This window comes from Protobothrops mucrosquamatus, unplaced genomic scaffold (assembly GCF_001527695.2).
Source record: "Protobothrops mucrosquamatus isolate PMUCROS unplaced genomic scaffold, P.Mucros_1.0 scaffold2170, whole genome shotgun sequence".
In the NCBI taxonomy this organism is placed as follows: Eukaryota; Metazoa; Chordata; class Lepidosauria; order Squamata; family Viperidae; genus Protobothrops; species Protobothrops mucrosquamatus.
Genome location: NW_015388264.1, coordinates 62,924 through 124,745, shown reverse-complemented (window position 1 = coordinate 124,745; position 61,822 = coordinate 62,924). Strand labels below are relative to the sequence as shown.

Here is a 61,822-nt window from a genome sequence, read left to right as displayed (position 1 = left end):
GAAAATGATATATAATCTGAAGGATTTACGTGAAAGTGACAGTACAATAAATAAATAAAGTAATTATTTTTCAAATATTACATTTAGTATTCTTATCTATCCTTTTGGGTTTTCATTTTTTGAATTGTTCTCTATTGCCATTATTGCATTCTGAAGAAAAAATGGATTGTCATTAGGTGCTTGGGTTGATTTTCAAGCACATGGTCAATTTGTCTGAAATTTCTGAATCATCTTTTTAAAACAAACTGTATTTGAAACACTTGCATACATCATGGCTTGTGCCTGTGCACTTTTAATTCTTAGAATGAATGTAGTTATGGATAAAAGCCAGAGTCTGAATTTATCTATAATGCTCTCAGCATGAAATCACATTTTTACTCAGAAGGAACTGACATTTTTGAAAAACTTGAAGTCACAAAGTACTGCCAATCAAAAAGTACTGCCAATGATAATTTCAGGATGTGGAGACGATCATTTTACAAGGCAAAAGGAGCTTCCAGAGATTCTTACAGTATGGAAATTCATAAGTCAAAATACATGAATCTTAAAACAGTCTAGACCAGGGGTAGTCAACCTTGGCTCTTTTATGACTCATGGACTTCAACTCCCAGAATTCCTGAGCCAGCTTAGCTGGCTCAGGAATTCTGGGAGTTGAAGTCCACGAGTCATAAAAGAGCCAAGGTTGCCTACCCCTGGTCTAGAAGATGTAATCGATGGAGTCTATATCAAGTATTTAATCTGAAGTGGTTAAGTGCTTTGGTTCTCTCCCATAGATTGGAGGAGTTAAATGCTCTCAGGCAGCTCATTCATTGGCCAGAAACTTTTACACTTAATAGTAGTTCTTATTTCCTCCTGCTTTTGTAGCAGTTCTTGGTCCGTTTGTTTCAAATACAGTTATGGTTTTCCTGTGTTGCTCAGGATAGGCGGCCCTGATAATATTCTCCCTTTTTAAAGTTCTGTTTTCCACATTAGTAGAATTCCATGTAGCTTCGCTTGAGTAAGTTCTCGTATTTGCGCTCAAGAGTTCTTCACGTCTCGCTATCAAACCGAATGACGCAGTTGGAAGGACCCAGACGCCAACTTAGGTTTAGGGTTATTACATTTGTAGCGACTGCCCCATAATATAAGGCAGAATTCCCTTTGGGATAAAGGGAAGAACTTCGCAAAATTTTTGAGAGCTGGCTTGAGAGAAGTCAAGCGCTAGAAAAAGAAATCCTCCGACCACTAGAGGACAGCAGTTGAGGTCTCCGACACCATTTCGAGAAGGGCTTTTCCTTCTTCACGTCACGCTCTTCCTTACGCTAGATATTAAAATTGAAAGCGCGCAAGAGAATTGGGGCGCGGTAAAGCCGCGCCTGCGCAGTAGGACGAGCAGGTGGCGAGTGTTGTTCGGCGATCGAGGCGGCAAGATGGCGGCGCCCGGGGGCTCTGCTGCCGCCTCAGTGTTGAAAGGGTTAATTCAGCAATTTACCGCCATCACGGGTGAGGCGTGCGAAAACATGGAATAGATTTCAGCGGCTTCAGTCCGGTGCAGCTAAATGGGGGAAGGGGCAGGTGGCGCGGGCTCGGAAACAGTCTCTTCAAGGGAGTTTTGCGGGAGATAAAGGGGAAAGGGGCCCCGGTAGGCCGACGCAGGGATGGGGGAGAAGAAGCTAAGGTGGCCCCGAAAAAGAAATAATGACGGAGCGAACCGAAAAAGAAGTTCGCGGAGGTAATGCTTAGACGGAATTATAGGGAAATTCTTTTGTGGAGGTGAGAAGAGAAATAAGATGTGCTCTCCTTCGTTTCAGGGACCGCAGTGGGACATTTTCCAGGAAGAACTAGATTTGTGGTTTGGTTACTGTGTTTACGAGAGACGAGTAAATAAGCTTGTAGTTCCGTCCCTCGAAATACCAACCTATTTCGGTCCCAAACTGCGTGAGACGAAAAAGGATCGTCATCCGACTTACCTTGTCTGTATAATATAAATTTGAAGTCGGGAAAAATAGTTATCAGCAGAGGTAATAAGTCGAGCCAAATTCCCTTTTAAAGGGCTGGTTGGTGTGAACGCTCTAACCATGGGCGTTAGTATTGTAAAAGTAAAATATTCCCGAGGTATTTTTGCGTTTTTATATATGAAGGTCCCAAAGCATGAGTATGCTTAGAAGACAGCGGTTGGAGTGGGGAGAAACAGCTGGGATGAAGGAAGATCCATAATATCTAGTATTCTGTTTGGAACAGTAACCAATCCATGCCAAATGTCTAATCTATTCTAGAATTAAAAGCAGAATATGACTGATTATCCTTTCTTCTTTGCTTTTTAATCCAAAGGTGGTGCCTCTGAAAAAAGAGGCTTCATCCAGTAAGGATTACAAGCCCTTCATGGGCAAAATGCCTAAGATACCTAATATTTTTAAAGCCTATTCGGTTTATTAAAAATGCAGCATGATGCTTGCCAGAAACATATTTTCTTGATTGAATTCTTGATTGTAAGTGATGTTGAAATGCTTCAGTCAGGAGATTTCAGAAAGGAGCTTGGTTTAGGATTGGAGAGCATTCAGAATTTCTAGATACAGTCCCATAATAGAAAATATTATTTGGTGAAATGCTGGTGAACTAGTAGTCGGTGTTGACCTGGGGAAAATAGGAGGAAGAAAGAGTATTGTGTGTGTCTGCTGCCTTGAGTTATTTATAAAATGAATTTTGCCCCATTTTACAACCTATCTTGCCACAATTGGTAAGTGAGTGACTGCAGTTAAGTTAGTAACACAGTTAAGTGAATCTGGATTCTCCATGAAGTTTGTTTATCAGAAGGTTGTAAAAGTTGATCACATGACCTCAGGACACTGCAACCGTCATAAATATTAGTCAGCTGCCAAGCCTCTGACTTTTGATCACATGACATGCAACTGTTGTAAGTGTGAAAAACTGTCATAACTCACTTTTTTCAGTGCTGTGTAACTTTGAACAGTCACTAAATGAACTGTTGTAAGTCGACTACCTGTATATGGACAGTTTTATTGGTACTGTAAAATATATTCCCAGAAAAAATGTTTTGTTTTCGAAGCTTTTATTTATTTTACTTCTGTTGCATTCAACTCAGTTCTTTCTCAGATCTTATTTCCCCTCATATAAGAGGCAGAAGCTAAATGTAGAGCAACTAAATGAGAGATGGCATTGTTTTGTTTTACAGTCTATTGCACAATATTAAATCAAACATACAAATCTTTTTAATTGGACTGTGCTCTTGAATCCTTAAAATGAAGCAGCTATACCTCAGAGAACTGATATTCCCTTGAAAAAAGGGATATGAAACTTTTTAGACAGCCATGATAATATTGAACAGTCCATTCAAAATGTATTATCTTAGCTTCTTTCACTGGCTGAATTTATCTTTTTGAGAGTTTTTGATATAACAATTTGAACTTCAACTCCTATGGATTTCATTATTACCAAGATTTTTAAAAAGTTCATAGTGTATTCTGCCAAATCATTTCAAATATCTTGTAAATGCATATTTCTTCAATACACTATAGGTAGACCTTGACTTACAACCATTCGTTTAGAGACCATTTGAAGTTCAGGGCACTGAAAAAAGTGATTTATGACCAGTTTTCAAACTTAAGACTGTTGCAGTAGCTTCATGGTCATGTGATCAAAATTTGAGCCCTTGGCAACTGGCATGTATTTATGACAGTTGCATTGTCCAGGGGTCATGTGATCACAATTTGTAAACTTCCCATCTGGCTTCCAACAAGTGGGAAAAGCCAGATTCAATTAGAAGTAGCAAGTGATTGGGTAGTTCTCATTTGCTAAAAATAAAGGAATAGTATGTTTTGTAGTATGTACTCAATCCAGAAATTCAATTCAATTATCTGGTTAATTACTGTTTACCTGTCGCCCCTGTTTGAAGCCCTCTGGGAAAGAAGAGTTCAACACTTCATTATGCAGTCTAATCTTAGATTAATGTAGTTAAATGTAATAGACGTTTATCATGCATGAATTTTCAAAATCAACACGAAAGACTCTGTTACATCTATTTCAGGTGGTGTCTGTAATCCCAAGGATTATAGTTAAGTTTGAGGTAGTCTGTTTCTATGTATCACTATTATCCTGTTATTTCTGAAAAGTTTAACTGCAGTAGTTTGTGGAAAAGGAAATATTAAGTTAAATACTTAATATCTCAGATATAATTTAATATAGATGTAGAGGTCCTTCTCTTCTAGAAATATAAATAAATTTTTATTGTGGATACCAATTTGTTCAGGCTACTATTTGACGATTTAGAACTACAGTATATATAGGTAGTCCTCGACATGACCACAATTGAGCCCAAGTTTCTGTTGTTAAGTGAGACGTTTAAGTGAGTTTGCCTCATTTCAGTGCCGTTGTAACTTTGAATGGTCACTAAATGAACTATTGTAAGTCAAGGACTACTTGTACAGAATCTTCTCTTCCAATAATTTCTAATTGTTCTGTTGATATTTTATTGAGAAAGAAAGAAAGCCGAATGTTTGTCCATATCATGTTACTGACTGTCTGGAAGAACAACATGAAGTTTTCCCGATGTTTTAGACTACAGTTCCCATCAGTAAAGTCAGCATGGTTCATGGCAAGTGATTATGAGAGGTGTAGTTCACCAGCTGAAGACTACCATATAGTTTAGCCTTCTTTTTGGTAGTTTTAACTGTTTTAATACATTTCCCCCCCAAACTATTGTCTATAGTTATTACTGTGCTTAATTATACTGAGTCCTCTTTTTTCCATTCTTTAAGAATATGGCATGGTGCTTCAAAGCTGTCAAACTTTGAAGCAGATGGAAACTACTCAAACTTCTTGTGTGTTTCTGGTTGCTTCAGAGTTCAAATAATATGACACATGCATACACTTCATAGTCCTCCATGGGTCTACAGATTTCAGTAAAAGGTCTGTAACTACTCCTGCAGTCATGTTGGGAGTGCGGAATTGCTTCCAGGATTAGATTGTTCTCCTTGCATTAAATTTCATAGGAATACTCCATTGAGTTGTCTGTAATTAACAAAGGATGTGTGAGAGGAGATAGTAACAGAATATACTAGAATCTGACAAAGGAAATTATATTGAAATGGTTTATATTATTGGTAAAATCTATACACACACAGACACCTCGTCATGCAGAAAAGGAAAGATAATATGATTGAGAAGGCCCATGTTCTAGAGTGGCCTCAGACACAGAAACTAATAAGACATCTTAGGTGAGTCACTGTCTCAGCCCTAGTTGAAAAACTTCCCAGAAAAAGATAGACAAACCACCTCAGTATTATTGCCAAGAAAATTGTAGGACCTCTCTATAAATCATTAGGAATCATGATTGATACAAAGACAACAAAACATAATAAAGTATTTACAGGACTGGATTGTGTTGATTTTTTTAAAATATAAAAAAATAGTCTATTGTATAAAAATACAGTATATTTACTTTATTGAATTAATACATTTTTCTCTTTTAAAGCTTTTGTTGAAACTTAATTTGGTTTTCATTGTGTCATAGGTGCCAGTGAAAGTGCAGGCAAACATATGCTTGAAGCATGCAACAATAATCTGGAAATGGCTGTCACTATGTTCCTTGATGGTGGAGGCATTGTTGAAGAACCCAGCACTAGTTCTGCAAGTGTATCAAACCTGCGACCACATACAGAGTACGTAGTGTTGTAAAGAGGATAATTAAATTATCGTTGAAATTTGTACGTATATTTCAGATATTTTTGCTTTTAAGTTCTTAGTTTTTCTTATGCAGATGCTTCTATTGTTGCTCTGGGTATCTATTTAATCATCAAAACATTTAAAGCACAGCTCCTTTGTGAGACTTGTATTATTACTACCAATTATCAAAATTAACAGAGAACAATATAATTATTCTAGCATAATGATCCAGGCAACACCTTTCTAATTTATCTGGATTCTTTTGAATTTCCCAAAACTAAGGAAGAAAATAAAACTCTAGCATAAATTCTGCCATTCTCCACCTGACTGATTTATGTGACTGGGTGGGATATGTGTGCATGAATCTGAGGTAGTTGATACTTTACTGCAGACAGGAGTGATGCCTTGAAGGAAGCAGCATTATGTCCCCTTCTAAAATGACCATTTCTTAATCCAGTCATATGATAGAGCAGGCATGTCAAACTGCCGGGCCACGGGCCGGATGCGTCACAACGAAACTGCGCCCACCGCATTGCCGGCAATGGGGTAAAAGTCGCGATATGTCGTGCGACATCACCTGACGTCGCGCGTTTGACATGCCTGTGATAAGAGTTACTGGCTGAACTCCAGTGTTTCCCTCTCTTGAGAAAGTTTTTGGGAAAGTGCTAAAGCTTCAGTTTTACAGAGTCTTATAGGAAAGGTTGATTCTTCCTTAGGGGTTTTTCAGATTTATTAAAATGAAAGTGTGCAAACGTGTCAGGAATTTTGATTTGTTCCTGACATAAAATGGTAAAGACTAGGTCCAGACATTTGAGCACTTTTTCCTTTTGTGTAATCACAAGGGCAATTTCCATGCATATTTTTTTTTGTTCCTCGTAATAGTTTGAACACCAATGCATAGTTTCAATGTAGGTATGAAGAACAGATTTTCCTCTTGCCCAAGTAATACTGACATTTTCAAGCTATTATTTGCTTTTTGTCTTTGTAGAGATGAAGTGAGGGCACCTATTCCTCAAAAGCAAGAAATTCTGGTAGAACCCGAACCCTTATTTGGTGGTAAGTTTCTGTTTGCTCTTCAAAGAATGAACAAAAATTCTTCATTGTCCTTACAATGGAGATGATGAGATCTTATAGTACTGAAAAATATGCATAACAGGCAACTTTCCTTAATACTTACTAAAATAGTTTGACTTTTTTTATTAGTTCATTACTGTTACTACTTTTATTTTGTAAATAAGAAACTGAAGTAGAGGAGTGTTAATATCACTACAGTAGTAATTCCGAATAACATTCTGTTTAAGAAGAGATATATTTCTGTTTAGTTATGTACAGTAGATTTTTCTCTGGATTTGTAAATGATAATGTATACGTCCTCAAAATATGGTAACTCAGCCTGGAAAACTTGGGAGTCTTCATGTTTATTATCATAAGTGAGTCTTGGACTTATTTTTAAAAATTATTTCTGATCGTGCTACAGGATTCAATTCATAAGGGGAGATTATGACCCGACAAAGCTGTAGGTTATACGTTCATGCAGTCAGGCACAAAAAAGCATGTCATAATAGAATGGATTTTATAATTGTATCTGTTTTAAACATGTATTTCCTGATATGTATAATCTATGACATATGCTGTACTCTGTTAGTAGAGAAAACATGGGGATAAAAAGTTTTTTCTGTGCTAGCATGTTTCCATCAGAGTGAGTACGAAAGAGCTACATATCTTTGGGTTATTCTTTTCAGGAGTGCATGATAATAGCAAGTTGGATAGAATGATTATACATTCTTCTTTTTCAAAAGTATCACAAATACATTATGCCTCATTCACTCATGCTCACCATTGGTTGTCACTTATACATATTTCCTCCATCATCACCTCGGTTAACTACATATACAGGTTTTGTTTATTTGTTTTAGGACCCTGTCTTTTGTAGCAAACAATTAGGCCATAACAGAATCTTCATGCAGTCACTTACTTGCCACATGATGAGCCTCATGCCTGTTTGTTAGTTGGCCATAGAGACCAAATAGGGATTTTGCCAATGTACAGTCTCCATGGTGCCTGGATTCGCAGTTACTCTATCAGAAGATATGATTGCTAATGATAACTTCCTATGTCCTATAACAGCCCAACTGATTTCCCCATTTTTGAAGCCATTACAGTTGAGCTACAAATAAAGTCACCCAGTGTCTAATAATTAACTTTCAGTAACATCTGCAACAACCAACATACTAACGAAGCCCACAGGCCAGCAGTATAGTGTTGCTATTGCAAGCAATCTTTCTTCAGTCCCCAGTTAAAACTACCTCTCATCTTTCCAACATTGATTCCAGCCTATAGGGCTTCCCACAATGAGCACATCTCACAGCAGCAGAGCTGTCCTAGACCTGTTCTTGCATAACAGCTAGGAGCCTTTCTACTGCCAATCTTGTCTCCCAGCTATAGATAGCTTTCTTCAGAATCCATAGCTCTCTCCATAGGTGTTTTAGTTGGCACAGTGATGACTCTTGTAACAGCCTCTCCATTACCAGGCCCCATAATACTCCAGGCTGGTCAGCAGTGAACCCAAGGCCTTTTATAAAGCCTCTCTAGCCTCCTCCAGTTCTGGAATTCTTGATATGGCATAATGTTCTTACTTTGTCACAATCCATGTGCAGCCATACAGCAGTCCATATTTTATCTTCTGGACCCCCAAAGTTGAAGAATTGTCAGAATTTCCACCTCTGGCTCCCCAGTCATAGTTTATAAGCTATAAGAACATTATTGTGGCTGCTATTCTATCCTGGGGATGATTTTGAAATTCCAAGCATAGCCACATCCTTTATTTTCTCTAGGAACAGTAATTTCACAACAAAATGCGTAGTGCTTCACTGTGCAGGACAGACTTAACTTTTGGATGCAGTCATCCATGCATCATGTTGCTTCAAATCTAGAAGATCTGTCAAATGGTTATGGGAATGACAAAACACTGAACATACAGCTTAGTGCAGCAGCTCCAATGTAGAATCGGCTTCAGGCATTCTTTTGGCTAAATTCAGAAGCCAACTCCAGCTAACCAAATCTTCTATTCAAACATCAGGCCATCAGCATCTAAATGTATCATTCTCTATTATGACTTGTTTCTTCATACTGTTGAATACTGTATACTCCATATACTGTGCCTATCCCAAGGGGGACTGAATACTTTCTGAATGCACTGTACCTATCTATTCTAATCATCTTCACAAGTTGCCTTTCTGCAACTTACATTAATACTGGTGAGAATGATGGGAATCATATTGCTACACATATTGTTTATCCATCAGACTTGAATCTAAAAAATGACTGCAAAAACTAGTCTGTAAGAGACTAGTTAAGAATACAGTTCTTTTATCTTGCTGATTGGCCAAAATGTCTGTTTTATATCCACTTTTGTCTGTGAAGTGTGATGTGGTCTCACTATGGATTTCTGTAAAAGCAGTAGTATATTAATTGATTATTTTCTTCCTTATTATTCCAGAGGTTTCCATTTTTATAGTAGCTACTATTTAGATATTTCCTTCGTACTACCCTTTTCTAATCAGTTACTGCCCTAGGTCAGTGGTGGTGAACCTATGGCATGCGTGCCAGAGGCAGCACTCAGAGCCCTCTCTGTGGGCACGCACGCCATGCCCCGGAGATGGCAACCATCCCTCTTCAACCAGCCACCCGCTAACTCGCCGAGGTCCCACGTGGCCAGATGCATCCCAGCACCCATGCGCTCGCTGGCCTCTGTGTGCAGGGGCCAATGGTGTCAGGCAGCTGCCGCCCTGGCCCCTGCCTCGCCTTGCCCTGTGACAATGGCACCCCCGCCCTGCCTCACCTCACCCCGCAGGACGAGCCTCCTGCCCACTGTCCCACCTGCCAGAGACCCCCTGGATCTCCCCCAACCCTGCCCGGCCCCCATAGGCGTCCCTCCCCATGAGCAACATCAAGGTGATCACGCCCCCCTTGGCCACACCCACCCAATCTGCCATGACCACCACAGCCACGCCCACCCAGTGGCCCATGCCTTCCTGGCACCCGGCGATAAATAAATGGGTTTTGGGTTGCAGTTTGGGCACTCGGTCTCTAAAAGGTTCGCCATCACTGCCCTAGGTTATTCCATAAGTGAAGTTTTTGGTTTTTTGTGCTAGAATACACCTTTTGCACTTTCTCATTTTGAACCACATTAAACAAATATTAAACAAGTGTAAAGATTCACTTTAGGCTCTTCATTAACCCATTGTTTTCACCAGTCTGATTAGTTGATATTATAAAGAAACTTGGCTACCTTCCTGTTCATTGCTAACTCCTGATTGCCCACAAATAAATGGCTCACCATTGTATTGTATTATGCTGATGGGTATTGTATGGTATTATGCTGATGGCTGCTCCAGCCTTTCTGATTTTAAATCTGGGGAGAGCAAATTTAATTTATTTTGTGTACATAAACTGCTGTAAATATTTTATGTTCAAATATACATCAAGATAGATATACAGGCACTAGAAACATAAGAACTAATGAATTCATGTATGAAACTAATTAGTGTGATGCATTATTGCTGTCCTGGAATTTGTATACATCCTTCACTATAGATATGTACCACAAATCCACAATGTGGTTGATTTTATTATTAATCTTTATTAAATTCTATTCCTATTAAGCACCAAAAAGACGCAGACCAGCTCGTTCAATATTTGATGGCTTTCGGGATTTCCAGACAGAAACTAGTAGGTATCTGTGGATAATTATATTCATATAACTTTTTGTTTCTTTTATGGTTTAGGCCCCTTGAAACTGCAAACAATTTCAGTAAGGAAAATAAAATGTTAAAAAGCCATTGCTATATTCACACAGTAAATGCTGTATATTTCCATACGTGCAAGACATTGTTTTCCAAGGAAGTTATAAATTTTGAAGTAACAATAATCTCTTTGTCAGTATAAGAAAATGTAGATGCAGTCAGAAAAAAAACAGTTATATGTACCATTTGATTTCAGGAATTAAAAGCTAGACAGGCAAGTAAAAAAGGCCGCAGTGGCAAGCTAATTTGATATTACAGTCAGAAAACGATGAAATCACCGGATATTGAGCTCTTTCTCGTTATCTTAGTTTTTATTATGACTAGGATTTAATCCACCAAGTAAGTCAAAATTTATAATCCAATAAGCTCCTAACAAATAGGAGAGGTAAACAATAAAAATAGTAAGTAGTAAAAAAGAGCAGAAGGGCAAAAAGAAAAAAAAGAGAAAAAAAGAAAAAAGAGAAAAAAAATATACCAAAATTTGTAATCCAAAGTATTCTGTTCGGAGGAGTTTCTTGTTATTCACTCTTTCAAAACAGCTTGTAAAGTTTCCAGGTCAAGCTGTATTTGTAATCCAGGGAAGTCCGATGACTTCAAACACAATTTTTATTTATAATTGTAATCCATCCTGTAGGACAGGGCAATCCAAAAAGAGTCTTTCTTTCCCAGCCACAATATTCAGGACTTCAGATTCCAAGGACACCAAGATGTTTAAAATATAAGCAATGTCTGGGCATACAGCCAAGTTTTATTCCAATCAGAGCAAACTGCATGTAGTTCTCAGTTTTGCCACTAGATGTCATTAATGTCCATTCCCACCATACTTTGAAAAAGTTTAAATTAAAAACCCGATTGTTTCCAAATAAAAAACAAACAAAAAGGATCTAACAAGCACTAAACCTCTGGAGAAAATAGAAAAATTTGGAGAAGTAGCAGAGTTGATAATAAACAGAGAAAAGACCAAAGTGCTAACAAAGAATTTAACAGAAAAACAAAAAAATCAACTAACAAAAAAAAAACAAATCTTCAAATAATTAAAAAAGTCAAGTACTTGGGAATTTATCTAACAGCAAGATGTATAACAGTAAAAGAAGATAACTATGTAAGACTGCTAAAACAAATAAAATTGGATTTCGAAAAGTGGAAAAACTTCCAACTTTCAATGTTGGGGACAATAGCAACAGTGAAAATGAATATCTTACCAAAAATACTCTTTTTATTTCAAACAATCCCTGTAAGGCTGGGAAAAGCCTTTTTTTGATGAACTGAATACAATAATATTGAAATTTATCTGGCAAGGAAAAAAAGCTAGAATCAAAGTGAAAATGCTACAAGAAGCAAAAGACAGTAGAGAATTTGGACTGCCGGACTGGAGGTTATATCACCAAGCAACCATTCTAACATGGCTTAAAGAATGGATAATGCTTAGAGATAAAAGACTATTGTACCTAGACGGGCATGACCTGCAAATCGGTTGGCATGCCTTTCTGTGGTATGGAAAAAATAAAATACATAGATACTTTCAAAACCATTTTATAAGGCAGTGATGGCGAACCTTTTAGAGACTGAGTGCCCAAACTGCAACCCAAAACCCACTTATGCATCGTCAGGTGCCGGGTGGGTGTGGCCCATTGGGTGGGCGTGGCTGCAGTGGTAATAGCAGACTGGGTGGGACTAAAAAGTTTAATCAATCAATTCCAACTTTGCAAAATCTTTTTTTCCCCACAGAAGTTGAAATTGACTGATTGATTGAACCTTTTTTTTTTTGTACACGGCAGCAGAGGCCTAAAGTGAAAACCCAGCTGAAGGCCTAGGACTGGGGCGACGGCACGTGTGCCCACAGAGAGGGCTCTGAGTGCCGCCTCTGGCACCCGTGCCATAGGTTCGCCACCACTGTTATAAGGAATGCACTTTTTTCAGAATGGGAAAGAATAAAAGAAAAAATTTATATTAAGATACCTGAATGGCTTTCAACAATGGAAGCTTTTGCTTACCCAAATTTAATTAACTATGATAAAGTTGTGATTTATAAAAATATTTTGGACAATGAAGAAAAATTGAAAGACAAGAGTTACAAGAACAAGGTATTGATTTAGCATGGTGGCCATATCTGCAAATTCAAACGAGATATGAAAAAGATGTTAAACCAATGGGATTTTATAAAGAACAGACAGACTTTGATCAGATATTGCTAAAAACAGATGAAAAGTTGATTAAGAAACTCTACAGATTTCTGTTAAAGATGGAGGAAGAACAAGTAAAAGAAACAATGATAATATGGGCAAAGAATTTTGGATATAATATAGAATTAAAAGATTGGCAAAAGTTATGGGAAAGAAATATTAAATTAACTAAAGCAGCATCATATAAAGAAAACTTATATAAAATGTTTTACAGATGGCATATGACACCAGTGAGATTAGCAAAAATGTTTAAAAATACTTCAAACAACTGTTGGAAATGCAACAGAGACCAGGTACTTATTATCATATCTGATGGACATGCCCCAAAGCAAAAAGATTTTGGGTTAAAATACATTTATGGTTGGAGAAAATGACTAAAAAACAAATAGACTTTAAACCAGAATTATTTTTGTTAGGAATAATAGGAGCTAATTATAAGAAGGATTGCAGATATCTAATACTACACATATTAACGGCAGCAAGAATTGTATTTGCCCAACATTGGAAAAATGAAAATTTACCAATTGAAGAAGTACTAATTAAAAAAATCCTAGAGTGTGCAGAAATGGATAGATTGACTTTAAAGATTAAAGAGAACAATGGCTAGAAAAACGAGTCAGAGAGAAAGGAATGTGATATGTAATTTTGAATATATATTAGCAAGAGGAAGGCTATTGAGTGATGAATTAACATATTGTTTATGATAATTAACTATATATATTATTGTTAGTTAAATACATGTACCCAGACATTATCCTGTTTGCTAAATATTGAAAATGTTATCTGGAAAAAACCCAACCCTAACCCTAACCTAAATTCCAACCCTAATTCTGACCCAACCTTATCCCTGACCCTATAAAAACTAATAAAATCTATATATATATAAAAAAAGAACAGGCACTAAGTACCCAAAGCCATAGAATCAGTAATATACCAAACCAGACAGGACCCAAGGTGCAGATGATGGAGAAAGCTATACAGGAACATCTGCACAGTGAATGGACAACCGTCCCAAGTGCATTCCGGATCTTATATATAGATAAAGGAGCATGTAAAGAAGGGCAAGAATTAGATGAAAGGAGTAAAAACTAGATTCTAATAGAGATTTTCTGTTCACACCTCACTTTTTAGAAACCAAGATTTTAATTACTATATAGCTATTTTTAAAAAGAGCTGGTTGATTATTAACCCATTGCTTTGTTGTTAAAGGAAGGGAACAAAAAAAAAATCTGCCAGGAGGCCAAAAACAATAATTTTGTAATATTTAAATATTTGGTGAATATTTAAATTACAAGTTTAGGAGTGTAATATCTATTACTGAACATAATGATGATGATGATTTTTTCCCAGATAGTTATAGATAGATAGATAGATAGATAGATAGATAGATAGATAGATAGATAGATAGATAGAGATAGATAGATAGATAGATAGATAGATAGATAGATAGATAGATAGATAGATAGATAGATAGATAGATAGCCCAAACAAGTGAACATACCTAATATTCCCGTCTTCTATTTTCCCTACAACAATTCTCTGAGGTAGGTTGGGCCGAGGAAGAGTGACTGGACTAGAGCCAGATTGTCGCCCAGTCAGCTTTCATGCCAAAAATGTATAAACATGTAATGGCTATTACCAAAAGATACTTAGTATAAAACTGATTTAGGCTAATCACAATAGTACAGTCACATTGCACTTGGTGAAGTAACTGAATCTGCTCTTGTGAATATTTTGTCTTCTTTGTTTTTGTTTTGGGGCTCTATAGTTCGGCAGGAGCAAGAATTAAGAAATGGAGGAGCCATAGATAAGAAGCTCACTACCCTTGCAGATCTCTTCAGGCCGCCAATTGATTTGATGCATAAAGGAAGCTTTGAAACAGTAGGTCATTTTGATGCATTGAATTTTGGATTGGCTTTGGTATAGCTGTGCATGTGCATGTGTAAATTATGTCATGGTAATGTGTATAAACAAATCCAGCAATCTGTATTTTTATTACTGCAATAGAGGAAGTTGCTTGTAATTAATAACTTCATTTGAGGAGGTAGCTTTTGACTATATCCATTAGTCTCATACTGTGTTCTCTCATTAAGAAGTATTCAAGTAGAAGTTAGTAATTAAGAAATAGATTTGAATAATATCAATTAAATGATCATTTTCTAATGGCAACATATATACATAAAATAAGGATTGGTCTTTTTCTATCTTTAGGTTTAGAAATCTGTCATCAATCATTTCCTTTAATACATTTGTAGGAAGAATTATAATTCAATACTATATTATTGTATTCTACTATATTGTTGTATATTATACTAATATAATTTGAATTATAATTATAATTCAAAAACATACCACGTGTTCTTTACATTGAAAATTAAGCTCTCTGGTATGACATGGTTGAGAAAGATTTTTATTGGAGAAAAAAATGACCAAACTAAACAGTAGTGGATTAGAATAGCTGTTGATCTGTATAATAGTATAAAACAGAATCTTGAATTTTTGATTGTTCATTGTTTACTGTTTGGTTAATAAACTTGGAACTGCAGTTTTGGACTTTGTAAATGGAAGAAAATCAATAGTTTCCTAAATTACTAATCTTTAAATCATTCCTTACGCTTCCTGGTGTTAATATATACTAAATGAACCTATTGAAAAAATTAAAACTCTTGGAATTGAATTTACCAAAAAAGTCAGGACAGAAATAAATGATCTCCTACTGCCACCCCCTTGCAACAGTTTTCTTGTTGCTTCAAGGGGGGAATGGAAATAAGTTTATTCAAAAGTAATACATTTTGTGCAGCATTTATATGTGAAAATAATATCAGGCCTTTTTATCTTTTATTTGCATTTGAAGTCACTTTCAGAGTTATTTTTCCTATCAAGACTTGACTGATTGCCCTACACGCAGTGTACTATTTGCCTGTAAGCATACAGTGAGGGAAAAAATTATTTGTGTATTTGCCTACTGACAAAGAAATAATCAGTCTATAATTGTAATGGTAGGTTAATTTTAACAGTGAGAGACAGAATAATAAAAAAATCCAGAAAAACGCATTTCAAAAAAGTTATACATTGATTTGTATTTTAATGAGTGCAATAAGTATTTGATCCCCTATCCATGAGCAAAATTTCTGGCTCCCCACTGTTTTTTATACAGGTAACAAGCTGAGATTAGGAGCACTCTCTTAAAGGGATGGTCCTAATCTCAGCTTGTTACCTGTACAAAAGACACCTGTCCATAGAAGCAATGAATCAATCAGATTCCAAACTCTCCACCATGACCAAGACCAAAGAGCTACACAAGGCTGGATTGGGCTACAAGACCATCATCAAGCAGCTTGGTGTGAAGATGACAACAGTTGGTGTGATTATTCGCAAATGGATGAAACACAAAATAACTGCCAATCTCCCTCGGTCTGGGGCTCCATGCAAGATCTCACCTCGTAGAGTTTCAATAATCATGACAACGGTGAGGAATCAGCCCAGAACTACACTGGAGGGTCTTGTCAATGATCTCAAGGCAGCTGGGACGATAGTCACCAAGAAAACAATTGATAATAGACTATGCCATGAAGTACTGAAATCCTGCAGCGCTCGCAAGGTCCCCCTGCTCAAGAAAGCACATGTACAGGCCCATCTGAAGTTTGCCAATTAATATCTGAATGATTCAAATGAAAGTGTTGTGGTCAGCCGAGACCAAAATTGAGCTCTTTGGCATCAACTCAACTCACCGTGTTTGGAGGAGGAGGAATGCTGCCTATGATCCCAAGAACACCATCCCCACCATCAAACATGGAGGTGGAAACATTATGCTTTGGGGATGTTTTTCTGCAAAGGGGACAGGATAACTTCACCGCATCAAAGAGATGATGGACAAGGCCATGTACTGTCAAATCTTGGGTGAGAACCTCCTTCCCTCAGCCAGGGCATTGAAAATGGGTCGTGGATGGGTATTCCAGCATGACAATGACCCAAAACACATGGCCAAGGCAACAAAGGAGTGGCTTAAGAAGAAGCACATTAAGGTCCTGGAGTGGCCTAGCCAGTCTCCAGACCTTAATTCCATAGAAACTCTGTGGAGGGAGCTGAAGATTCGAGCTGCCAAACGTGAACCATTGTTCATACTTACGACCTTTGCAGCATCCCCATGGTCATGTAATCAAAATTCAGATGCTTGGCAACTGACACATACTTATGACCGTTGCTGTGTCTGAAGGTCACGTGATCATCTTTTGTAACTTTCTGACAAGCAGAGTCAATGGGGAAGCCAAATTCATTTAACAACCATGTTAGTAATTTAAGAACTGCAGTGATTCACTTAACAAATGTCTCACTTAACAACATAAATTTTGGGCTCAATTGTGGTCATAAATCAATGACTACCTGTAATTTACCATTAACCAAGTTAGATATAGGAACTTATCAAAATATACCTTTTTCTCCCCATACACCCATACATGCATACTCATCGCTCTGTTCCCTTCTATATTAAGGAACATTGTGGAAAATGCAGAAAAAAAGTAGAAAGTAGTAAACAAAATAACAGGAGTTAAGTGAAAAGGGAAGGAATCACTATATCTGCTCCTAATATTTATTCTTGCCAGCTGTCCTAGCTTCCACATCTGTACGTGCATTCCTTTTTTAGTCTTTCCTTTCAAATCATTTGCTCTTCCTTCATTATTGAAAAATAATGTTACTGCATACACGAAGTTGTATTTTTACAGACATTCACTTCTGTAACAAAACTTATCACAAAGGTAAACCATTATGATGGGTTTTTATATATGTTAGCGTGCTTGAACAGTTTTGAGAAGCCATAAATTGTGGCTTAAGACTAAAGGTTTTATGCTTTATAGTCTGGTTTAAATATATATCAGCAGTCACTACACTAGTGTTCAACTTACAGTTAAGCTTTCAAGAATTTTTTTCTGGGACGGGGTCAGATTTTAAGCTTGGTCAATATATATATGTTCATTATTGTTATCCTATATGCAATTAAAAGTTTAACTCATATGAAAATGAAACTGTATAAGTGTTTCATTAAAAATACATTCATGGTACATAATTTAGCTTCTTTTAACCAGTGTGAAAAAGTAGAACCCTCATTTACCTTCTGAGTTAAACTAAAATATTTTAATTAAACTATAAACACCAGGTTGTAGATTTAACACATCTATCAGGTTTATGTTAAATTCTGCAATTGCTTTAGCATATTGATATTTATTTATTATTGCTACTTATTTATTAAGCCTTCTGTTTCTTCTGAAAATATTTAACTTACTTGATAAATTTATACATAGTTTTATGAGTGTAATAAAGCCAGATAGGTGAAACTATATAAACAATATTGCGATGTAGAAAAAAGCTAGATAAAAAAGGCATTTGCTTTATTTAGTTTCCTTTTCTAGAGCAGTAAATAGGACTATATAGCTGTTGCACAATCCCAGTAAAAGTATGGTTGCTTTAAGGAGCCAGTACTGTGTTTGTTCCACTGAACATTCTGAAGTGTCTTTGAATTATTTCCATAGCATGGGAGAACCCAATAAAATGTACATTGAATTCTTTGAATGGTACAGCTATTTTGGATAAACATAAAACATATTTTAGTTCCATTTTTATGTCATGCTGCATAACCTAGTCCACTATAAGTTTTATAAGCAAGTCTCAAAGGGGTTTTTTCCTTGAAGACATTTTGCTTCTTATCCAAGAAGCTTCTTCAGTTTATAAGCAAGATTTGTTATCTTGAATTCATATGTCAAATTCAAATGCATTAAAAAAAGAATCAGCCATATTAAGCATGTTGAGAAAATGTCAGTATCAATAGGGAGGCAATGTATTTAATAAATCAACTGTTTTATAATTTTAAGACAAATCATAAAAATATAGATAATTTTAGTTGATATGTGCATTTTTGAGATTTTCTAAATATTATTATGGTTATATTATAATAATGCATTTATCATACATTTCATTGATTTAACTAATGGAGAAGATCAGACCTTTTACTATTATGGTGTTGATTTACTCCAATACCTGGTCAGTTGGTTAACATCCTGGATCAATATGTTATATTGTAATCCTAATGCAAGTATCTATTCTGAGGCAATTCTCTTAAAATATTTCTTCAGATGTTCAAGTGGCTTCCTGCATATTGGCATTTTAATTGTCATAGCAGGTATTAGTGGCTGAAAAATATACATCTCTTAATCTCCAATACAGAATAAAATTACTGAGAAGAAATATTTCCATTTTAATTCAAGAAAAGAGTTTATTAACATAACTTTAACTGTAGAATGGTCATTTTTCCATCACCAAAAAATAAGAAAAATTAGAATACCAATTTACATATTAACAGAAATTTAAATAATACTAAAATTATAATAAAAACACAGTAACTTTAATGCTGGTTTTTATTTAATTTATAGTATGTCTTGCCATTTATAAATTCTATTTAAATAATTAGTTGTCAAAATAAAACAAATCTATATCACTGATCCATTAACTAATTAAAATACTATAAACAAAAAATTGTTAAACTAATAAATACTTGGTTTTTAACATTTTAACCTAAACAATCAAGTATAAAACTGAAAACCCTGAAAAAGTCCAGGCTTATTTTTATGCACATTTTTCCATGAGTGAAAGAAAGGATCTCATTGGTGCTTGGGTCTTGCAAAGATATTATGGAATATAATTATAAAATGAAGTTTGAACTGGAAGTGTACACACAATTTATACATATTTATTTGTAAATTTTCAAAAGCAATATATAAGCTTATTATAAGATTATATAAATTTTGTCTTTCAATCAAAGTGGCTATTCAAATTATCTTTTCCTCCAATAATAAATCAACCTATTTATATTTATTTGGCACTGAAATGTCTCCACTACAATATTGTTTTAGTGGTTGACCTGAGAAAGATGTTTTGTTGTAAAATCCTAGTGAAAACTGTGTTCTATATTGCTTTATTTCAATATAGGTGAGTGCTTCTGTGTCCATTGTGGTGCTTATTCAATGGCCAATGGATCAGATATTTCACTTTTTAAAAGTGAAATCTTATTTTCCAAGATGCATAGTCAAAAAGGGGTACTCGTGAATCTGTGTTTCTTTTCATAACTAATTAAACTCATGAGTAAATTTCCTTTAAGGAAACCCCACATATTTTTGTCCTAGTTATTTAGGAAATATGACCATTCCAATTTTTGATATAGCACTCTTTTTTTCAACAGGTATGACAATTCAGCGATCAGAATTACATTCTTGATCAAACTCCTACATTAACTTGCAACCAACCAATCAGGCAATGCCAGCTTTGAGACTCAAACCAGTAAGATCTCTTCCTGCAACTTCAAACCCTGCCACCTCCCCCACTTGCAATCTGGTCAACAAAAAGTTCACCAATAATACTACAATATAACATATATGAATGAATGGTAAATTAGAGGAAATGAATAGTTGAACAACAATCTATCAAGAATCTTAATCCTAATCTGCCAAATTTATTTTGTCTGTTGAATCAGATAATCTGCTTTGTAATCAAATCAGTGCAACTGATTCCATATATTCTTCTAAATGTTTTATTCATTTATTTCCCTTTTTTTCAGTCAGTTTTGGAATTAAAGTTTATTTTCCTAACTCTCTCTCTTTGGCATGTTAACACTCATCGGTCTGAGATTACCAATGTGTAATCTTGATATGACAAGTTGACCTGCAGAGACTTCTAACCCTGCACGCTGCTTGTCATGCTTGTTCGTGTATTAAATTGTTGAGTCCTGATAGAACTTAACAAATAAAAAAGGGTTTATAAAAGCCTAGAACAATAAATAGAAGCCATCATTGCTGGCATTGTTTCTTGAAAACTTTTCTTTTTTGGCTAATGTTCTTAATGTTCTGTTTGTCTTCAGGCCAAGGAATGTGGTCAAATGCAGAACAAGTGGCTCATGATTAATATACAGAATGTGCAGGATTTTGCCTGTCAGTGTCTCAATCGTGATGTTTGGAGCAATGATGCTGTAAAAAATATTATCCGGGAACACTTCATTTTTTGGCAGGTATAAAGGCATTATTTTCAGTTTAACTAAAAAATTAGAAACAGCCAATATTTATCTGATATTTACTCTGGCCTTATCCATATCATATTTTGTATCAGATTTTATTAACAAATGCTAAATTGCTTTAATATTCAAATGTTTTCAAAAATTTTAAATGAACCTTCTTGACTATTGTACAGGTATACCACGACAGTGAGGAAGGACAAAGATACATACAATTCTATAAATTGGGAGATTTCCCTTATGTGTCTATCCTGGACCCCAGGACAGGTAAGAAGAGGAAAAAAGGCTGAAAGCATATTAACTCTGAATTGTGTTCTTATATAACACGATAAATAATGTCATTGGTTTAACAAGAGAAGGACTATAGTTTCCGTGTTTGCCGGCAAGATTTCCAGAACTGACTAATTAGCCATATTTCCAGTCTATATCAGATGAACTTGATCAGGTATAATAGGTTTAATGTTTACATTTAATGTTAAATTTAATATTCACGTTTGCTTTGCCTATGTTTTTTAAATCCCTTTTAATATAATTGGCTATTGTGATACTTAGGATTAAGAGCTTCTAATTAGCCATTGATTTTTTTTACTTATTCACAATGTTTCTTGCCTCTACAATCAATAAAAAATTAAAATAGCATCCATGATGATTTTGGTGATCTAAGATTTCGGTTACTGAAGTACAATTTATTGTTATTTTTAACAGGGCAGAAACTAGTGGAATGGCATCAATTAGATGTAACTTCTTTTTTGGACCAAGTGACTGGGTTCCTAGGTGAACATGGACAACTGGACGGACATTCCACTAGCCCTCCCCAGAAACGTACTCGCTCAGTAAGTATAATGACAAAAACAGTATATTTTTTATTCCTGTTGTTGTTAGTTGTGAAGTCATGTCCGACCCATCGCGACTCCATGGACAACGTTCCTCCAGACCTTCCTGTCCTCTACCATCTTCTGGAGTCCATTTAAGCTCACGCCTACTGCTTCAGTGACTCCATCCAGCCATCTCATTCTCTGTCGTCCCCTTCTTCTATTGCCCTCAATCTTTCCCAGCATTAGGCTCTTCTCCAGTGAGTCCTTCCTTCTTCTTAGGTGGCCAAAGTACTTGAGTTTCAACTTCAGGATCTGGCCTTCTAAAAAGCAGTCAGGGTTGATCTCCTCTAGGACTAACCGGATTGATCGCCTTACAGTCCAGGGAACTCGCAGGAGTCTTCTCCAGCACCATAGTTCAAAGGCCTCAATTCTTTTGTGCTCAGCCTTTCTCATAGTCCAACTTTCACAGCCATACGTTGCAACTGGGAAAACCATGGCCTTGACTATACGTACTTTTGTTGGCAGGGTGATGTCTCTGTTTTTTAGTATGCTGTCTAGATTTGCCATAGCTTTCCTCCCCAGCTATTCTTAATAAGAAATAAAAGTATATGGAGCCTTTCTCTTCCCCTCTCACTGTCTCAAAATATGTGTTTTAAAGTAACTCACCTTTTTCTTTTGTGTTATGATTGATTGATTAGGAGAGCTTGATTGATGCGAGTGAAGATAGCCAGTTGGAAGCTGCAATCAGGGCATCATTACAAGAAACACATTTTGACTCTGAACAAATCAAGCAGGAAAGCAGATCAGATGAAGAGTCCGAATCAGAGCTTTTCTCTGGAAGTGAGGAGTTTATTTCTGTTTGTGGTTCTGATGATGATGAGCCAGAAAGTTCTGCCAAATCTAGAAAATCTCCACACAAGGATTTGGGATGTAGAAAAGAAGAAGGCAGAAAACCTCAACCTGAACCAAGAACTGAACCCGAGATGACAATAAACCACAGGGGACTATCTTCTCTAGATTCAGGAGTGCTAGAAGAAACTGAAACTAAGCCAGAAGATTTACAGAAGGAACCAAGCGTGAATGGTAAGTATGGTTCCTATCACTTAGTCAATTTCAGAACTTTACAAAAGTCTCATCAAGAAATCTTTACCAAAGAGTATTTCTTTCTTTCTGCTGCACTTAATAAATTGAATGAACCTAAGTAGTAAAAAAGTATAAACCTGGCTAAGCAGTTCACAATCTACATGAGGGATTAAAAATTTGTTCTTTTGTGGAAGTTGGTAAACAATAACTTCCAGCATCTTCTCCATTGGCAGCTAGCTGGATCTGCTGGGAATTGTACTTTCAGTGATGAAAAGTAATATGTATTGTTCAATCAAAACATATATAACTTGATTGGTATAACAAATCGATAAAAGTGTTGTGCATGCTAAAATGTATAATTTTATGTGACTACAACACTGCCATGAATCACTATTCAGCTGAAGGTTTTCTTTATAGGGGCTAGTATTTTTTTAATTTCAGTAACTTCACATAATTGGTTCTTTGTCAGGACAGTATTATAATACAAAATAGGTTTTCAACCCTAATACATTTATCAACCATAGTATATTGTTAAATTATTGGAAGGACAGATTACGAAGCTAATGGAGAAGGTTTGGAAAAAGTGATGGTTGAGTCCCTCTTAAATGGCATATTTGTTTATTTATTACTTTGGACAGTTCCATGAATTGTTTTCTGATATTTTTTCAGTTTCTAAATTGTAACCCCCCTTACTCCCTAGTTGTTAGGAATCAGGTGGCCTCTAAATTTGACTAAATAAATAAAAGGCTTTCAATTGGTAGTAGCCTAGGTCAGGGGTAGGCAACCTTGGCTCTTTTATGACTCATGGACTTCAACTCCCAGAATTCCTGAGCCAGCATAGCTCTGGGAGTTGAAGTCCATGAGTCATAAAAGAGCCAAGGTTGCCTACCCCTGACCTAGGAGATACTGAGAGAAGTTGGGAGTTCGATGTTTGTGCCATATTTGACTTTCTACCTAAAAATAATGTGATATATATTAACAGCAAATGCAAGCTTATAGCAATCCTTGAAGAAAAAAATACACTATTAGCACATTCGCACAACTATTGTGAAAGAACCACATTTCGTCGAATGAGAAAGAGTTTTAGGTTTCCTTTTAAAAAATGGAGGTGGTATTACTTAAACTAACACTGGAAACAACTCTAAGGAAGACAGTCAAATGGAGGAAGAAGCCCAGTGTATGATAATAACTATCAGAATCAAGTGATATAGAAGGTGCTAAAACTCACTTTTCACATTTTTGAAGATAAAACAAACTCTGAACATTGAGGGGAAGAATAAGAGGCACTTCATATTGGGAGATAGGATGGTAGTTCCTTAAAGGAGAGAAAGAATGTGGTTTTGTCCCATTAGAAAACAAAACGAAGAATGAGAATAATTGAGGATCAAAACAAATATATGCTGGCTGTAGCCATTGACTTGTCAAGTGTGCTGTCTGTGAATAAATATAAAGGATATCACAGCAAATCCCAAGGATTATCAAGTCCACCGACAGTAATCTCTTCCTGCTAATATATGTGATGATAAATCATAATAATAATCTTTATTGATTAGCCCATGGACCATATCAAGGTGCAGAGTTCCAAACGCACGTTATACTAAAAATGCAGTAAAAACAATTTAGAATGGAATTAGTTAAAATATAATTAGGATAAAATAGAAATAAAATATAATGTAAAATGAAATTGGGATAAAATACATTTTTAAAATGAAATTAGAATAAAATATGGCAATTTAAGATGTAGATAGATAAAATATGATAAAAAGATAAAATATGATAAAATTATATTTCACTATCTATCACCCCTACAATCTACCCCAATCAGTCTCACATATGACGATCTCAATCGAACCATTTTCCTCAGGTACTGTGCTGTGTTAAATGTAATTTTCAAATTCTGGCCACACATAAGGTAAGTTATTTTGATATGGGGGTCCCAATGGGTCATTTGTTTAGTGTATAGGCCAAGGTACCTGTCTCTCACCCTCTTATACAGGCAGCAGTGAAATAGGATTTGAGCCAGGTCCTCAACCTCTGCCGCTCCGCAGATGCAGAGATGTTCATTATAGGGTATAGAGTGTGTACTACTAACCTGGAATACAGTAATTGAAGGGTAAAAAAAATCCATTCCCACTTAAAATAACCAGAAAAAGGAATAAAAATTATAAATACTCTTCTTGGTCTTTGCTACTGCCTGTGCAACCAAGGGGAAAACATGCATGACGCCTTTCAAAAGCAAAACAGGCATGAATCTGTAGTGACGGGAGAGTTTAATTGCATCAACATCTGTTGAGAGACATTGTTTTAGTGACAAATGGAACTTCACTCATGTGTGCGAGTGCCCGCCACTCATGCAAATGGAGCTGCGTGCCCAAGCGTATGCGCCTGCCGCTTGCACAGCCTAGTTCCAAATGGGCCGCAGCCCAGGGGTTGGGGACCCCTGTTTTAATAAGCCAAAAAGTATTTTTCCAGTTGATTATTTAGGATTTTTTTCATTATACAATAATCTTTCTAGGTTTGAGGAGTGATCACTAATCACCCCCCTAAATCTGACATTTTGAAAAGAATTTTTTTAATTCATTTGTTGTTTTCTACTAAACCTTATTATGTGGTGGGTATTCCATTATCAAAGTAATAAAGGCAAAAACTAAATGCAGTTGTACTTAGCATTTAACTTTTTTTTATCAGGACCAAAAGCACAACTAATGTTAAGATATCCAGATGGGAAGAGGGAACAGATTTCATTGCCTGAACAAGCTAAGCTTCTGGTATGTAGAAATAATTAAAACATCAAGATAGATACAGTTCTTGTTTTAGTACTTACCATTTCTCAGCTTTGTATATATGTATTAAATATGTATGCTTCAGTTTGTTAAGCTCTAATTTTGATGAATCTAACAATATATGGGAACTATGATTGCATTTCAAGATTTGCTATTTGGAAGTTAGTTTGTATTCTTGTTTATCTTATAGAATATTAAAAGTGAGAATAAAATTCAGATTTTAAAAAATGCAAAAAAATAAGACCATAAACAGTGTCCTACTATATCAGATCCTGGCCCATCTAATCTAGCAGTCTGTTCTCACAGTGGACAACCAACTTGCACAATGAAGCGCAGCAATTGGAGGCAGTTACACTGTCATTAAGGCTAGTAGCCATTGATCCTCAAGACTTCCATGAATTGATCCAACCCTTTATGAAGTCAACCAAGCCGATAGCCAGTACCACATCTTGCAAAAATATAATAACCTTCATGCATGGACTATTTTGCATTTCTATTCAGCAGCGAAATACCAAGGTGATTTTTACTTTTTTAAAACAACAATAAAAACAGGTGTACAAAGCTTCCCATTTTGGGTTGTAAATGTCCCACAAAATCCCTATGTTAACCCAAAACTTCAATCATGTCCTTTCACTTCTGCCACCCGTCTTTTCACTTCTGCCACCACCATCACCACTACCCCACTTCAAAATTAGAAAGTAAAACAGCAGACTTGCTGCAGAAAGATTGCTCAACCCCATTCCTGGATAGGAAGTATTAAAGGAATCTGTGAAGGAAAGATGAGGAATATACATGTATGTGAAAACATGCTCGTCTTGTATGAATCTCTACGGGCAGTTGAAGAAACTTCTTTCTATTTGTAATCAGCCAAAGGACAGAAAGTATAAAAAAAGTGTGTAATTTATTTTGTATCTCTCAAACTGTGCTTTCCCCAGTGCCTTTCACGTGGTATACATAGATCCCAAACTATTGCCTAACTATAGTGGTCATAAAGGGGAAGAATAAATTCTGTCAATTTACTAAATTATTTACAGAATAGAACTGTAGAGATTCATTTACTTATGTGCTGATTCACTAAAGTCTTTTGAAAATGATCCCAAATATATCATTTCATATTTCAAACAAAGAATCAACAAACAATTGAATGCAAACATTATTATTATTATTATTATTATTATTATTATTATTATTATTATTATTATTATTATTTATTGAATTTATATACCGCCCTATCTCCCTTACGGGACTCAGGGCAGTGAACAGGCATAATAAAAACCATGATAAATATACGCAAGTTTCTGTTCTAAAATCAAATTAAATAACAGGCCTGCTCTAAAATACCCCATACAAAACCCCCACTAAAACATAATCAAACTACGCCAGGCCGGCCGCACGGAATAGATGGGCCTTCAGGGCTCGGCGAAAAAGGCGCAGGTCCGCAACTGTACGTAGGTCGGGGGGTAGGTCATTCCAGAGGGCAGGAGCTGCCANTGATTTCTCTTCTTTTCTTTTTTCTTTTCAAAATGTTACCAGCAGTGAAACATTCATAGAGATTAAATATAAAACATATAAAACCTCTTCTTAAGGTTTTCGTTCACTATTCTGCCATTTGGATGACATATAGTGAACGCGCACAGATTCTGGGCTCCAAGCAAGCATTTTTTTCAGTAATTTAAAAATATTTTTGATGAACAATTGAATTTAATTAATTAAGTTAATAAAATTTAATTAAAGTACAAACCAGTAAACATGGTTTCCCAATAATAAATACGGTTTGAAAAAAACAAATAGCTGCTTGCCATCATTTGTTCTAAATGGCCAAAAAATTATGGATGTGCTCCAGATTTTATACAATGGCAGCTGAGTGTTGGATCATTTTGGATCTGGTAATATTTGTTGTTAAACTGTAGTAGGAAGGGTTGTATTGCCATTACATTTGATTGATCCATGTATGTGAATTTAAGGATTAAAGATACTTGTACTGCATTGTAGAATGAAAACATTTCCTTGCTTAGGTTTTTTTTCCCTGTACAGATACTAGTAACAGATGTAAGACAAATGTAGCATGGATTAATAAGTGTTTTATACATAGGCCACAATTGCTTTTATGTTCAAAACCATGCAGCTATTGTGTTCCTAAATTAATGGAGACCCAGCAATATACTCAGTAACAAATCTAGCTTTAAATATAAAATGTTTTTTAAAATTGATGCCTACAAACATTTGAGACATAGATAAAAAGAACAGTGAAGGTTGATGCTCTAGTTAGTATTATCTGTTAAAATTTATCTAGACTATTCGTAACAAATATTGTCTACTGTTGCTCTAACTTTTTTTTTACCATCTTTCACACTTTATTTTTCCTTCAATTTTCTTGTGACCTTTCCTTCTGCCTTACCTTTCAGAAATCTTTTAAAGTTCTTGATCTGCTCTAAAAAGCTATTCCTATCTATATATGAGCTGTGTGATGTTTCATCCAAACTAATAACTTGTTTACTCATAAATTTATCATATACAGAAATCTGGAAATGTTTGTAAAAGTTCCATATGCTTGGATAGGCTCAGGTGTCAGTAGTTATCCTACAAAAGTTCAGAATAAGATCTGCATTTTCTGCCATATTTAAAGAAAATCTTTAAAAGCCTGCAGTATGATCCTTACTTTAATCAGTTTGCTAAACTCATTGGCAGTTTATAAATTACTGGAAGAATGGCAGTGGTAATAGCCACAAGTCATTAAATTGTATTTTTTAAATCTTCGAACACAAATATAATTTTTTCCTTGTTCAGTAGTTTATACCAATTTAACCCAGCTCCCATCCCACCCCAAATCCATGTAGGTATCAATTAGTAAATTATATCAGGGCCTTTTATTCCCCACTGCTGAGCATAAGGATGTAACAATATTTATGCCAGATGAGCTTTTCTGGAGAAGGATTTCTACAGTTACTATAAAAAGAAACGCCTTTGGATTGACCTTGTCCTGCACCTAATCATAAACATATGAATCACTTTGTTTTACTCTTGTTTTATCACAGCAGCAAAAGTAGATCTGATCTTTTCTCAGAATTCTTGCCCTTAATGTTGGCATTGCCTTTAATGGAAAGTGCTTTCATTCATATTCGGAGCAGTTCTCAACATTCCCCGAAATTGTACCAGTTATTTTGGAAGCACATTATTGATCATTAGAGGTCAGATTTCATACCTGCTGTTGTCCATGAGGCAAACAGAATGTTGCGTATGCTCAGTACCAGGGGAAAATGTACCCTGGAAATTGGAGCCTGCCCTCTTGTGTGATTTGCTATTTTTGCCTTGCCTTGCCAACTGCAAGCTTTAGCCTGCCTCCACTTCCCCCTGAATATGGACCCTGACTACCCAAAGGTTGCCCAGTGCAGATAATAAAGGCCCTCCTATAATAAACCCACAAGATTTCTGGCCTAGTACTGCTGAGTATGCTAGAGATTAGGTAAGCAGCAAACTTGTTTGTATATGTCCACTACTTCCCTTAACAAAATCTATGAAAAAGTGAGAATGGTATGTTTGGAATGGAGCTGATTCAAGCACAGAAACCAGGATAACTGCAAAAAATTTTCATTTAATCAACATTTAGTTAATTTTTTATAACTTTATCTTACATATCTTCCATTTATTGATTTTTATTCTTATCTTTAAAATAGTCTGGAAGTTGAATCATGGCAACTGGATTTCTTTTTGGTTTGAAACCTTTCGCTGCTCATCCAAGTAGTTTCTTCAGTCTGAAGAAAAATAATTTAGCAAAATACCCTTAAAATATTTAGATGAGTAGCTGAAGGCCTTATGTATGGTAGCTCTAAGATATTCTGAGAAGGGGAGAACTGTAGAAAGTGTCTTCCAAGCGGAAAAGCAGCACATAAATCTTAAATTAGGAACAAAATTATTATAATTGGATAATTTAAAAGTTATTGTTACTAGCATTTTTACAAGTTTTTTGTTTTAAAGCTTACTGTTCAAGGAATAGGGATATGAATTATGTAAAAGATGTTGTGAATCCATGCCTGATTCTAGATTGTCCTCTGTTGTCTCTAGACCTAAACATCATTCTATCTTATGTAAAATAATTGTATACTGTTATTTCTAGAGACAATTTTTAGCAAAAAAAATGAATAGAACCTATTGGGGGTTCTAGTATTTCAGTCCTATTTTAGTTTGCTATTGAAGCAGATTAGTGGTCACAGAGAACTTTGAAAGGATCTTTGGAGGACTAGCACTCCCCCCCACACACACACACACAAAACTAAACAACAACGCATTGCTGGCAGTTGGAGTTTAGGGAGTGTCTAATGCAATCAATTGATAAGCAACAATAATGTTTGATATTGACAAGCCTACCATCTGCAAAATCATTTGAGATTACCTCTTCATTGGCATTTTTTCACTTTTAAATATGTGGCATTGCTGCTGGTGTAATATTAGAAGGTGAATTCAAAAGGCATTCCAAAATTTTAAAATGAAAGTTTTATCTGTTTGGAGAAATGGAGATATTAATATTATCAATATTTAAGTTTGGAGGATGTGATTTGGATTCTGATAAAATTATGGTTCCTTCAAAACATTAACTTTTTAAAGTTGGATTGCTAGCTTTATATTGTTATAACTTGAGCTATGTAAAACTATTGTCTACACTGTTAATAGCCATTTCTTTTCATTATGATATCATTTTAAAATGGGGGAAGAGATTTCACTTGCTGTGATGAGAACGATCAAACTCAAGGCAACCTCTGATCTATATGTACAACTGCTGCATTTTTATAAATATGTGTAAATGTCCTTCCTAATGTAATATTTTGATCCTGAAAATAAATCAGACATTTTCACTATTTAGTCTGTTTGGTGTGTGTGGAATGGGGGATAGAGAACAGAGGGAGGAAGGAAGGAAGGAAGGAAGATTTTTTGCAGTGGAGGGGGAGGTTTGTTGAAAATAAAATCAGGATATTACACAAAATCAAATCTCTTCTACACCTTAGACTAAGAAATAGTTGTGATTTCAGCACAGTGTCTTAAGGTGGTTTTTTTAACCAGATGCTAGTAAGTATATAATTAGTAAGTGCATATGCCAAATAAATGTTCTATGATTCTATTCACTTGGTTACTTTTAGATATCAAAACTTAAAATCTATGTAGCATAAGCATTTCACCTATGCTAATTCATAATTGTCCCAAGATTGGAAAAAAGCTATTCTGAAAGCAGATAGTTCACCATCTGTAATTCTTGATAGGATTATTTTTACAGTAGCATTTGCCCTATTAACAAAATTTAGCAAAATCTTTTTTAAGAGAGATGTAGGGCAAAGGAGCACTAAAATTCAAACCAACGTGAAACACACAATGTATTCTAGACTTCTCTCTTAATCCTCTGGTGCAGGTATGTTACTACAAAACTAAAAATCGGGCTCAGATTAAAGGGTAATTTCATTGTGCCATACTTGTATGTGAGAATGGTATATAACAAATAAGCCAATCCAAAATTGAATCTGTTATATATCACTCATTAATCATTTTGGTTTGAAGGTTAAAAGTTTTCAGATTTTCCATACAAGCTTCAAATTTGCTAATGAGATTTGAAGAGTCATCATGAATACTAAAACTGTAACAAAGCACTGATTCAAAGACTAATTGTAATTCTTACGCAATATTTACAAGATTTATTATGTCAGCAGACTCTGTGAAGAAGAACAAAAAATAGTTACCACCCACTATTTTTCCAGAAACAACTCATTTATATAATTTTCTGGTCATATAAAATCTGTTGCTCATACTTTATAGAGCCTCCAAATTCCCAGCCACTGGGAATTAACTATTGCTCAAGTCCAACACATTGAGAGTTGCATTGTGGAAGGCTGCATTAATTCATCAGCAATAGCTCAGATGAAAGAATTTTCAAGCTCTGAATCAAATTTTCAAGCTCTGAATTATAGACTCTGAAAGAAAATATAATACTATGGAAGCAATTTTTACAAAGTGGGTTTCTTTTACTTCTAGTGAAGCAGGAAGGAATAGTTTTGTGAACTCTTTGTTGAATATTAGTGGTTAGATTGGGAAAAAGATAGTTGTTTGGAAGGCAGTTATGGCCTGTTAGCAGCTAAGAGACCAAAAGCCCACTTCCCTGAGTTGGATAGGTTCCAGGTGTGTAGGCTTCTAAAACTTTAACCAATAGATTATCCTTAACATGAAACGAAGGGGAATTGAATATCTCTAAGCAAAGATTCTAATAGCTTATATATTGCCATTTTATTTTCAAGGAAACAGCTGATCTGAAGCAATCTTAAGCAATTAAATGAAGTACTAGGCAATTGCAACATTTTCCAATTTATTAACTTTATTATCAAGCTTTCTCTTCTTCATGTTAAAATACATACACAGTGTGTCTGGGTGGGTTGAAACTTTTGCAGGAATATCAGCTGTATTAAGATCATCGGTGTATGTATAAGCATGTGCATAAATCCAGGTTCATAAGTTTGGGGTTAAAAAGCATCCCCTCAACTGAAACAAAGGACAACTTCATAAGCAAGGACTTTCTTCTGTAAGGTGAAAAACAATTATCTTTCATTAGCTATTTTTCAAATTCATACTGGGAGGTAGCTTATAATTACTATTATATAAATCCAGAAAGTTGCATAAAATAAACCTTGATTCAGTTATCCTTGGTTAAGTTTATTGTACAAGGACAATTTCTAAATCAGACTATTGATTGGTCTGGAGAGAGGAGTCAAGTGTAGGGGAGATTTCAAGTCTGTTCTAGTATTTCTCACGATACATTATTAACAAAAATAAAGAACTCACAACATACATTTTATACCTTTTAGTCCAGGAGTAATCCCTAATTAGTTTACATAATCTTACTCCCAGGAGACTACACAAAATTGTAACCTCTGTTTTCATGAAAGAGCCACTGTCATGATCAGTTAGGCCTCAATAAAAACTGATAGTCTTAAGTACTATCAGATAGTACCAGATTCTTTATAACGTAGTTGCAACAGAACGATATAGTTACTCCCATAGAATCAGCAATTATATTTTTAAGTATATGATGTGTTGCAAGAATGTTGCATGTGAGTTCCTATGCATATGCCAGTTCCTCACAGAAGCTTTCAAAGTTCATTACTCATTTCCGTCCAAGGATTTTTTTCTCATAAAATTACATTAAGTTTCCATAATGGGGAGATACAGCATGTGATCGTTGTGTAAAAATTGGGAAGTACAAACCTAACCATCTAGGGATAAAGAAAAGCAGGGGTACCGATGTTTTCCTATACTCCAAAGGCTATAAATAGTCATCAATTTTTGCTGCCTTATCTAGAAAACTCTATCATCTCTAGCAATACTGGCAGCAACCATTTGTGGGAAGAAGTTCTAAGCGGCCCTACAACTCCTTTCATCTGCATTCAGTTCATCAAAAGTAAGTAGAAAACTTCTGAAAAATGAATTCTCAAAGTTCTGATTAATTTGTTTGGGGCCAAAGGAAATAGAAAAACTTCTACATAGAAAACCTAAACTGCTTTTTAGCAGTGGTTTGCTTTGTCATTTCCCTCGCTAAGGTGGTTCAAGACTTTTATAGGCTAATTCAAAATACTGTAATTTTGAAGTGCTGCATTGCTATGCAGGATCCAGACTTTATTCTCAAGCACTGCACTTCGATAGGGGAATACTTCGCTATTGGGAGCATTGGAATATTGTTTTATCCCTTTAAATAATATTTAAAGTAGCGTAGGAGTTATAGTAAGCAATGCCATTCTATAAAGGAAGAACTTGCTTGTCCATTTCAAGGTAAGTGAGCAAAATCAAAGACGTTGTTTACTACCACCTATCTTCTGTTTATAACACAGTCCTTTCAGTGGTTCCAAGAAGGTTCCACACTCATTTCCACTATTCAGGTGACCCTGAGGGTACAGATAAATCTCCAAGTGGCATTGGAATGAATGCTAATGACCAGATGACTGCAAGGAATATAAATCCTTCCACCCTCCACCATTCAATCAGAACTGAAGAAGCTTCTTGAATGAGAAGTGAAATGTCTTCAAGGAAAAACCAAGTCTAGTTGCCTTTTGAAATACACCTTTGGGACAACCATTACCTGGATGACTGAGAATCTCCACAGACAATATGATTAATTGATTCACTGTGTCCATATTGTTAATGATTGGGTCAAACTATGGAACAGTAATCTGTAAGAAAGATGATTGGAAATGTTTGGGACACTGTCTGTCCAATATTGTTTGTTGATGTTGGGCAAAATAAAGTGCTTCTTCGTTAACTCTTTACCAATTGTTCGACATCTTGTATTTCTTCCTGGCTTGGAAACAAACCATCTGAGAAGGACCAGTGTTTTTCTCTTAATAGAACATACAAGTACCTATCTTGCTGACTGCAGAGATTAGTATTACTTTGTTTGTTGGATGAATGACTGAGGAATATCCTTACCAGTTGTCTTTTCTAATGTAGATTACTCTTAAGTTGTCAACTCCAGATGTATTGGGACAGTGACTGTTGTTTTGTGGGTACCCTGAGATGTAGTTTTGTTGTCAATACTTGTGTTCTGTTTTATTGTTATGCTGTGAGCCATCTGAGGTTATTGCATGTAAGCCTCATAAATGAATAAATACTGTAAGGCCATCCTGCTGGCAATTCTGGTAGAACTTCTAATCATTTCGAATACAGCTGAAAGGCAGAAAATAGGGACACTAACATAACTTCCAGTTGCATGTCCAGTGTATCGCACGACTAGTGAAAATGTGATAGATTCTGCTATATATCCATACAATTTTAGATTAAAGTTCAGGGGGAAAAAACTTTGTAGTTCATCTGGTTAATGAACAGCCTCCAGAAAGGGATTCAAATTTTAGACAGGGAGTGTATATTTTCCTATTTCATGAAGTTCTTTGTGTAGATTAAAAGTCCTACATGTTTGTTTCTTTCTCAGATATTTTAATCCATCCTTAACTTTGATGTATGAACTTGACTTTAGCAATATGGATGTAATTTAATGTAATGTGAACTGGCTTTACCGATTTGAATTGTTGTGTTGATGGGGGGAGGGAGTGAAAATTTAACCTGCTATGATTTTATCTTATTAGAAATAATACGTAAATGCTTCTTGCTGCTGTTTTGTGAGTTATGGAAATTAATTCAAATCAAAAGAAAACATTTAGAGCAGCTTTTCCAGCTGTGGGCCCTTCATATATCTTTAAATGTAGGGCTCTGATAATTGGCTTGCAGAATTCTGAACAAAAGCTAGATTGCAGCAAAGAGAAACAGAAACTAATTCTGGTGCTATTCAGCTGACTGGATTTTTGCAGCCTAGTTCTGAAAGCATTAACAAAGATGTATCCATGTATCCATGTATGCAGATAATGGAAGCCTATGAAAACCCTCATCTTATTTCAGTTGATATTTTCAATGTACAATTGATCTTCTGCTGACAGTAGTAAGCAAGCTTCAAAGGAATTTAGAGAAGGTGCTCTGTATGGAGGCAAAAAGTTGCTATGTTCTGGTATAAATTAGTGCAAGCAGAATAGGTTAGGAAGCTTGAGTACTGCCAGTAAGCAGTCGTGTAACAGTTTGGGAGGTGCAGTTTAGATCAGAAACATAGCATAGGCAGGCAGGATCTTGAATTATCACTGTCCTCACCCTCAGTCAGCATGCTCACTACTCTAGCATTCAAGCTGTTGAAGACAAGGAGGGGATGTTATCATTTTATTCGCTGTTTCATTTTTTTTCCCCAGGACTCTCTTCTGCAATGTGTGTGGGGACTTGTACTCGGATCCTGGGTCCATGCCTCCTTGTCTTAGGCTTTCTTTCCATTACTGCTAATATTCTCCTACTCTTTCCCAATTGGGAATGGTGTTACTTAAGCCTGGGTCAAATATCCAACAGGGCAATGCTAATGCCAGGAGTGTGGGGAGGAGGCCTGCTGGTAAGTAGACTATTCTTTAATATATCCTGGCCAAGAATCTGTGGGAAATAATGAATGCATATTATTGTGCATATACATATGTATACTTTTTTTTCTTTCTATTTGTTGGGTGGTATATTTGGATAGAACAACAAGCCAGGGTTTATACATTTGCTGATATAATCTGAATTCACACTTTATGTTAAGATATGGTTTGTTTGTATGTTTGTCTTTTGGTTCCTTTGAGTCAGTATTGGTCCTGGTGACTCCCTGGACAGGTCCCTGCAGTTTTCTTGGTAATCTTTCAAAAATGGTTTGCCCTTGACTTCTTCCTAGAGCTGTGTCAACCTCCCAACACAACAAGATGAGCTAACAAAACCTTTCAAGTCTGAAAGTATAAATCTCCACTGTCCCTTTTTACTGCCTGTTTAGTTAGAGCATATCCTTTCTAAATTTCTTTCTCTGCCTGTTGTTCAGTTGTGGGTTCCTCCCCCTTTTCTCTGATCATTTCCTAGGCAGCATCTCTTCCCCTCTCCATTTTCCAAGGCCTCACATTCCATAACAAAGAGAGAGAGGGGAACTGGCCCAAGGTCACCCAATTCTCTTTGTGCCTAAAGTAGGCCTATAGTTCATAGTCTCCCAATTTTTAAGCTGATGCCTTAATCACGACACCAAATTAGCTCTCATAGTTTGTTCAAATATGATTTAAACATGTTTAACCATGATTTTATCAACCAAACCAGTATGTTGGCTGAGCTCAACATACTAAGAAACTACAGTTTACAATGACATAACACACTAAATCCAAACCATATTAAATTATAGTTTAGTGTAATGTGTAAACTCATTAAATATGAGTCATTGATTGCTGTTGTATCTATGATAATCATCTATTCAGCAATTGCTTCATAACCTGTAAAGAAGAAAAGTTCACTATCCTATTGCTATCTATGCTACTGTAGTCTACGCCCATAGTCAGGAAATTTTTCTGTGTATTTAGTTGAAATGTTGCCTTTTCAAACTGTCAGTTAACTTTCTACTCTTTGAGCCGTAGCAAAAGAAAGGGTGTATTAGTTCAGTTTACTATATTGACTCACACCCAGCCCTTCACTCCACAAATCTTGGAAATAGCTCATCTTTATTCACACATTTTGAGTAATATACCATATCGGGGACGCATAATTCCCTATGAGGGCTTGATTGTCAATCCCTCCTGTAAAGCTTTTAAGCTTCCCTTACTTCCACAAAAAAGTGTACCAACAGCTTAGTGAAGTGAAACAATTTTAGTATATTAAAGTTAGTTCTGCTCATTGTAACTCTAAGAATTCTCCAGGCTTTGGACAACACACCTATTTTATAAATTCTATATCAGAAATATTTTGCACTGGATTAAGCCAGCCTTATCTGAGCTGCAAAAATCTGGGCAATTGGATAATGTCAGCAAACAGTTTGAGTTTGCTGCCATCAGATAGCCATCTGGATTTTTGCAGCTCAAAATTGGGAAGGTATACATTAGATATTAGTGACTTATAATTGTGAATCCTCTTGTAGCCATCTTCTCTTCCTTTTTGTTTTATTTTGCAAAATATTGTAAAGTTTCTTCAATTTCTGTGTAAAATGTAAACATTTCTATCATAGCCTAAAAATGGACAAGGGTTTAGATTATTCTTAAAATGCTTGTTCTAACCAAGCATATTAAGTATGGCCACCCTATCATAATAGGACTATGCACCTCTGTCTTAAGAAAAGATATGAAGATCTATTCTAAGAGGTGGTAACACTGTTGGACTTAGACTGGGGAGACCCATGTAGGACTATATTCAGTCCTGGATGCTCATGCACTAATTTTGAGCTAGACACAAACCTCTAGCTTATCCCACTCACAGAGTTCTTTCTACTGAAATTAAAATGGAAGTGGGTTTACTATGTTTGATTCCAGGAAAAGGAAAAGGAACAAGTGAGTAATTAATATAAGAGTAATGATAAGGGAGAATACTGCTCATTTCCAACTATTTCCTTGCAGATTTTTCCTGCTGCAATTCAGATCACAGGTATTGGATGGAGGTGGAAGTATTTCAGCAGTTCAGGAACTTGCTGTAAGGTAAGAGAGATGTAGTTGATAACTCTTTCTGTGGATGAAAACTTTCCAGTTTTAATGAGTAGATCTTTGGAGAATTTCTCATTCTATGTCAGGAATAATTCAAGATTTCCATAGTTGAAAAAAGCAACAGAGAGAACTTAAATGGTTACACCCTCAGAGAAAAGAAGCATCCTAAGAATAATGTTGTCTGTTTTGTTTTCATTAGCCTTGTTCTAGATTCATGGATGTGATAGAAATGTAAAATATAGCACATCTATTCCATTTCATGATACTGTGAAGCTATATTCTGCAGCAACTACAGTATATAAGTCAGAGTTTATGCATTTGTATTTTGCATGTCCCACAAGGCATCAAGGATGGTAAATATAGAAGGAGGTTGCCTGATTTTAGCTTCATAATGTATCTATGAGAGTGATTAGGCTGAGAGAGAACAATTGCCTGAACTTCATGGATTATCCATTACACCTGAGAGAAAATTAGACTCTGGTTTTTCTGGGCCAACTTTTCCTTTCCTACTGTTCTACATAAAGTCCTTAGTTTTCAGTTGGAAGTTGTTCACAAGGTTTTGTTCCTTTTTGGTTTCTTAAAAATCAAGAGGTTAGACGGGAGAGCGTAACTCCTAGAAAATAAAAAGAATCCTGAACAAAACTCCACAAGGACACATCCTCTAATGTTGGGTTGTTTGTTCCAATTATCTGCAGTTGCTTTGGTTGTATCACTAGTAAAGGAACGATGATGATGATGATGATGATGATGATGATGATATTATCTGTTCAGTTGAATCTGACTCTTGGCAATTCTGTGGGCCAGGTCTCTCCCACATCTTCTGACTTTGCATTATTTCTTTGAGTTTTTCTATGCTTTGGCTGGTGTCAGCTTTGATGGTGTCCGGCCGCTGTATTCTTTGATGGCCTGTTTTCCTTTTACCGCTAACTCTTCCAAACATAACTGCTTTCTCCAGTGAATTCCCCAACATGACATGGCCAAAGTAAGTGAGAGGCAGTAGTAAAGGAAGGCAGAATCCCAATCTTTATCAGTGCCCTCTTTTTTCAGCCTTGGAGAAGACATGACCTAGGAGCCTTTACTTAAATCCTAAATTAGGAGTGAACATTTCCATCATGACAAAGCTGTGAGGGCACGCCTATAACCCACATACATTCATCCCCTTTCCACCCCATCATTTTCCATAAAAATCTGTTTCTGGTTACTGTTCTCTTCAAACTGTCTTAGTTTTGGCAGTATAAATAAAGGAGAATATCATTTTTATTTGCTCTTGTTAAAGAACTGAAGGCTGAAATCCATAATACTGTAAAAATCATAGAGCTGAAAGGGGCCATCTTCGTGATCAAATCCGGTCCGTAATTCAGCAGAAGAATCGAAAGCTGAGCATCCCCACAAGTGGTTGTCCACCCTCTACTTGAGCATATCCAAGGAAAGGAGCCTGATACTATCCTCAGTAATTGGTTCCATTGCTAAAAGTCTCTTGCTGTTAGGGGAGGTTTTTTTTTATTTTGAATCGGACTCTACAACATTCTGTAACTGTTTCCTATATTCCTACTCTAATTCATATATAAATCTGTACAATACAATACATTCTCTGTTCTGCTCCACTGTCAGGATGAGTTGAAGCTGGGAGAAAATGGCAGCTGAAATGCAACAGATGTCATATTTGTTTTTTTTCTTGAAATGTTTCAGAGCCAGTTTCCATTTTATTGCTTCACAGTTATGAGGAGAATAGATATTATGTTGTATATTTGAAGTTAATTACTGTGCCTCTTTTGCCTACAGATGTTCCTTTCCATTCTGCTGTCAGGATTGGCCCTCCTGGGATCAGCAGCTTGTTTTATTCTGTCTGGTTCAGGCCTGACAGAGGGGCCCCTATGTCTCTATAATTCCACCCACAATGATGATAAGATGCAACAATGGGGCTATCCGTTTCTTGAAATGGACTACCATGTCTTCAACAATGGGTAAGATTACTGAGGTTTATGGGCCAGCTTATAATATTGCTTAGCACATATTGTTTGAGATACACTTTTGCTTAAATAATTCAAACTTGCAGATAACTTTCAGATAGGTTCAGAAAACCATTCCTTTAAAAAATGTGATTTGTGTGGTGACATTTCGGCATATAGTTGCCTGAAGAGACAGAATAACTATATATGAACTCAAGTTTTCAGATAAAACTCTCTGTATATAAAGTTTGGCATTAGAAATAGATTGTGCTTTTTATTGAAAATGAGTGACAAATATTTTAATAGAAGATTTGTATGGGACAGCCAAGTTCAATCTATCACTATCCTGAGGTTTTAGAATTTAGCATTCCCAAAAGTTTTAGGCATACTAGTGGTATTCTTGAAGTGGTAGTCATGATACAGCTGCGGGATACAAGTGGGGAAAAGGCCGAGGTGGAGGGTCAGTTGAACTGGAATATGGAAAAAAGAAAAAGGTTTTAAGAGCATTTAAAAGTACCTTCAATAAAGACAGTGAATCAGTGCTATTATTATATTTGGTTAAAATTTATTGTCCCAAGTCAATGCAGAGATATCTTTGAGGCAATGCAATTAGGAAGGAACAGATTAGATGACAATAGAAGTAGCCAAGGTGCTGGATAGTTAGTAGGGTAGTGAAGTTTTAGTTATTTTACAACTGTATACAGAAAAAAATACTCTTAATTGAGGACTCCCCCCGTAACTCTGCTTTAGAAAAAAAAATTCTACAACTTACTGAAAATCTGCTTCTTTTAAGGGCTCAGAATTACCTGTATGATCCTTCCCTTTGGAATTCAGTTTGCATCAAGCCACAGAATATTGTTGGCTGGAATGTGTATTTCTTCTCTTCCCTCCTAGTCATCAGCATGGTTGAAATGATCCTGGCTGCTCTCCAAATTATCAATGGCTGTTTTGGATGTGTCTGTGGCTTATGTGAACAGAAGAAATAGGCAACATGGTTTCGGAAGTGTTTTTAACCCTCAGTTCATTTGTACAGATCAGGTTACAAAGATATGTGCTAACTTGATTTATAGTTATATCTTATGTCACTGCAGCCTGCATAGCTGGTTCTTGCATTGTCATGTAAAAACAGAGTTGAAGTTGACCCAACAGTGACTCCCGCCCCCATCGCCAACCCACCAGTGTATCTTTGTCTCCCACAGAACTAATCTGTAGCAGTCACTTTCAGGACATATACCCTGAAACTGCTGTCATTATAGACATTCTCACAGCGTTAGAGAGCTAAGAAGTTGATTTTGATAAGTAAGTAATATTGTACTGTGGTGCATATTTATACACATATTTATTGTGTTTCTGTTTACAAGAAACACTTAACTGTTATATGTAATTCTCTTGTTTATGTGAGTGAATGCAACATAAGCCAGAAAGTACTGTAATTTTTCTGAGATAGAGGTACAGTATAAACAGGCCTGAATGGAAAATGCTCGCTCAAAATTAAAGTTAAGGCAGATCCCCTGACTTTAGGGGTCTACTTCACAAGTCGTCCCCAACTTCTAGAAGACCAAAACCTGGGAAACGGCTTTGGCCTGAAGTTGAGGTTGAAATATCTGAAAGCTGCCAGGGATGAGAAATACTGGCCTACACTATGTGGTCCTGGATTTCAGGCACTCAGAGTCATGTATATGAGGTGGGTGGCTGCATAAATCTAACAATCTTTCCCCTAGACGAGTAGATTGAGAAGAATGTTATTATTTTCAAGAGAGAACACTACTTAGAGCTGCATAACCTATTTCTCTTCCTCCACGTTTTTCAAACTGCGTCAAAAGGCAATTGTTCGCATTATGATCAGACTTTGTTTTTATTGATTGTCTCCATTAATAGCTGGTCTTATTAATGGAAACTGCTGAAACCTATGTGCTTAAATACCAAATAAAGATATTTATTTTTCCAATATCTCTTCAAAAATAATTTCCTCCTTAAGCCAGTGTGTGATTCAAACTTCTCCAGGTGCATCTGCATTATTCAGTATTAATGCTGCTCACTCATTATTTATATTTAAGAAGCCAGAAACCATTACTTATCTTGAGTAGATAATTGTTAAATGTTTCTTTTCTTTTTAAAATATCCTTGTTAATTGTGCCAAAATTCTTTCAAGGAGGAACTTTATTTCAGGCAGAGAAATATGTAGAGGGGAACAATTAGCAAGACCAATAGCAAATGATTTCTATTTGGAAGAAATAACTATACTCAGACCCTAAAGAGAAGACAAACAGGAAATACGCATCTACATATAACTTGTACAAATAAATAAAGAAGGAAAGCATGTAGAGGTGAGGAGATGGTAGAGTTTAACCAGGTTTGGGCAGCACACCATCCTGTTGCAGTCACTCTAGGAGAACTCTACATCAGCTGTTCTCATTCCTATGGGGCATTTACTCTAATTCCCCTCCTTGGAATAGCCATACAGCAGAAGGTGTAGCCCTAAAGCTCTCGCTTGCTTTCCATTCTGGAAGTGGGAGAGTATGAGGTGGTAATGGATGGGATTGCACCTCTTTCTTTGGCTCCAAACAACTTGGAAGGAAATGATGAGAAAGGGAGCATCAGTCCTCTTCCTTTTCCCAAGTCACCTAATCTCAGAGAGTCCTGCTCCCCCCAGTTCTGGTCACCCAAATAGCAACCCTGCTGCTATTCTGCAGAAATCACTCAGATTTCGGATTTCATGAGCTGGATCTATAGCAACCATCACCTCAAAATGGCACACAAAGATGAAATAGAAAGCCAAAGTTACACTATATTGCGGTAAGTTTCCCACTTAGCACTAGAGATAGCAACCTTATGGCCTTTCGTGAGGTCAATATTTTCTAACCTAAACAACATACACCCAAAGAAAAGACCAGCTGTGCCAGAGGGAACCTCATGTCTCTGGCCATGATGATCCAGAGTCCTCCAATCAGAGGGAAGGGGCAGCACTGTAGTCAGAGGGGCAAGTGGAACCCGGTAGATCAGCCACCTCCGGAGGTTCTTCTTCAGTGCCTGCTTAGAAAGTTCAGATGGGAGGTGTCCTATATTCCAGAAGGGGAAAAAAAGCAGCTTTCCAAATTGCACATCTTGATTAGGTTCAGCTGCCCTAGAAGACTGTAAATGAGGTGAGAGCTCTGTTGTAAAGATATGTTCCTACCGTAACATTAATGAGTATCCGTGAGCTGGGCAAGGAGCCCACAAATATTGACCTTCAAGGGACTTCCAGTTTGCCATCAGTGCCTTCAGACGCATGGAGGCGAACTCCGTCTTCATCCAATTTTATCCCACTGGGGGGCCCTGGAAAGGGTCAAAAGTCACCCTGTAGGGGCGACGAGTGAGGACGGGATCCCCGCGTGATCGCGGGAGGGTGGCAGCCCTTCCGCTTGATCGAGGGCAGCTCTCCAAACCGGCGGGGGAAAGACTGGCCATAGCAATATGGCTCGTCATTAAGCTGCTGACAGCCGATGTCAAAATTATTACTAAGCACCTTTAAAACAACGCGGATGAAACTGGGTGAGATCTGATCTTCTCTTTAAGACTCTAAATATCTTTCCTGCAAAAGCTGCCCTAAGTATTCTTCCCCCTGTGAGGAGAGAGGGAAGGGAATTCCTGCCCCACTCTCTAAGAACAGCGGCGACTGACTACCCAGCGGAAACAAAGCAATTATAAAAACAACTTTAATCTAATTGGATGCATATACCTTTGAAATTTAGGGACTAAAAAGTTTTTCTGGAAGTTTTCTTATTCCTATTTCTACTGGATACGCTGATTTTTATTTAAAAAGAAAAGAAATAAACTTTGAAAAACTATTATAAAAACGGGGGTCCCATACCTAGTTATAAAATTATTTTTAACATCTGATTTTAAAGTCCTCAACTTAACACATTATTAAGAGAATATGGATGAAGACCAGGAAAAGATGCTTTCCATGTTAAAAGCAATACATGAAACCATTCTTTCAGCTTGTGATAAAATAAGACCTAACATAAAAGAACAAGATGCCAGCTTAGATACACAAACCCAAACTTTGACTACAACCAAAGAACTAACAACGCAGAAGATAACAGAAGAAGTGGAACAATCAAATATTAAGACTCAATTGACCAACAAATACATTAATGGAAAATCCAGAAAAGAGAGTGACAACACTGAAATGGAAAAGATTTTCTATATAAATCAGAAGAAATTTGAGAAAGAAGAACAGATTGAATGGAAGATAAACATATCAGGACAATCATCAGGAATTGGAATAATAGGGAGACAATTTAATGAATACAAATGAGTTAGCCCTTCCAAATAAATGGCAACTAAATGGTCTCTCTTATTTCAAATAACATATATAATAATAGAGGAAGATCTATTTGATGATCTAAAAGCACTGACATGGAAGGCTAGTTGGCAAAGGAAGAAGGCCAGAATAAGGCTGAAGAAAATTGGGGTTTTGATTTATTAGAGGGGATTTCATATTACTAATTAGAGGGTTAAAGGGAGAAGCTGAGATAAGGGGAATTTTGGTCATTAGATCTAAAACATTTGGAAACTAGTTGAAAATAAGGATTTTATTTGTTTAATATTTAAAAATTAGACTCAAAAGGAAAAAAATTAATTATTATGAATATGTTGGATTTATTGATTAACCCAGACAATATATATAATGGGTTTGATTTATTAAAGGTGATACTGTATTATTAAGTAGATGATTTAATATGGTGGGAAATAGATAACTTTTAGGAAATAGAACAAGACTATATTTAAATAGATAAAATATGTATTTTGAATATTAGATTTTGTTATGAATTGAGATAAGGGAAACTTTGGTTACCTAAATCTTGAAAATTATAAATATCAAATGTTAAATTGGAATATTGATGGGAAACTAAAAATTGGAAAAATCAATAACAAGACATTGATTGTTTATAAAGATTGAATGTAAAAGTAATTAAGATATATATAAGCTAAATATTTATTGATAAATGTAATAATGATGTTTTTACTTAGTTGATATAAGAACTGTACTAACTTAAATATGAGATAGTAGATATTAAGGGAAAAAGAGAGGAAATATTTGATGTTGTAACTTGAGATTTATACTAAAGATTTTTATATGCTATTGAATATTGATTAACCCAGCCACCACATTGCTGTCATGTGTCTGATTAACGAAACACTTAAAAGGACTTTCAGGCATATTTTTATCCTAAAAGCATTTATTAAGGTTACAGAGATGTCAGTATGGCATGGTGGAAATGCTTAGATCTGAGATTCTTTTCCGTTGCACATACATTCCAGGCATTTTTCCCTCCCCTATTTTGGGGTCATGGTTCACATCTTCCAATTAACTTGGAAGATGTGATTTACTTCAGGTTTCTTTTTCCCGGGCTTTCCTTATTCTCCTCCCCTTTCACTGTTGCCTGATTTAACTATAAAAATACCAGACAGTTCTGCATATTGTCAAAGCAAGAATATACAGTATTTGCAGCGTTGACAGTTGCTTTTTAAATACTTAAATGTAAAATTGGAAAATTAATATTATTAAAGAAATATAGACCTTCAAGGGATGTGATTGCTATAGAATAGAATGGGCAAGGCAAAAAAAATTGGGAGGAGGTTTTCACAAAATAAATGCATTTAAACATTTTATCATCATGCTACCCCATTATTTGCTTAATCATCATTAATTTAACAGAGATAATTGGACTCTCACAAACAAATTACCTACTAATAGTAAATCTTAAAGTAATGTATGAACCTAATCACACACTGCAGCAACATCCCCACCCCACCCAGCCATCAATAATTCTGGAGAAATCCTGGTGAAACTGACTAGATGTTATTTGTCACTAGTTAATGTAGACTAGCCGTAGAGCAGATGTCCCCAACCTTTTGGGCATCAGGGACCGGTTCCGTGGAGAAAGGTTTTTCCGTGGACCAGAGAGTGCGTGGTTTTGTGTGCTGCCTGAATCCCTCAGATGGGGCTTTGCTTGTTTGTGCAGACCGGTTGCTGGCATGCCATGGACCGGTACTGGTTCACAGACTGGGGGTTGGGGACCCCTGCTGTAGAGCACAGTCAATTCTGCCTCCAATAATCATGTACACAGACAAAAATGCTCATACATGGAAATGTCAAACAGTTCAATTCTGCTTGACTTGGCTCTTCAGAAGATTAAGTTTATTCAGGGTTGTCCACAGTATGCCGTCAAAAATATCAGGATAGTGGCTATAGCAGTACAATCAAAACTACACTTATGTTTTATGTGTGTCATGACATTTCCCAACATATTTCATGGCAGGCAATGTTATTGCAATATTATCTCAATCTGTATTATTATAATGTGGTCACAAACCCCTTCATACCCTTTACATCAGGCATGTCTAACCCATGGACTGCATGTGGCTCTGGACAGCTAGTCATACAGCCCTACAAGTTCATAAACCTTTAATATTATAATGTGATTTATATACATTGTATTTTATATGCGGCCCAAGATAGTTCCTCCTCACTCAGTGCACCCTAGGCAAGCCAAAAGTTTGGCCACCCATGCTTTACATGCTCCATTGAAGTGAATGCACCCTAACATTGGTAGGTAAAATACAAAGGAGATGCTGGACTTAAGCATGCATGGTATCTGCTGTCTTAAGAACCAACCTGTTAAGCGCAGGAGAAATCAGGAGATTCAGGCTGTACAAATGAGTATAAAGATTTATTGCAAGCTTAAGCTCTCTGCAAAAATCTAAGCTACTAGTGGTCAAAGAAAATGAACGGGAATTAAGAAGGTATTGTGGGCGCAAAGGGATTCATGACTGGTGACACGTTTGACCCTTCAATCCTGCTCAGTCCTGGCCAGCATAGCAGATGCCTTCTTTAACAGATTACCTTGGAAGATATATTTTCTCTTCTATGGGGGGGTGGATGGGTATGATTCCCCTTAATAACAGAATAACAGAGTTGGAAGGAAGGACTTCTAGTCCAACCCACTGATCGAGCAAGAAACCTTATATCATTCTGGACAAATGGTTGTCTAATCTCTTCTTAAAAACCTTCAGTGATGGAGCACCCACAATTTCTGGAAATAAGCTGTTCCACTGATTAATTGTTCTCTAACCCTTCTCTAACTTAAAGCCACAGAAGTGTAGTGGGATGCATTTCTTTGTATATGGAAAGAAAACATGACTCTTTGTTTTGGTTTCAAGAAAATAAGAATTAAAAAAATAGAGACTTTAGAGAGGAAAGGAAATAAAACCAGAATCTGCACTGTAAATAATCTTATCCCTTCTTCCATTTAGTAGGGTGTTTTAACCAACAGGTGGCAGACCCAAGCTAGCATCCTTAAACATATTTTGGAATATTTCTAGAAATGAAGGAAGCTCTCAATCTCCTAGCAAGGCCAAAGCAGATGTGACTTTGTAGCTACATGCATCTTGCATTAATTTATCTGAATTTTGCAACCCAACTCTATTCTGCACATAATATGTACACAATTGTATATCAAAATACATTTCACAATGTTTATGATAGGATGAATGAGATTTAAAAGTATCTAGGTTATCCCTCTGTTTAAAAGATGGCACATTTTTTCCCCTTTCTCTTTGTAACCTTTGAGGTTCGTTTCTGACTTAGGGAAAAAGTTGTTAGAGGAATGTTCTGAAGAACGTCATGAAATGTAAACATGCTAAAGGATATTTGCTCATATGGGGATTGCATCCCGTTCTCATACAGACAGGCAAATGCTGCGATCCCAGTTGCTGAAAACTCTGAGTAAGGCAACTCAATGTAGGCCAAGTCTGAGTAAGCACTGGGCCCTTCATAAATAATCCAGGGTTTAGACCAGCTGTCAACATCTCTAGGAAATGTGCTGAGGTATATTCCCAAGTTGTCTCGGGATCTGGAGCTTGTTGGGTGGGAATACAGAACCCATGTTGGGATTTCAAAATACGTATCTGATTTGGAAATCATTTCAGCATTGTTGTGATCTGGATCAGTACATGTCATATTCCAAGACATGGGACTAAGAGCACTATTGAGGTGGTCACTAGAGGTTTCAGTTGATATAAACCTTTCCAGCTGCTGCTGGCATAAATAGTGGTTGCAGAGAGAACTAGTAAGCTGTGCTGGACAAAAATGGGACCTCTCACACATTCTAGGCTGCAATGAGAGGCCTGGCTCTTTAACAGGACATGCTTTTCTCTGGGACACTTGGATGCCATGATGCATGCAGTAAAGTGGAGCTGGGAATCCAACGATACTTCCGTGGCAACCATGAGGAGGCTCTACAAGTCGTGGTACCAGCTGCCCTGAATGGAATATTGCCCCGTCATCTGTGCTGAGTGCCTGAACCCGGAAGCCCAGAGGACTCCTAGCATTGCAGAAGAGCACATGGCTTCCATCCTCCTCATCCACTGATACCATCTGGCACTCAACAGTCTTCAGATTGGGGACAAACTCACCAAAGAACCAGCTCTGCCCATGATCATCACTGTAGAAGGCAAATGCATGTGGGGTTGTTTTGCAGAATTTCCCAAAGCATGTTTTGCAGTCAATATAATAAGTATAAGCAGGTAAGAGCAGACGGCCTGACTTGAGCTGAATGCCATGACCAGGACCAAGGGCAAAAGTAGCCCAATCTGGAAGGAAGGAAGGAAGAACATAAAAATCAAGAGATTTGTGACATTTTAATGATAGACAGATAATGGCAAAGAATTCATGAGCAGAATTGAACAGTCATGTTTTATCTGACAAATCATGCCTTTCAGAGGCTAAGAACTACATTTAAGTTTTTCTTTTCTTTTGCAGAGTGGGGATCCGAAGGTTATAATGGGCAGATTAATGTCAAACTGTATGGGCAATTTTACAAAATGTGTGGACTGCCTTGTGCGTGCAGATAAAAGTTAAGGTTTAAACGTATTAACTTCTGTAAAGTAAATGTTTTACTTCTCAAATTTTGCTAAAGCTATTTCAGCTCTCACAAGATAATTTATATTCATGTGCGTGTTGTTTCCTGCTTCAAATTGGCAAATTCAGTATCACTGAATTTGTAATATAGTGAGAAAGGGTTCTATTGAGTTGCAGAAAAGCTGTTTGGGAGCACTATGTCGCCCTGAAACTAAAGGTTGCACACTTCAGAAATGCATTCCATGATAATTTTAACTGGCAGATGTGTCATTTATAAAGAAACAAAAAGGAAGAGTTGTGAACACAAAAGTCAGGCAGCAGTGATATACAATAAGATGAAGGAAACCTCCAGAGATCCGCTTTGAAATTCTTTCTGGCTCCTTAATAACAATCCACTCTGGGTCATGTTCTTCAGAATAAGGAGTGGGGATAATAATGGAGAAGATGGAACACAGCTGCCCGTCCCATATGGATTTATTGGGATAATTCTTTCTGGAGTTTTTGTCTTTGTGGCCCCTGGCCTTTCTTTTAATGACTTCCATATCACCAAATATGGTCCTACTCTGATCTGTTTTCAGAGAATTAACTTGCTATTTGACAGAGATGGACAGACTCCCAACCTCCCTTACCCAATTTCTTCCCAACATTCTTTTGGCTTTGAAAGAATAAAAAGGACAGTTTGTGACAATTACCCAGTATATAAAATGAGCAGAACAATGACACCCTTATCCTAACTGTGACCTGGTTAATCCATTCTGTCCAATGGGACAGAAACTCTTTCCTTGACGCAAGCCTAAATGAAGGTAACTAAAATCTTGATAAAGTCTAACAATAAATATATGAATTCAACAAGATTCACTGATGTTTTTGTTCTTTGATAGCATACCCCTATCTCATCATTGGTCTCTTTTTAGGTACTATCAAATATCTGTACCTTGGATGGACATGCCAATGACTTCCTCAGTGAGATCAGTCACATGACTCCAGCTGATGCCCTGGTCAGAACTAGACACATAGCAGAGGCGAGCAGCATTTTGACCTGTGACAATTTGAAAGACTTCAGAAGTCCTGCCCAACACAGCAATGAAAAATAGGAAAACCATGCCAGTGACTTCATCATAGATGGGACAAGGGTTCATAGATCGATGGTGCATAAGTTTTGCTGTTTCAATGGTTTGCGTATCTTCCCACTGGCAAAAAAAAAAGACATCCAAAGAACTTAGGAACCCCAGATTTATCTTTCTTATTTAACTAGAACTTTTATGTTGCTTATTTTGAGATGGGACCCCATTAACCTGTAATTTTGCTATCTTCTATTTAACATTCACAGTTGGTGAGTTAAAGTAAGGTAAGGAGCCTCAAGATAACCTAAATGAAATTTATTTTAGGTAAGATTTCAAAATGTATATTAAAACACATCCTATAAATGTCTTTTTTCATCTAAGAATAACTATGAATATTAATAAATAGGTTATTAGCTATTATTTGCAGAATTATTTGTGATAAACAGTAATATTGCTGTCATAAATATCATACAATTGGCTATGACCAGGAAAATATTTTTATCCTTCTGGGTCAAGGGTTTTTTGTCTCCTCTGAGTCTTTTCAGAAGAACATATTCTGTACATGCTTCTTATAGACAGAAATATGATCCTTGAAGAACAGCAGTTCTATTCCCCTTTGCTTATAAACCTAAAAGCTCCATCTTCCAAATAGTAGGCCAGATGAATACTCCTCTAAGAATGCTGAAGGATCAAGCATCAGTGAATAATGGCTCAACAGTTGGTGAGATGTACTGGAACAGTCTTCTTTGTCATCCTGGCATCAATGAAAAAAAGTGGCTGACAGGGTGTTTAAGTTAACACACATGGAGGAGAATGAGGTAGGAAACTCTTTTAAGAATGAACAAAACAAAACATTCATTCAGTAACTCTGACAACATGTAAGGGCTGTAGATCATTTTTCAAATGGGGAGAAGGAGCCTGAAATCATAATAGTCTGTTTTAAATGCATGATTTCATCAATATGGGTGGTCCTCGACTTACAACAGTTCATTTAGTGACTGTTCAAAGTTACAACAGCACTGAAAAAAATTGACTTATGACTGTTTTTCACATGACCATTGCAGTATCCCCATGGTCACACGATCAACATTCACACGCTTAGCAACTGATTCATATTTATGATGGTTGCGGCATCTCGGGGTCCTATGATCCCCTTTTGCTACCTTCTCACAAGCAAAGTCAATAGGGAAACCAGATACAAAAACATCTGTATTATTAACAACTGCAGTAATTCACTTAACAACTGTGGCAAGAAAGGTCAAAAAATGGGGCAAATTCACTTAACAAATATTTCACTTAGCAACAGAAATTTTGGGCTCAATTAAAGTCATAAGTCGATGACTACTTGGACAGTTTTTGCCTAAATGCATGCTTTTTTCTCAATACAATTTTGCAGCAGTTTAATCTTTTGGGAAGGGTGAGATTTTGGTATTCTTTTGATTATTTTTTGAGGAGCCACCCGTTGTGCATGGCACAAGGTTGTTGCAGTGGTACTTGGAGCCTGAAAAGATTACCAAGTGCAGGATGTGAAAGCAGGTAATAGCTAGCAATTCCATATGTGGATTGACTCTATTATCAAGCAATAAAGACTAAATTAAAACAAATGCTAACTATTATAGTCTTTCCCAGCTGGTATTCCCCAAAAGGTTTGGACCATGTCCTAGATTTCCCCTTGTCATCCCAATACAGCAACAGATTAGTGAAGTGCTAGGAAGAAGTAGCAGTACGGAGAGAGATATTCATAGAGACATCCTTCTGTTTTTGTCCCTAACATCTAGCCTTGTTATCCAAGTTTGGGGGAAACTGTTTTTGCTTTGTCTTACCTGCACAAAGTTCATGTAGAAATCACCCCTTCTTAGGACCAGTAAATTGGCATCAGCATCATCCACACTAAGCCGCTGTTCTGCAAAAGCCAAGAGCTTGGCTACAGATGGGATATAGAGTAACGCTGGCACTCGGTACGTCATTCCACTTGTTTTCTTTTCAAATAAGACTGTTCGGCCAGGAAAATGGTGAGTGCCCATTGCAGCTACAATTCAAAAAGAATATCCAAAGCACTGAGCAGAAAAATTAGATGCCAGTGTATCTATATTGCAGACTTCAACTATCTTAATAATCAGCCTATCTGTGAATTCATTTTGACTGTAACTAAAGGGACTCTGTTCAAACATGCAGGAGGAAGGACATCCTTTCATTCACACATACATCAGTGACATGATCAATGAGTGCAGGATTGAACAGGATGGATTAATTAATTTAGGGGATTTCTGAATTTTTCTTAATAATAGTCATTGTCCTGCACATATTTTATTTAAGCAAATACCTGGAGATATTTCTGGAAAGGAAATGAGCTGTTTTAGTAAGAAATATTAATTTATGTCTCTCCACTTGTAAATTAAGGATAGTATGATTACTACAGTACTAGACCTGGAGAGGGAGAAAGAAAAGGAGGCAGAAACATTATATTGGAAGCTCTGGAAAATCCCTCTGGTAGAAATGCTTCTGTCAATCTGCATGGATCATGAATGTTGATCTTAAAGTATTTAAATTCTCTGTTCACCTCATTCAATCTATATTTTGGTAAATAAATTCAAGGATTACAATAATTCATGCATCTTCCGTGACCTTCCCAAATAAATGAAATTTGGAGGGGTTTTAGATTGTGCACTGTTTTATGGGTTCTTGAGGGAAACAGAACAAGAATATGAGCCCCAGATGGAGGCAATCTGAAGCCCTTCAGATGCTTTGGACTAGAGCTTCCATAATCTGTTGATATGGGCCAGGTTAGCCAGAAGTGATGAGAAATTAATTCCAGAATACCTGAGGGCACCAGATGCACTGTGACTCCGTGCAGCAATCTCTCCCCATCCCAGCCCCCAAAGGAAAGGAATATTGTATAGGAAAATGAAACAAAGGAAGCAAATTATAAGTACAAAGTACAAAGTAAAAAGGGAAGAGACATAGGGAAACTGACAGATCAAAGAGAGCATAAGACTACAAACCTTGTTCTTTTTCTGGCTGTTACCACTAAATCCACTAGTTGTTCTTTAGATGGATCAGTAGTCATTTGAATTACATGTGTACCCATGTACAGATGCTGCTTTCTAACCAATACAGTCTCAGCAGTTTCCTCTCTTTAGTGGCACCTTGTTTGTTGTGTTTTAACTCTCAACACACACATCGCCCCTCCTTTTCCTCTCCCTTTGATTCAATGACCTTACTAGATGATACAGAGAAAGAATCGAGGCAGTATTTAGTAGCTTGATCAGCAATGGTAGACAAAGACTTCATTGTCAACAGGTCAGTGAGGACAGAACCAGCATTTTCCATGGGCAGGTATTAATGGCTATAATTTCCCTATTTATTTACTTACGGTATTTACTAATTGAGACACTGGTTTCCAGACCATATTTACATAATTGAAACATAATTTGGTAGAAAACACCATAATTGGAAGTGAATTTTGGGTGATCTGGTCATGAACAAATATTTTCCTCTCTAATTTTCAAATAACAAGAGATTGTGATACTCCCAGCATCTGTATGTTTGATCTGTGATCTAACTCTGTTTATTCATTTTTACCTAATTATAATACAAATATACCTGCCATCAACTTTTTTCTGCAAGGTCTCTAGCATATTGTCCTACTCACATAATCCAACCCATGTGTGAGACAGGCTGCTGATGCCCTTAATTATACTACTATGAAGCTAGCATTATCCTTATTGAGATAACATAATCCAAAGTAAGTTATATGGATTTTAATGCCTTTCCATCAGCAGCAAATTCAGGTGACCCATAGTAAATAGAGTCAGCTTGGCATTTATTAACCATTAGGCTAATGTAATCATGTTTCTTTTCCTATGGCTTCTAGGCAGTCTCCTATACTACAATTCTGTTTTTTCACCCCAAATACTGGGCATATCATTGTTGATCCAACAACACTTTGTTACGTTAACGCTTCAAAATAAGAAATATCAAAATAGCTAATAAACAGGATGTTCTAATGAAAGGGTATTCTCCTACTTCTCTTGCATTTTAGAGTTAGTTTGTGACATGTGTATAAACATAAATGATAAAACATACATGTGTGCTTTCAAACATCATTGACCTTTCCTATAATTACACTATCTTGCCTTATAGTATATAGTATATTTTACATAGTATATGGTAAGTGCTATATGCTATGATCTATGACCAATCACTTTGTTGTTTGTATGTACACTGAGAGCTTATGCACCAGAGAAAAATTCCTTGTGTGTCCGATCACACTTGGCCAATAAAGAATTCTATGCTATGCTATGCGCTATACCGTACACTATACACTATAGCAGGGGTAGGCAACCTCGGCTCTTTTATGACTCATGGACTTCAACTCCCAGAATTCCTGAGTCAGCATAGCTGACTCAGGAATTCTGGGAGTTGAAGTCCATGAGTCATAAAAGAGCCGAGGTTGCCTACCCCTGCACTATAGTAATTGGCAGAATTATGAACACAATGGATACTATACTGTAGTGATTAATGTATGTCACTAAGCACTATATAGACTTAATACATACATTAATATGTGTTAAACATCAAGAATTATCTCTGAGGTAAAAGAGATTCCATTGTAGTTCATACTAAAGTTATCTTAAGCTATATCCTCCTCATTAACAACAGGAAAATTAAGTCAGATCATACCAACAGAAATAATTTGCCCTGAATTGTGTAAAGATTTTTGCCAAAACCTGTAATTATACTGTATATTGTGTTTTTTTGGCCAGAAATTAAACATGGATCTAGTAATCTAACCTGAGACACCCAACACCATTGCTGCTTCACAATTAGAAGTGATTCAACGTGTTTGCCTAAAGATACCCTTCCTTGTGTATATTAAATCCATTACTGTAGTACTTGTACCACTGCTAACCCATGGACATAGTATGACATAGATTAGTGATGGCGAACCTTTTAGAGACCGAGTGCCCAAACTGCAACCCAAAACCCACTTATTTATTGCCGTGTGCCAGGTGGGCGTGGCCCACTGGGTGGGTGTGGCTGTGGTGGTCATTGCAGACTGGGTGGGTGTGGCTAAGGTGGGCGTGGTCACCTCGATGTTGTTCGTGGGAAGGGATGCCTGTGGGGGCTGGGCAGGGTTGGGGGAGATCCAGGGGGTCTCTGGCAGGTGGGGCGGTGGGCAGGAGGCTCGTCCTGTGGGGTGAGGCGAGGCAAGGCGAGGCAGGGCATGGGTGCCATTGCCGCAGGGCAAGGTGGGGCAGGGGCCAGGGCAGCTGCTGCCTGATATCATCGGCCCCCACACACAGAGGCCAGCGAGCACATGGGAGCCGACAATGTCCCTCAGCAGCCACAGCCTGTCGGCCCCTCGACCGGCGCACTCTGTGGCTCCGCAGCCCGCCACCAGCAGTTCAGAGAAGCTGCTTCTGAACTGGACAGCTGGCCGACAGCTGAGGAGGCGATGCAGTGGGTCGTGTCCAGGAAAAGGAGAGCATGCAAGGCCAGGAGAGATGGGATAGGGGGAAGGGAAACCAGCCGTGCTGGGATGCATCCGGCCACGTGGGACCTCGACGAGTTAGCGGGCGGCTGGTTGAAGAGGGATAGTTGCCATCTCCAGGGCATGGCGAATGTGCCCACAGAGAGGGCTCTGAGTGCCGCCTCTGGCATGCGTGCCATAGGTTTGCCACCACTGACATAGATGATTTTTACCCCCAATGCAGCTTTTGCTAAATTAATCTTCTTCTGTGGCCTGAAATTCCGAGCCTGGGTTTTTTTTTGTCTGATTCAGTAACCAGCAAACAGAACATTTACCCCACACTCCATCTTTCTGATCATCTACCATAGTCATCCCAATCTCCATGCAAGTCAAAGTATAGCCAGATTGCACAGTGAGAGACTCTTATTTTCGCCTTATTATAAAAGTGCAAATGTGGCAGGAAAAAAACATTTTGCTAAACTGTGCCTATTGCTTTCTGAAGGACAAATGCTCAACTCATAGAAATGAAATTTTGATCTGTAAATATCACCAGTGGATGTATTTTTGTGCTCCAAACTGCATGTCTTCTATTCTGGATCCTGTTTTCAGCGTTTTAATACACATGTTGTCAGGCCCTGAGTGTCTTACTCCCCTCCATACCCAAGCCTCCGCTCCATTATGGCTGCGCTGCTGCCTCCAGCGCCCGCCGTTGTGGCCGTTCCGGCTGACGCCTCCGCCCCGTTGGTGCGGCGCCGATACTCTCCGCTTCCAACATCCTGGATGACGTCATCGGGAGGCGCCGCGCCGCACCGTGTAGCGTGTTTGGGCGGAGATTCGCCCGAAAAGGCTAAGGACGTTGTGATTGACTTGCTGAAGACTTTTCCCCGGACGGGGGCCTGCCTTGTTGGATGCGGACGGCGCAAGACCGGACGAACGCCGGGCCTGACAATCCACCAGGTGTTAGCGGTGGGCTGATAGCGGGGCTGGCTAGGCAGGGCGGACCTGGGAGGGGCTGGACGGGCGTGCGGTATTTAGAGCGCTGCGGGAATGTTACTCCCAGTGCTAACTTTGTTTCATTTCGCTGATTAAAAGCTTTGATGGTTTACCGTTCCTGTTTGCTGGATCTCTGTTGGAAGTTTAGCCAGGACGGTCTAACACATGTTATAATCTAGTAGGTAGGGATTAAATTACAGATAGTCCTCGATTTACAACAGTTCATTTAGTCACTGTTCGAAGTTACAACAGCACTGAAAAAAGACACTTATGAACATTTTTCACTCTTACGACTGTTGCAGATCCCCATGGTCATGTGATCAAAATTCAGATGCTTGGAAACTGACTCATGTTTATGACGGTTGCAGTGTCCTGGGTCATATGATCACCTTTTGTGGCTTTTTGATGAGCAAAGTCAATGGGGAAGCCAGATTCACTTAACAACCATATTATTAACTTAACAGCTGCAGTGATTCACTTAGCAATTGTGGCAAGAAAAGAAATAAAGTAAAATGGAGCAAACTTCACTTAACTATTTTGCTTAGCAACAGAAATTTTGGGCTCATTTGTGATTGTAAGTCAAGGACTACCTGTATTGTTACTGTCCAAGTACCTGTCAGCCCTGTAGTATCAAGAAAGAGATGCTACAGGGATTCCAGAGTGCTATTTATATTGTTAGATATTGTAACAAAATCTTGAGAGTCTATCTGAGTTTCTTTCTGTGACATCTTATATGGAACAAAATTAAGGCAAGGTTATTTTGAATTTCTTTCTCATTTTTCTTTCTATCTCTGGGTTGTGTAATCTTTTCTGCAAGTTACCCCTTAATGGTGCTTTTGTATCTTCTATCTCTAAATTCCTTTACAATACTCCACAGTTAACTTTATTGCAACAGGGACTAGGAGTTGAAGTCTACACACCAAAGTTGCTGAGGTAGAGAAACATTGATGTCTGTAGACAGATCTGCACTCCTGGTTTTGAAGCAAAAGGTTCCACTGGTAATTCCATGACTTTGTGGTGGGGCTGGGTTCCTCATGTTTACCATCGCAACCTAGAACTAAGGAGAAACTTCCTGACAGTTAGAACAATTAACCAGTAGAACAACCTGCCCCCAGAAGCGGTGAATGCGCCAACAATGGAAGTTTTCAAGAATAAACTGGACAGCCATTTGTCCGAAATGGTATAGGGTTTCCTGCCTGAGCAGGAGGTTGGACTAGATGACCTCCAAGGTCCCTTCCAACTTTATCATCATCATCATCATCATCATTATTATTATTATTAACACATGAGGAAAAGAGACCAGGGGCACAGTAATAGGTTTAACTGCTTGTTAAGTTGCCCTACAACTAAAAAAGCAAAAAAGACGAACCATAGGGCAATTAAAGCTTGTTTGGCAAGGATTTTAGTTTCCAGCTGACCTATTGGTAATACTTTTATTCAACTTCCATGGGAGCCATGGTGAACTGAAGACACCTTCATGAAAGTGCAGTTGACCACAGCAAAGTCTACTCATTTTTCCAGTTAAGGAGAATATGGAAAATAACCCACATGTACTCCAGGTGGCTGTTCCTCACAAGACCACAGGATAGAAATTTTTTCCATGGGTTTGAGCACCAGGAGATGAAGGCATTAGCCATTTTGGTCTCAATTGAAGCAGAGACTTTTAAAGGGCAGTAGGTTTGCAAGCCTCACCTTCAGAAATTGCCTATTAACCATCTTAAAGTCATTCAGAACAACAAGTTTAAAAAGTCACAGGGTCAATTTAGCTTTGACTGTGAACAAAAGAAAAATTAATTACAAATTTAAGAACTTAAATATTTTGAAATAAACAGCAAAAAGCTAAGTAAGATTTTGATCTAAAAAGTTGCTTTAAAGGGTCAAGTTAAATTTGAAATATTGACAGCAAGTGTACGATTTTGGAATTGATTATAAAAACAGTTTCTCATGGGAAATTATTTTGCTATCTTGATTCATCACAAAGATAAAGAACTTTATAGTTTTAGAAACTGAACTTTAGAGGGGACTAAACATTCATAGTTGAAGGGGAAAAAATTACAAGCGAACTTTTGGAGTCAATTAACTAGAACTTACAAAATGACAAAAAAAGTCATAACATTGGAAATATTAAAGCAGATCTCTGAAGAACGGAGCCAGAAACTAATACTTACAATATCAATAGTGTCAGTAAAGATGTCTGAATTTATGGATTGACAATGTCCAAATATGTCAATGAGGGAATGACAGATGTGGAGTAAATTTTGTCTGACAAGAAAAAGTACCCAAAAAGGAACTACAAGTGACAGGCCAAAATAATTGTTTGGAAAAAGGCGCTTTACTCATATTTAAAGAAAACTGACTGAAAATGATAAAAATTAAAAGGGAAATGCAAATGACAAACCAAAAGAATGACCTGGAAAATGTTTTCTTATTGAATCTACAAAAGAAGCGTGTTAAACCTTTGAGCAACGTGGAGGCAGAGTCTTTCATCAAGTTTGCAGCTGTAATGCAACCTAAATTGAATCTAAGCACCGTACTATCAAGTATCAAGGGAGGAGGGAACCTTTTTCAATAGATGTGTAAAAGCAAAAATTAAACAATAATTTGTCAAAAATATTTTAATATACACTGAGTAAGGGCTTGGACAGAATTGCTAAAATGTTATGTTGCTCCTCTATAATTCAATGAGATGCAGCTTTTAATTCAGATACTATGAAAATCTGAGAACTGTGGATATGATCCAGTCCACTGTTTGTTTGGAAAAGGTTGTGTCCATGTATGGTCACAGATATCTGTCTTTATATCTTCACCACACTGAAATGGTGAATGGATTTAGACCTTGATCAGAATGATTCTATCATTTTTTTTCCTAACTTTGTAATTGTTGTCCCTTAGGACTTTTGTAAGATTAGAGCTTCAGGATGGGAGTCCACAAACAGTGACTCTAATTTCCATCTCATTTTTGACTCTGAAAAGGCATTGAGATTAATCTGGAGTATTTCGGATGAAGAAAAACTGAAGCCTAGAATGTCATAGAGATTGTTCCTCGGTCCGGAAAGATGGTATTGTTAAAGGAACTCATCTGACAAATGTTTTCTTCTTCTTAAATGGGAACTGTGAATTGTATAGATGGGCTGTATATTGTAGCTCTGGCATGATCATCTTTGTACAGATGTTCAGGGTCTTATTGTCTAAATCTTGTCTGAGATTGTAACCCATGATACCAGCATTTTCTCCTTGAAAAGGCTTCATTTTCTTATCTTTAACTTGATAGTGCTCAATTGCGGTTTCTTCCAAGAGGCATGTCTCCATCAGTTCCTTCTGTCTCTTCTGCAGAAGATCAACTTCCTTGTACAGTGTTTTGAGGTCCATTCTTTCCCGAATCTTCATCCAAAATGATTTATTGAAATGTTTATAAAGTTCCCAATCTAAAGCACACCATTCCTTCACTTTCTCTTTATTCTCTGGATTCAGAGTCTGAATGTTCTCTTGGCTCCTGGCATTCAACTTGAAATAAATCACATCATCCAGATCCCAACACAAAAAATCCTTCAGAAGGATCATTGACTCATCAAAAAAATCAGCAATCAGTATCAAATGAAAAATTTCTTCTATTTTCTTCAGGACAAACTGGATATAACTCTTATCGTATTTTGCATTGTTGTTATACCCAAAATCAAACCACATGTTGTTCTTAGCATATATATTGTTTTGTTCTGTCATATTGTAGTATGACCCAGGAGATGATAGAAATTCATTAACATTCTTGGACTTTCTAAATGCTGGCGAATAGGTTTTGTAGTAGACATAAGACGATTCAAGCAATAATGCTGGGTGCCTCAGGACAGAAAAATAAAAGGTATTATTTGGCATTATTCTTCTGACCTTTTAAATGAAAGAGGGAGAGAGAGAGAGAGAGAGAGATTAAAATAAGTATTAATATTTTTGGGTGATCAGTAAAAATGTTGTATTCTGAAATAAATACCGGTACAATTGACCATCACTTGCAAATCTTAACAAGATTTCAGGAAAGTTGGTGCAATATGAAATGGTACTTGCTTTTGCATGTCTGTAGAGAAATATTATACATTAATTTAGCCATATTTACTGAGACAATACAAGAAACCATAAGGAAACAAAGACTAATGGCATAAACAAGTTTTAACCCCCTTTGGGCTTCTACGCCTTTCCTTTTAAAGGAGTGCTTTAAAAAAAAATCACTTCCATTTTTAAGTAATTATAGCAGATTATATTGTCCCAATCAGAATATCTATGCTTTATTTAACTAATTTAATATAAATTATATTAACCATAGCTTAAGGCTTGAATGCTACTTTAAGCAATAGGTAATTGGGGAGAAAATCAAAGTTTCCGATATCTTTCTTTATAGTTTGGGTGAAGAAAGATTTAATCTATCACATTTGCATTCAGTAAATATGAGGAACCAGCAACCAGTTTCATTCTTAGCGGACCTGAAGCAAGCAAGGAAGAGGGGAATGTAAAAAGGGGTCTCCATTATTAGAACCATAGGTGTTGGCTATTGCAGATTGCAGAATCATGTGATCTATTTGCAGAACAATATGTTTAGAAATAAATAGTGCTTAACAATAAACACAGTATAGTTTGTGTGCAATTACATATGCTGAATGAGCTTGTTTTATTCCCCTAAACCAGGCATGTCAAACTCGCAACATCACATGACATTGCACGATGTATTGCGGCTTTTTTCCCATTGCCAGCAGTGGTGTGGGTGTGGTTTTGACGTGACACACCCGGCCCACGGGCTGGCAGTTTGACATGCCTGCCCTAAACCTTCTGCAGAAAAGTACTTGAAATGGCACTACATACTACTCAATGAGAGGATGAGACAGGTGGACAAAGCTGATATTTTAAAATGAAAAGTGAGTCAATTTTTCCAAATTGCACTCCTTCAGATACATAAGGAGAAATAGCAGTTCTTTGGATTTTTTAAATTTTCTTCTTCTTCTTCTTCTTCTTCTTCTTCTTCTTCTTCTTCTTCTTCTTCTTCTTCTTCTTCTTCTTCTTCTTCTTCTTCTTCTTCTTCTTCTTCTTCTTCTTCTTCTTCTTCTTCTTCTTCTTCTTCTTCTTCTTCTTCTTCTTCTTCTTCTTCTTCTTCTTCTTCTTCTTCTTCTTCTTCTTCTTCTTCTTNACTTCATACATCTAATTTTATATCTTAAATTCTTTTATTAAATAATTATGTTACTGAAAACTAGCATTTTGCTGCTGAAATATGGTTGTGCAATTTGGGGGTTACAAAAATGGGCTGGGCTTCATGTCTGTCCTGTGTCTGTCCTGTTTCCCCCCCCCTTCATAGCATGGAGAGATTGCTTAAACAATCCTCATTAGCGCATTCCTTTCAATGTGCCATTATGTGCCTACTTACACTTGTATTATAAGTTTCCTTCCAATGAATGTAAATACAAACATTAATTCTCTTCTTGCTAATTATCCCAGTGCTGGGTGAGCATTCCAAAGGAGGGAATAGGGGAAAAGAATTATAAGGTTTGCCCTTTTATTAGCTTCCTCATAAATAAAGTTCCAGAAACTTTTGCTGTTTAGGGCTCACCCAGCTCTTTGGGGTTATATTCTTTTGATACTGCAAGTATATTCAAGGTCAATTTCTTAATAAACCTTTTTTAAGATTTGTTATTGTTCTGAAATCTCCTCAATCTTTGGTATCTATTCTGCAAATTCCAAATTAAGCATCAACACAGATTAACAGCAACAATGACTCCTACAGAATGCATTAATTCCAACATACAAAGTCTGGAATAAAAATTGGAAACTTTACATAATAACTTCTATAGTCTTACCTGTTGCCAATTAAACCTTAAATGGTTGGCCATGATGTTGAACTTATTTTCCAGTGTTTTGAATTCCTCAACATATGATGCGTGGAAGGGACGAGGATAGCCAAGATGGGCCTCATTCCCATAGGGTAAGGCCATGGTGAGGTTATGTTTCTCTGAGAAGCGGTAGAGGATGTTGAGGATTGTACT

General features: G+C 36.9%; 4 protein-coding genes across 6 annotated transcripts in view; 2 read left to right on the top strand and 2 right to left on the bottom strand.

Moving 5' to 3' along the window:
* The first annotated feature begins 1,386 nt into the window (after positions 1-1,386).
* UBXN7 (UBX domain protein 7) lies at positions 1,387-31,344 on the top strand. The gene is made up of 11 exons (XM_015824228.1): positions 1,387-1,482; positions 5,510-5,657; positions 6,650-6,717; positions 10,327-10,392; positions 14,418-14,530; positions 20,556-20,702; positions 20,882-20,972; positions 21,411-21,538; positions 22,219-22,603; positions 25,292-25,371; positions 31,186-31,344. The coding sequence occupies exons 1-11, from the start codon at positions 1,410-1,412 to the stop codon at positions 31,342-31,344; spliced, it is 1,458 nt and encodes a 485-aa protein (XP_015679714.1). The 5' UTR covers positions 1,387-1,409.
* Positions 31,345-32,658: 1,314 nt separating this feature from the next.
* Positions 32,659-41,282, top strand: TM4SF19 (transmembrane 4 L six family member 19). Its single transcript, XM_015824241.1, has 5 exons — positions 32,659-32,818; positions 35,142-35,332; positions 37,335-37,412; positions 39,201-39,382; positions 40,161-41,282. The coding sequence occupies exons 1-5, from the start codon at positions 32,662-32,664 to the stop codon at positions 40,351-40,353; spliced, it is 801 nt and encodes a 266-aa protein (XP_015679727.1). The 5' UTR covers positions 32,659-32,661; the 3' UTR covers positions 40,354-41,282.
* A 5,334-nt stretch (positions 41,283-46,616) lies between these two features.
* On the bottom strand, positions 46,617-52,553 carry NEU4 (neuraminidase 4). The gene is made up of 4 exons (XM_015824240.1): positions 52,342-52,553; positions 51,163-51,368; positions 49,210-49,465; positions 46,617-48,007 (listed from the first exon to the last, which is right to left on the bottom strand). Exons 2-4 carry the CDS (start codon positions 51,361-51,363, stop codon positions 46,941-46,943), a joined length of 1,524 nt encoding a protein of 507 aa, XP_015679726.1. The 5' UTR covers positions 51,364-51,368; positions 52,342-52,553; the 3' UTR covers positions 46,617-46,940.
* A 5,865-nt stretch (positions 52,554-58,418) lies between these two features.
* Positions 58,419-61,822, bottom strand: part of GAL3ST2 (galactose-3-O-sulfotransferase 2) — a 10,725-nt gene continuing 7,321 nt past the window's right edge. For all 3 annotated transcript variants that reach the window (XM_015824238.1, XM_015824239.1, XM_015824237.1), the window contains 2 exons: positions 61,637-61,822; positions 58,419-59,687 (listed from right to left, as the gene is read on the bottom strand). The exon at positions 61,637-61,822 is cut by the window's right edge and continues 73 nt beyond it. In XM_015824238.1, coding sequence (XP_015679724.1) covers positions 58,881-59,687; positions 61,637-61,822 — 993 coding nt within the window. In that variant the 3' untranslated portion in view covers positions 58,419-58,880. The remainder of the gene's footprint in view (positions 59,688-61,636) is intronic.

Coding starts and splice junctions, on each gene's coding strand:
- UBXN7 (XM_015824228.1), top strand. CDS start 1,410: ATGGCGGCGCCCGGGGGCTCTGCTGCCGCCTCAGTGTTGAAAGGGTTA. Junction 5,658..6,649: donor AACCTGCGACCACATACAGA/GTACGTAGTGTT, acceptor TTGTCTTTGTAG/AGATGAAGTGAGGGCACCTA. Junction 20,973..21,410: donor TATCCTGGACCCCAGGACAG/GTAAGAAGAGGA, acceptor TATTTTTAACAG/GGCAGAAACTAGTGGAATGG.
- TM4SF19 (XM_015824241.1), top strand. CDS start 32,662: ATGTTTTCCTATACTCCAAAGGCTATAAATAGTCATCAATTTTTGCTG. Junction 32,819..35,141: donor CTGCATTCAGTTCATCAAAA/GTAAGTAGAAAA, acceptor TTTTTTCCCCAG/GACTCTCTTCTGCAATGTGT. Junction 39,383..40,160: donor TACCATGTCTTCAACAATGG/GTAAGATTACTG, acceptor GCTTCTTTTAAG/GGCTCAGAATTACCTGTATG.
- NEU4 (XM_015824240.1), bottom strand. CDS start 51,363: ATGGGCACTCACCATTTTCCTGGCCGAACAGTCTTATTTGAAAAGAAA. Junction 49,466..51,162: donor TCTACATGAACTTTGTGCAG/GTAAGACAAAGC, acceptor TTTTTTTGCCAG/TGGGAAGATACGCAAACCAT. Junction 48,008..49,209: donor CATTGGCATGTCCATCCAAG/GTACAGATATTT, acceptor CCTTCCTTCCAG/ATTGGGCTACTTTTGCCCTT.